At 39.4% G+C, this 72,089-nt stretch overlaps 1 long non-coding RNA gene across 1 annotated transcript; it reads left to right on the plus strand.

Moving 5' to 3' along the window:
* The first annotated feature begins 17,631 nt into the window (after positions 1-17,631).
* LOC144455209 (uncharacterized) lies at positions 17,632-22,781 on the plus strand. The gene is made up of 2 exons (XR_013483922.1): positions 17,632-18,478; positions 18,881-22,781. It is a non-coding gene; the product is annotated as an uncharacterized LOC144455209 (long non-coding RNA).
* Positions 22,782-72,089: the final 49,308 nt, after the last annotated feature.

Consider the following 72,089-nt stretch of genomic DNA (forward strand, 5'->3'; position numbering starts at 1 on the left):
CTCAGTTTCCTGGTTATCCTCTGGAAATACTCCAGCTTGTCCATATCCCTCCTAAAGTACAGCACCCAGAACCAAACACAACACTACCATCTTTGTATTCTTCCAAGATATTGATAAAAATGTTGAACAGAATAAGACCAAGAGCCTGTGACACCCTAGTTGAATCATTCCTATTGATTAACATCATTCCATTAACCAACACTCTTTGGGGCCAATCAGTCATTTAATTCTAAATCTACCTTGTTCTATCATCTAGTCTAATGATTCCCAACTTTTAAGCCACATATTTTGCATTTAGGACTTTCATCCCTTGTATCAACTATTTTTTTCATTTATTCTTCCCTCCCCCCATTAATCAGAAATCGCATTAATCACACAATCACATATTTGTCATAAATCACTAGGTAGACCCATAAATAAGCTAACAAACTTCCCTTAGACCAAATAAATCATGTCTCATATGTGTATGTATTATTTTTTTAAATGTACATAGGCTATTGTTGGGATCAATAAAATATTAATTCAGATACAAGTATTACTTGAATTCCTAGGGGGGTTTTTGGTCATAATGTATATTTTCAATCAGTGGATACTAATAGTACAACTGCTCTCATGGGGGGTAGAGGTGAAGTTTTTGACAAAAAATTATTCCCATTCTTTGTCTAGTCCATAGCTTTCCATCTTGTTCACAAGATGCTGTCAAATGTCTCGGTGAAATATAGGCATGCAATGTTTATGGCATTCCCACGGTCTGTCTTAAAAGAGGGAAATGAGGTTAGTTTGGTATGACTTATTGATTCTATGCTGGCTCATACTGATCTCCACTTCCCTTTCTAAGTGCTTGCAAGCTTTCCCTTTCATAGTGAGTAGCAGGATTTTGCCTTTCTCTAAGCACAGGACATAAGAACCAAGTACAGCTGTTTCAATTCAGTTACTTTTAAAAATGCTTTTAATATATCTTCACAATTATAAATATTCACTTTCATAAACAAAAGTAGAGTTTAAAGAATCATGCTTGAAATGGCAAGCTTCCATTATTTACAGTTTGTTTTATTTCCAAAATATGTGTATTAATTTTAATGAAGTGGTAAGAAAATCATTCCATTTGTTTCTGTGTCCTGTTCTGAACTTCTTTCTTGCCTGATTATCTGAGTTTTGTTGCTATTTTTATTCTAATTATTTACATGAATTTTATAAGGATGGACAATCTGGACAGACAATTAACTGGATCCAGAAATGAATAGAAAGAAGAGAGCAAGCTGAATTGTTTTTGGGAAATTGTGTAATATGTTTTTTTTTTTTTAACAGCAATGTTTCTTTTTTTAATTAATTAATTTATTTTTAGTTTTCAATATTCACTTCCAAAGATTTTGGGTTCCAAATTTTCTCCCCATCTCATCCCTCCTCCCACCCCAAAATGGTATGCATTGTGAATACCCCTTCTCCTAATCTGCCCTCCCCTCTCTCTCCCCTTCTCTCATCCCCTTCCCCTTCAATTTTCCTGTAGGGCAGAATAGATTTCTAAACCCCATTTTCTGTATATCTTATTTCCCAGTTGCATGTGAAAACAATTTTTTTTAACTTTTGTTTTTAAAACTTTGGGTTCCAAATTTTCTCCCTTCCTCCCTCCCCACCCACCCTCATTGAGAAGGCAAGCAGCTCGATACAGGTTATTCATGTGTAGTCATGTGAACCACTTCCTTAGTAGTCATGTTGTGAAAAACTAATTGTATTTCCCTTAATCCTATCATGCCCCCCATTTATTCTATTCTCTCTTTTGACCCTGTCCCTCCTCAGAAGTGTTTGCTTCTGATTACACCCTCCCCTAATCTGCCCTCCCCTCTATCATCTTCCTGCTCTCTTGTCCCCTTCCCTCCCTATTTTTCTGTAGGGTAAGATAGATTTCCATGCCCAATTGAGTGTGCATGTTATGCTCTCCTTAAGCCAAATCCAATGAGAATAAGATTCGCTCATTCCCTCTCACCTTCCCCCATTTCCCCTCCACTGTAAAAACCTTTTCTTGTCTGTTTTATGTGAGATAATTTACACCATTCTACCTCTCCCTTTCTCCTCCTCTCTGTATAATCCTCTCTCACCCCTTAATTTTATTCTCCAGATATCACTCCTTCATCTTCAACTCACCCTGTGCCCTCTATCTATCTGTCTATCTATCTATCCATACAAACATATAATTTTTTCCCCTCCAACTACCATAATACTGACAAAGGTCTCATGAGTTACAAATATCATCTTTCCATGCAGAATGTAAACAATTCAACCTTAATAAGTCTCTTATGATTTCTCTTTCCTGTTTACCTCTTCATGTTTTTCTTGAGTCTTGTATCTAAAAGTCAAATTTTCTATTCAGCTCTAGTCTTTTCATCAGGAATGCTTGAAAGTGCTCTATTTCACTGAATATCTATTTTTTCCCCTGAAGGATTATGCTCAGTTTTGCTGGGTTGATGATTCTTGGTTATAATACTATCTCCTTTCCCCTCTAGAATACTATATTCCTAGCCCTGCGATCCCTTAACATAGAAGCTGCTAAATCTTGTGTTATCCTGATTGTGTTTCCATAGTACTTGAGTTGTTTCTTTCTGGCTGCTTGCAATATTTTCTTCTTGACCTGGGAATTCTGGAATTTGGCTACAATATTCCTAAGAGTTTTCTTTTGGGGATCTCTTTCAGGAAGAGATCGGTGGATTCTTTCAATTTCTATTTTGCCCTCTGGTTCTCAGGGTAGTTTCCTTTGATAATTTTTTGAAAGATGATGTCTAAGCTCTTTTTTTGATCATGGCTTTCAGATAGTCCAATAATTTTTAAATTCTCTCTCCTGGATCTATTTTCTAGGTCAGTTGTTTTTCCATGAGATATTTCACATTGTTTTCTATTTTTCATTCTTTTGGATTTGTTTTACAGTGTCTTGATTTCTCATAAAGTCACTAGCTTCTAATTGCTCCATTCTAATTTTTAAAGAAGTATTTTCTTCAGTGAGCTTTTGGACTTCCTTTTCCATCTGGCCAATTTTGCTTTTTAGGGCATTCTTTTCCTCATTGGTTTTTTGGACCTCTTTGGCCATTTGGGTTAGGCCATTTTTTAAGATGTTATTTTCTTCAGTATTTTTTGGGTCTCCTTTAGCAAGCTGTTGACTTGTTTTTCATGATTTGCTTGTATCACTCTCAGTTTTTCCTCTGCTTCTCTCACTTGCGTCTCAAAATCCTTTATGAGCTCTTCCATGGCCTGGGACCAATTCATATTTTTCTTGGAGGCTTTGGATGTAGGAGCTTGGATTTTGTTGTCTTCTTCTGGTTGTATGTTTTGATCTTCTTTGTCACCAAAGGAAGATTCTATGGTCTGACTCTTTTTGTGCTGCTTGCTCATGATTCCAGCCAATTACTTGGGTTATAAACTCTTTGTTAAGGTAGGGGTCTGTTTCCAGTGTGTAGAATGTTCTGTCCAAGCTCTGGTGGTTTGTACAGCTGTTTTCAGAGATACCTCTAGGGACCTGAAAATTTTCAATTCTTCCAAGGTGCTATGATCAAGGGTGAGGTGGTTACTTCTTTCCTGGCCTGTCCTCTGGTCTATGAGTGACCACAAGCACTCTTTTCTGTCTTGGAACTGTAAGGAGGATTTACTCTCTACAGCCACTATACGCTCCACCACACCAGCACTCCTCCTGGCCCCAGGACCACCACCCAGAACTGTGACCCAGATCCAAGCACAGGCAAAGCAAGAGAATCCTGCACCAGTAAAGAGATCCCTGAAATCCCTCTCTGATCAGCCACTCGATTTCCCCTCAATCTGTGGGCCAGATGTTCCAGAAGCAGCCGCTGCCCTAGGGCCATACTCGTGGACTGGGGCTGGGACCCTGTGCTTCTCTCTCACCGCAGACATAGACTTTTCCTACTGACCTTCTAAGCTGTCTTTGGCTCATGGATTGAGAAGTCTGGAAACTGCCACAGCTGCCTGCGATTCAGTCCTCTGAGGCCTGCTCCAGGTTCGCTGAGGCCTGCCTTGTCTGCACCCATGCTGAACTGCGCTCCTCGGCATAATAGATCTTTCTGATTGATCATCCAGGTTGTGTTGGGCTGGAAATTTGTTTCACTCTATCTTTTTGTGAGTTCTGCTGCTTTAGTATTTGTTTAGAGCCATTTTTTTACAGGTATTTGGAGGGGTTTGGGGGAGAGCTCAAGCAAGTCACTGCTTTTCCTCTGCCATCTTGGCTCTGCCCCCTGTGTAATATGTTTTATGACCCAAAGCTACTCTCTGAAACAAAAACCTATCTTTTAAAATTTTTTTAAATTTATTTTGTTAAATATTTCCCAAATACATGTAAAATTTTTTTAACAATCACTTAAAATTTTTTTGTTTCAAATTCACACCCTCCCTCTCATCCCTGCCCCCTCCTTGAAAAGACAAGCAATTAAATATTGATTATACATATGATGTCATGCAAAACATATGTACATAGGAGTCATGTTGCAGAAGAAAATGCATACAAAATAAAAAATCAAAATAAAGAAAGTTTAAAAAGCATGATTCAATCTGCGTTCAGAGTTCAGCAGTTCTCACTCTGGAGGTAGATGGCATTGGTCATCATGAGGCCTTTGCTGGATCATTGTCTTGATCAGAGTAGTTAAGTCTTTCACAGCTGATCATCCTTACAATATTGCTCTTACTATGAAAAGCCCACCTTTTTAAACAGTAATATTCTCTCACTGATGCTATATGCCTGAGAATAAGAGAATACCACAATTCCAAGGTTCAAAATTTTTGGTTTTCCAAAGGGCAAGGTTGAAATTCACTGTGGGTGTAAATAAGCTGTGGCACATAATGAAATAACAAATTATTCACAGAATTAGTGCAAAAGATATCACCAAAAAGTTGAGTGACCAGAAAAGAAGTTTGCTCAATCATGGAGTGAGAGCAAGGGATGATGTAAGTGCCCGCTGTTACAATAGATGGGCAACCCATATACTACACTCATAGGAAGCAACATGGTGGGGCACTGGATTTGTAGTGAGGGAGACCTGGGCTCCAATTCTTCCTCAGATGGTGACTAGCTGTGTGACCATGGACATAGAACTTAAACTCCCTGGGCCTCAGCTTCCTCATTTGTAAAATGAAGAGGTTGTATTCGATGTCTTAGACGTCCCTTCTAGTTCTAGATATATGATGCTATGACTCCAACTATTCAAAACTACTTCCCGAGATCTGTGATCTCATTGCCACTCTGAGAAAGTGGCTTACCTTTGGTTTAGCTAGCATGTGACAGAGCTCTTCCTTACTCCAAGGCCATCCACTATACTGTGTTGTTTCTCATCATATGATATAATGCTTGATAAGATATGCTGTCTTTTTAATATAATATGTGCTAGTGAGAAGTTCCAATTGACTGCCTAGGGAGGGGATAGCTGACCTGAGTCAGAAGCAGAGCCTGTCAAAGGCCCTGTGCCAATCAAAGTGAGGTCAGCCTGTGAGTAGCCCCTGAGCTTCCAGCCTGGGTGAGATAGGGAGATCCAGTCTTTTTCTTTTTTTCAAAGGACAGTTGGGAATAGCTGAACAAATTGTGATATCTGTATGCAATGGAATATTACTGTGCCATTAGAAATGGCAAAAGAGAAGGGTCCAGAGGATCTCGAGTAGTATAAAATGACATAATTTAAAGTAAGTAGAACAAGGAGAATAACTTATATAGTAATGAAAGAATTACATAAAAGAAAGACTTATGAACTCCGATCAATGCAATGACTACAACCATGTCTCCAGACTCCTTGTGATGAAGCATGTTACTCACCTCCTGACAGCCATGATGGACTCATGATACAAAAGAAAAACATTTTTGGACATGGTCTCTTCAATTATTTTTAACTTTGCTTATTTGTTTTTTTTTTCTTTTTTCTCACTGGGTTTTAATAATATGGAGGCATCTGGTGGTGCAATAAAGTGCTAGGCCCAGAATTAGGAAGACCTAAGTTCAAATCCAACTTCAAAAATTTACTAAGTGTTTGACTTTGAGCAACTCACTTAGAGTTCATTTGCCTCAGTGTCCTCATTTGTAAAATGAGAAGAATAATAGCATCTGTCTCCTAGGGTTCTTGTGAGGAACGCATGAGATAATATTTGTAAATTACTTTGCCAACTTTAGAGTATCATTTAAACCCTAGTTATTAACAGTAATACTTTGGGAGGTTTTGGTAGGGAGTTCATTAATTATTATTAATTATACTAATTAATTATTACTTATTATTAATAATAGTTGTGCCAAAAGATGAAGGACATAGTATTTTTTAAAAAGTAAACTGAAGAAATAGAAGGAAGTTTACATGGAAAACAGAGACACAGGATGATTTTGAAAATAACGTATAGCATCTATTACATACCTTTTAAAAAGAGCAAACAGTATGAAATGGAGAGTCATGGTTTCTTATATAATCCTCTTTTGTATTCTGCTGTGTGTATGGAAATGCTCTTTTTGGTGTTTAAGTTCAGAATTGAAAACTTTTTAGAATTTAAAAAAAGTGAAAGGTATAACTTTCCATTTTCTCTAATCTTTTAAGGGTATGACCTTCTTCTTTTGGAGACAAAACTATGCAGTCTTTAAAGTTGGTCTTTGACACTTCCCACTGCCAATTTCTATGTCCTTTTTCTTTCTCTTGCACCCAATTACCCCTGTACCAGGCTCCCAAGATAATTTGGGGGCACTGGGTTTCTCTTGGTAGATTTATGACTACTAGTACATGACGTATTTGTATCTTCTCCCAAGGACTGATGAGGGCCATCCTCCCCTCAAATGTATATCATTGATGCAGATGCTGGGAAACTTGAATGGGATAGATATACCAGGCCACAATGATGGGGGTTCTTGTAAACACACTTTAAATCACTTGAGTAAACTGCTGATAACTTTGCCTCTAGACAAGGATTATTACAATGGAGATGGTAATTGATTAACAGAATCAAAGAATGTTAAGACTAGAGAAGACCTTGGACATCATTTGGTCTAGGCCAACTTCTTCATCATGCAGTGGAGGAAACAGAAGACCACACAGAAAGGACTAATTACCCAAAGTTGCCTAGCTTGTTAGTGGCGAAGCTGGAAATGGAGCCCATATTTCCTCACTCCCCCTCCAATCTGCTGACTCTATCATCTGCAAAGTGCTAAAATCATAGGAATGTCAACTTGGACCCGAGGCATGAATTCCCCGTACAACACTCTGAACAAGTGACTGTCCAGCCTCTGCTTGGACATTCTCAGTGACAGGCACTAACTGCCCCGGAGGCAGAACATTCTATTGGGAGCAAGAGCTAATTGTTAAAGTTACTACTTATACCAAGAGGAAACCTGCCTTCTCAATTTGATAAATTTGATATTAATTCTGCCCTCTTAGGGCAAGAAAAACAAATCCATTCCCTTTTACACACAGTAATGGCTAATATTTGTAGAATAAGGTTTGTAAGTTATCTTACTTGATGCTGACACCAACCCTGAGAGGGAGATACTTTATCCCCATTTTACAGATTAGGAAGCTAAAGTTAGGAGGGAATCTAGATTTGAACTCAGGTTTCTCCTGCACTCCAAATACAGTGAAGTGTTTGCTTTTTTTTCCATTACAAATGCATGTTCTCTGTAAAATAACTTCAGACAATATAAAATACTAGGGAAAACCCAGGGACTATATGAACACAATCACAAAACACTTTTCATACAAATAAAGAGAGATCTAAGCAACTGAAGGAATATTAATTGCTCATGGGTAGGCCAAGCTAATATAATTCTACCCAAGTTAATTTACTTATTTAGTGGTATACCAATCAAACTACCAAAGAATTGGTTTATGGAGCTAGAAAAAAATGATAAAATTAATCTTGAAGAATGAAAGGTTAAGAATATCAAGAGAATCAATGAAAAAAAAATGTGAAAGAAGGTGGCCTAGCAGTACTAAATTTCAAACTGTGTTACAAGACAGTAATCATCTGGCTAAGAAATAAAGTAGTAAATAGTTTATGTACAAAATCCATAATAGTGATTTACCATAGTAATCTCATATTTGATAAACCCAAAGATCCAAGCTTTTGGGACAAGAACTCATTGTTTGACAAAAAGTTTCTGGGAAAACTGAAAAGCAGTTTGGCAGAAACTAGGCATAGACCAGCATCTCATATCATATATCAAGGTAAAGCCAAAATGGATAAATCATTTATACATAAAGAGCAATATCACTAAATTAGTGGATCATGGAAAATTTTACCTGTCAGATCTATGGAAAAGAGATGAGTTTATGTCCATATGAGATAGAGAGGAACACAGGAAGCAAAACGGATAATTTTGATTACATGAAATTAAAATGGCTTTATAAAAACAAAACCAATGCAGTTAAAATTAGAAGATAAGCAGGAAACTGGGAGGAAATTTTTACAGCAAGTTTCCCTGATAAAAGCCTCATTTCTCCAGTATATAGGGCACTGAGCCAAATTTAGAAAAATAAGAGCCATTCTTCAATTGGTAAATGGTCAAAGGATATGAACCCGCAGTTTTAAGAAGAATAAATCAAAGCTATCATAGTCACATAAAAATGCTCTAACTCACTATTGATTAGAGAAATGCAAATTAAAACAACTCTGAGATACCACCTCACTCACATCTATCAGAATTGATCATGTGACAGAAAAGAAAAATGACAAATGATGGAGGAGATGTAAAAAAAATGGGATACTAATACACTGTTGGTGGAGTTGTGAATTGGTCTAATTATTCTGAAGAACAATTTGGAGCTATGCCTAAAGGGCTATAAAACTGTGTGTACTCTATGACCCAACAATACCATTACTAGGTCTGTATCCCATAGAGATCAAAGAAAAAGGAAAAAGTTTTATTTGTACAAAAATATTTATAGCAACTCTTTTTTGTAGCGGCAAAGAATTGGATGTAGAGGAGATGCCCATTAATTGGGGAATGGCAGAACAAATTGTGGCATATGGAATATATTTGGATGGAATACTACTGTGTTGTAAGAAATGATAAGCAGGATGGTTTAAGAAAAATCTGGGACATCTTATATGGACTGATGCAAAATGAAGTAAGCAGAACTAGAAGAACATTGTACACAGGAATAGCAATATTTTAAGGATGATAAACTGCAAAAGACTTAGCTACTCTGATCAAGACAATGATCCAAAACAATTCCAAAGGACCCATGATGAAAAATTCTATTCACCTCTGAGTAAGGACTGAAGCATAACTTTTCACTTTCTTTTTATTTTTTTTAATGTGTGTATTTTCTTTTGCAACATGGCTAATGTGGAAATATGTTTTACATGTCTTTATAATTGACATAATATTGCTTGCCTTCCCAAGAGATGGGAGAAGGGTGGCAAGGAGGGAGAGAATTTGGAACTCAAAATTAAAAAAAAAAAAGAATGTGAATTTTTACATGTAATTAGGAACTGTTTAATGAAATAAATAAAATATATTACAAACAAACAAAAAAGGCACATTCCTTTGAATGGGTTGCTCAGTGGATAGCACACTGGGCTTGGAGTCAGGAAGAACTGAGTTCAAATCCAACCTCAGACACTTACTGGTTGTGTGACTGTGGGCAAGTCACATCTTTTTGCCTCAGTTTCCTCAATTGTAAAAGGGGAACAATAATAACAACCCACCTCACAGGGCTGTTGTAAGGATCAGATGAGATATGTGTAAAAAGGCTTATCACAAATGAGTGACAAATAGTAGACACTATTTAAACACGTATTCCTTTCCCTTTCCTCCCTTTTTATTACATCACATATATTCCTTCAACCATGACACATGATAACCCTCCAAGTAATTATAGTAGTATGGTCTGACGGAGGAAGGTATAGTGAGGTCACTGTGTTTGCAGTCAGAGGACCTGGTTTAATTCCTGGCTTTTCCTCACCTGTTAAATGAAAATCAGACTGGATGATATCTCCAAGTTCCCTTCTAGCTTTAAAACTCAAATCCTATCAGATCCCATCTCTTCTGTACTTCAAGTACTCCTCATATTCATTAGGCACCTACTATACTTAATATGTTACAATAAACTCCAAAGTGAGATAAAGAGATGAGACTCGTTCCCTGCTCTCCGGTGGCTCATAGGCTTGAAAAGGTAGATAAAGCATAAGTAAGCATAAGAAGATCAGATTATGAGGTTATAGCCTATGCTCCTCACAAGAGGAGAACAAAATGGAAATAGCAGGTTGGGGTAGATTTCCAGCATCCAAAATCCAAACAGCCTCAATTTTTCAACCAGTTCTTGTATGGGATGGCTTTTGAGACTGTTCAACATCTCAGTCATTCTCTTTTGAACCACTGCCAGTCATTTCTGTTTTTATTAGGTGACCTAAAAACTTAATGGGGATACTCCAGGTCCCTGAACCCGAAGGCCTTGGGAATAGTAGTGTGCTCAAATCAGAGACTGTGCTCCTGTGGTCATCCCTGAGGAGGACCCTTCTTTCTTTCCACTAATACCAACCACTACCCAGTTTCCACCAACAAGTAGGTAAGCTCAATAGCCCTGGGATTGGCAGCCTCAGACCAACAGGCCTGCTTCCAGCACACCCTCTGCTGCCATCATACTGAGAAACAAATGGCCTGGTAGCTGCTCCTGTAGGTGCTGTAGCCACAGCCGCAAAGAATGTTCTTTCCACCAAAGTCCTTGGCACTGTCACGCGCTTAAAATCAGCAATTGATAGAATTTTTTTCAGAGGGAATTAGATTAAAAAAGGTACATTACTCTCCGCTTTGCTGTAGCGTTGTAAAGATCATGGCACTACTCCATCTGATTTGCAGATGAAACCTGTATATTGTTCGCCCAATTTGAATGTGAACTCTTTGAGACTAGGGACTGTCTTACTTTTCTACCTGGATCCCCACCACTTAGCATAGTGCTTTGCATACAGTAAGCACTAAATAAATGCCTTTTCATTCATTCATTTATTCATGCCTTGGCTGAAAGGAAAGGCATTCAGTGTAGTGCCCAGCACACCAGAAGCAATGGCAACACAGCTGTTCATCCTTAGAATGATACCAGCAATAATTGTGGATGGGCGTGTGTCATCTAAAGTCATACTTTGGAGATCCTCCCCTCCCTTCTCCCAGATATCATTGCCTCAGTGGAGTGCTGGCCTTTCTGTCACATCACTACTTTAAGTTTAAAGTGAGAATTTTCTTTGTGGTGCCATTTCCTGAATTCACTCTTACGTCTTCATCTGAAACATTTCCCTAATGTGGAGTCTTTCATCTGACTTTTTATTGACTCCAGGAGAACTTCTTTCTATTATGGTGCTATTTAATTGTGTGTACCTGCTTCATATGCCACCAGGGATTCTGGGAAAGATGTTCTTTTTAGACCCAAAAGAATATTTTCACTGCACCCTGTATCTTGTATAAAATACTTGCCTTCAGCTCCAGGTTCTTGTCTTAGAAGGTCCTAAGAAGGTTCTGTGAAGGAATATTGGCCCTGGAGTCAGAGGACAGGAGTTCAAATCCCACCTCTGAATCTTAAAATCTTTGGGAAAATCACTTAAACTATCTGGTCATTAGTTACCTTATCTGTAAAACTAAAGAGTTAGAAAAAATGGATTCTGAAGTCCTAGCTTCCAGCTCTAAAGCCAGTATCTACTTCCATTATTATAAGGCAAAAAAGCAAGGAAGTTAGGACCTTTAGTGTAAGGTTAGGGATTAAATATGGACTGTTTTATCTGTAAATTCACTTCAATTCAGTAAATACTATTAAATAAGTGCCTACTCTATACAAAACATGTTATTAGGTGCTGGGATACAAAAACAAAAAGAAAAATAGTTGTTGCTCTCAAGGTGTTTATGTTCTGGGGTAATACAACACACAGATAAATGAATAAAAGGCATTATGGGTAGAGAGAAAGTCTAGTAGGATCAGGAAAGGCTTTCCATTGGTGGTAGAATATGAGGATAACCTTAAAAGAATCTAAGAATTCAAAGAGCTGGAGGTGCCTTCCAGGCATGGGAAATACTGTGGGAAGGAATAGAGAAGGGAGAGGGTATATTGTGTTAAAGGTAGAGCAAGTAGGGTATTTTGGCTGAAATAAGGATATAATAAAGGGGAGCAATGGGAAACTAGCCTGGAAAGGCAGGCTGGAGTCAGATTGTGAAAGTCTTTAAATGTCAAGCTGGAGAATGGGTATATTTTCCAAAAGGGGTTAGGATGAGCTGGTATATTACTCTGAAGGGATTGAAGAGCCACTGATGATTCTTCAGGAAGAGAGTGACATGGTCAGAAATATGCTTTCCACAATGACTCACTAATGTGCAGCTTTACCAACAGTGCCTTGGTGTGCCTGTTGAACCACAGCCCCTCCAGCATTTGTCATTATCCTTTCATTTTTGGTCATCTTTGCCCAATCTTATGGCTATGAGGGGGAGGAGGTTCAACAGGATTTTAAAGATCCCCGACAGCTGCTTAGAGATCCCATCCACCATTTTCTTCAGTACCTTTAGATGATATTCATTCAGGACTGGTGACTTGAACTTACCCGCCTTTCTCTTATTGATAGTTTATCCATACGTGCTCATTCATCTTTTGTGATGACCTTAAATCAGTATTTCTAGAGAGAAAAAAATGTTTGCAGCTCTACCAAGGAGACTGTCCTAGTTTCCACAGTATGGTATGTGATTATTGATTTAATTAACTAATCAATTAATCAATCAATGTTCATTTACATGCTTACTATGTGCCAGGCATTGTGCAAGGTACTGGGGACACAAGAACAAAAACCAATCCATAAACATCTATGAAACACTTATTAGGAGTCGGGCACTGTGCTAAACTCTGAGGATACAAAAAGAGGCAAAAGACAATCCCTGACCTCAAGGAGACAAGAAGCAAACACACATATCAAGCTATATATATATATATATATATATATATATATATATAGGATAAGATAATTAACAGAGGGAAATCGCTGGAATTAAGAGGGTTAGGGAAGACTCATCTAGCTAGGACTTAAAAGAAGCCAGGGAGTCAGTAGTCAGAGACAAAGAAGAAGCACATTCTAAGCATGGGGGACAGCCAAAGAAAATGCCCCGAGCCAAGAGATGGGGTGTCTTGTTCATGAAACATCCAGGAGTCCAGTGTCACTGGATTCGAAAGTCATGTCAGAGAGTAAGGTGTAAGAAGACTGGAAAAGTAAGAGGGAAATAGGTTATGAAGAGCTTTGAAGGCCAAACAAAGCATTTTGTGTTTAATCCTGGAGGGAATAGGAAGCCACTGAAATTTATTGAGTAGGGGGTGAAGTGATCAGACGTGAGCTTTAGGGAAATCGCTCTAGTGGCTGAATAGAGGATGGATTGGAGGGAGTAGACTTCAGGCAGGCAGACTCAACCCAGCTATAGCAATAATCCAGGTGAGAGGTGATGAGGGCCTGCACTAGAGTGGTGGCAGTGTCAGAGGAGAAAAGGGGGTATATTCAAGAGCTGTAGCAAAGGTAAGACCAACAGGCCTTGGCAACAGATTGTATACACGGAAAAACAAAACAAATGTGCCCGTGGGTTTACATTTTATTGGAGGACAAAACATGTATTTCTATATAACTAGACCTTTATGTCTATGTCTATGTAATGTATACGCATATATAGATATTAAATAAATACAAATTATTTTTTTAAAAAATAATTAATTAATCAAAAGGTAATTTCTGGGTGAGAGGAAGGGAGGGACCAGCAGCCACGGGAACTGGTAAAGGCCTCATGGAAGAGGTTAAGCATGAGCCGGTCTTTGATGGAGATGGTCATGGCAGCTAGCTTGGATATATACACCATGATTGGAAATGGAATGTGCTGTGGGGAGACAGAAAGCAGGCCAGTTTGGTCAGACTGAAGAGTTTATAAAAGGGAGTAACACTTAAAAAGGCGAGAAAGGTGGTCTGGAGACATTTGTAAGGGGCTTTAAATGCCCAACAGAGGTGTTTACAATTGAAATTAGAGGTAATAAGGAGGTTCTGGAAGTCCTTGAGAAGGGGAATGACATGGCCACACTTATGCTTTAGGAATATCACTTTGGCAGTTGAGTAGAAGGTAGATGGGGAAAAGATGAGACTGGAGGCAAAGAGGCCAATTTGGAGGCTGTTGCCATAGTCCAGTTGATGAGGGCCTACATTAAATTGGTAAGTCAGGGGCAGTGCACGTACCCTGAACATCTACAGAAGAGGTCTCTGAAGGGAAGACCAAGATGGCACCTGAAAATGTAAATAGGTTACAGAGAAGGCAAAAAAAACCCATTGACTCATGAACAGTATTATCCCATTAACAGAGCACTGAAGGAATAAAGATAAAAACAAATAAAGTTTAGTTAGGGGCCAGGTAGGAGATGAGGAAGAAAAATCCAGAGCCTGATCTGTAAGGTGCCAGTCTTTTTTTTTTTCTTTTTGCTGAGGCAATTGGGATTAAGTGACTTATCTTGGGTCACACAGCTAGTTAAGTGTCAAGTGTCTGAGGTCAGATTTGAACTCAGGTCCTCCTGACTCCGAGGCTGGAGCTCTATGCACTGTACCACCTAGATGCCCCAGGTGCCAGTCTTCGGGATTCTGGGATGCTGGGATGCCAAGCAGAATGAGACATTAAAAGACAAATTTTGTCTCAGGTCAGTCCTGAGTTATACCCACTTACCTTTAACATCTGAATCCCTCCCTCCCAAACTACCTTGAGTTTAATTACTTTGTGCATATTTGGTTTTGTTCACTTTATATTTATTCTGTAAATATAATAATAGGGGCCACTAGGTGGCACCATGATAGAATGTTGGGCCTAGAGTCAAGAACTCTCATCTTTTTGGGTTCAAATCTAGCCTCAGATTCTTATTAGCTGTGTGACCTTGGGCAAGTCACTTAACTTTGCCTCAGTTTCTTCATCTGTAAAATGAGCTGGAGAAGGAAATGGCAAACCACTCTAGTATTTTTGCCAAGAAAACCCCAAATGAATCCACCAAGTGTTGGATACAACTAAAAGGAGTCAACAACATATATTTTTATGTGTACCTGCGGTCTCCCACCCTTAGAATGTAAGCTTCTTGTGAACAGTGATTGTTTTGTTCACTGTACTTGTGTCTCTAGTGTCTAGCACAGGCCTGGTATAGAGTAAGCCCTTAATACACACTTGTTGGTTAATTGATTAATCTTGCCTCTAGGAACAATTTCTCTATTTCCTTCTTTGATTGAGATGCTATCAGCTGTTAAAGTTTCTTTCTTAATTTCTTTTTCCTTGCCCTAGAGGTGGTTGCCATGTATATCAATAGTATTAGCTCACACATAGCTGGATCTACCTGTGCATATTATTCAGAGATTTTGGTTCCAATCATACACTTTGGAATGATTTGGGTTCGGTCTCTCTCTTTTTAACAAGAGTAAGGTCTTTGTCAGGTGCTTTGGGATGGGATGAAAGATAGCATTTCAGTGTGAGATTTTATTATTTTTATTATTTCCCTTCACTTGGATCTGTAGAAGAATCATGAGGTTTCCAAGGCAACATGTAGCTTGGGGAAAATTGGAGTGAGTCCGCTCTGTGCAAAGGGATAACATCACAGATACCACAACAATGCAACTCTACATGAACTGTTCTACAGAGGGGGCATTTCATCTTGATTGGAGCCTGGGAGGGATGTGTTTGAAAGGGGAGTAATCCATGTCATGCACCTGTTCATTAAAATTGCAAACACACCCTTTCTGTGCAGTGTGAAATGGAGCTGACCTTAAAACAATGCCTCCACGCAGAGCTGCAGAACTCGGCTTTGTGGACCTGAGAAGGGGGCAGGACGCAGACATTTCCTTTTAGAAGTTAGATGCTTTTTAGTTAAAATACCTTCTTAATAGTGAATCGGAGAAAGCAGCAAAAGTTATTTTTTTCTTTTAAAAAGTGTACTACTAATAGTTCTGAAAGAAAACATCGTGCAGTGGATAGAGGGTCAAGAAGGCCTGGTTTGGGGTTCAAGCCCCTCTTCCCCCTCACAGACACACATTAGATGGCCATGGCCCTTAACAACTTGATATTCTAGACTGTTCTCTCAGATGTTACTGTCATGTTGTTAATCTGAATGGGCTAGTGGAGGGAGTCACCATACCAGGAATTCCCTGCACAGATGAAATCACAGGTCCTGACCAAAAAAAAAATAAAGAGAGGAAAAAATGCTTCAAAGGGGGTTATGGTTTTATCAGCATGGATGTTTTCTCCACCAATGAAAACAGAAATCCTAATAGAACTGGTGTGGCAAAAATAAATAAAACCCCTTTGTTGACTGATTTTGTGGTGATGAACCTCTCAGCTCTTGACTAGGTGACTGTCAGACAACAGACACTCAGTGTGTACTTAAAGCCATTTCAAAGATAGAGCTCCACTCCAGAATTTCAGAATATTCCAGAACAATTTCCAGAATTTCCAGAATAGAAGAACCAGAGTCACTTTTAAGCCATCATGAGATGTTGGAGGAAGATTTTAGTGAAGGTTTCATTTCTATGAGGCAGAATGGTGTAGTAATTGGAGGACTGGCAAAGAGTCAGAAAGAGCTGGAATCAAGTCTCACTCCAGACATGTCCTGCCTGTGTGACTCTAGGCAAGTCACTTAACCTGTATGAGCCTCAGTTTCCTCATCTGTAAAAATGAGGGGTTTAGACTACACAGACTCTAATTTTCCTTCCAGCCCTAGTTCTATGATGTTCAACTATAAGAAATATTAGAGAGATAATATTAACATTCCTTAGAAACTGGTAGGGACAAGCAGTATAGGGGGTGAATAGAGGGTTGCCCTTGGAGTCAGAAATACCCAGGTACAAGTCTATTCTCTCCACGGAGAAGTCTCTTAGTTTCTCACTGGCCCTGAGCATCTCTCTAAGACCATAAGCTGCAAAACAGGTTATTTTCCTCCGCAGGAGGAGTTTTCCCATCTGGAGCGACCTAATTGATAAAATCACTAGCCTTCTAATAATAATGATAATTGTGATGATGATGATGGTAATGGTGATGAGGATGATAAGTTATGAACTTTCCCCACCTTCCCTCAAATTTAAGAATATCCTTTCAAAATGAAAAAAATCCTCTGAGACTAGGAGTCATAGAAACCCATGTATGATACTGGACAAGTCATTTTACCTTGAGACAATTAAGTGATGTGGTAGATAGAGTTCCAGGCCTGGAATCAGGAAGACTTAAGTTCAAATCTGGCCTAAACCACTTACTAGCTGTGTGACCCTGGGCAAGTCACTTAACCCTGTTTGCCTTGGTTTCCTCATTTATAAAATGATCTGGAGAAGGAAATGGCAAACCATGTCAGTATTTTTGCCAAGAAAACCCCAAATGTGGTCATGGAGAGTTGTACAACAACAAATATTTACTAGCTGTGTGACCCTATATAGCAAGCCACTTAACCTCTGTCTCCCTCAGTTTCGTCATTTGTAAAATGGGACCATAATAGCACCTCCCTCCCAGGGTTGTTGTGAGGGTAAAGTACAATATTTGTAATGCACTTTGATATATAATTGCCAAGTATTGTTATAACTATTACTATTATTATTGTTATTATTTTTATTGCTGGGCCTCAGTTTCCTTATCTATTTAGTAAGGGAGGATAAGTTAGGCTATGTAATCTCTAAAGTCTTTTCCAGCACCAAGGTTCAAAGGCTAGAGGTTTATATCTCTATGGCCCTTCACCATACCTCAATTTCCTCATTGGTAAAGTGAGAGAATTACCCTAGATCACAGAATTAAAACTGAAAGGGAGCTAAGACATCATCTAGCCCAACCCTCTCATTTTGTAAATGAGGTCCAAGCAGGTGAAATTATTTTGTCCAGGGTTAGCATTTATTAAGTTACCTAGATCACCTCTAGGTTTTTCCCAGGTCCCAATCTAAGGCATAATTCAAGCCTAAGTCTTCTAGACCTCATGTCCTTTGCTCTACCTGCTATATCACCTTTCCTGTCTTGGGCTGGTAGCTAGCTTTGAATGGTTGCCCCTGAAGAGTCCCAGGCATTAGGCATCCCAGTGGAGGAACCATAGAAAAAGGACTAGAACCTCTTGGTAAAGTCTTGGTAGAGATGTAAAGTGGTCTAACTTTTCTGGAAAGCAATTTGTAACCATGTCCCAAAAGCTATGCATACCTTTTGACCCAGAAATACCACTACTAGTTCTATGACTCAAAGAGATCACAGAAAGAAGAAAAGGACCTCATCTGTGTAAAATATTTTAGTAGTTCTTTTTGTGGTGGTGAAAAATTAGAAACCAAGGAGATATCCATCAATTGGGGAATGATTTGAACAAGTTATGATATGTGACTGTGATGGAATGCTCTTTTTCTGTAGGAAATAATGAAGGGGATAGTTTCAGAAAAAGCTGAGAAGACTTCTATGAACTGATGCAGAGTGAAGTGAGCAGAACCAGGAGAACAATTCATACAATAACATCAAGATTGTAAACATTATCAACTTTGAAAGGTTAGGAACTCTGACCAATCACAATTCCAAAGGACTCATGATGAAACTGGGTATCCACCTCCAGATAGAGAACTGATGGACTCAAGAGTGCAAATTGAAGCATCTTTTCTTTTCTAACTTGGCTAATAGGGGATTTGTTTTGCATGAATATGAATATTTGTAGTGGGTTTTGTTTTTCTTGCCTTCTCAGTGGGTAGGTGGGGGAAAAGAATTCAGAACTAAAAATTAAATTGAATTAAAATAAAAACAAAGAAATGCTTGCTAGCTCCTGACCATGGCTCATGAAGTAGAAGCAGGGGCAAGCTGAACTGGCAGGAAATAACATTTTATTTCAGTATCCTCCCACTTTAATATATTTATATGTGTATGCATATATATTCATAATAGTTTTTGTTTTTACAGCACCTTCATGTCTCTCTGACTTCCCACGCGCAGCACACCAAAAGAGAAAAGAAGAGAAAACCCGACCGAAACACACACTGTGCCTATGTCTGACAGTATCTACAATATTTCCAGTTTTCTTCTTCTACAAAGGAGGAAGACCGCCCCCCTCCATTTTCATTTTCTATTCTTCCTCCCTCCTCTTTTACAGACTCCTCCTTCACAGATCCCTTCCTTCTAATACTCTTATATCAGCCTTTGTAATAGGAAATCTTGGGGATAGTTTAAAGGATCATTCAGTTTCCTAACAATTCAGCAGCTGGCTAGACATTTCCAGCTTCGAAGAAGTTCTGTCTCTTTTCACTCACACTGAGGCGCTACAAATGGGTAGCTCTTTAGTAAGAAATTTGGACTTTTGGCACCTGAAGCATTGATCTTTGAATTCAACTGGGAAGGTATTAGAAGTCAGCACCCAGAGGTAGCTAGGTGGCATGGTGGATAAAGTGCTGGACTTGGAATAAAGAAGACCTGAGTTCAAATCTGCCACCCTTACTAGCTGTGTGACCCTGGGAAAGCCACTTAAGCTGTCTGCCTCAAGTAACTCAGGTGTAAAATGGGGGTGCCAATAGCATTCACCTCCCAGAATTGTGGTGAAGATACAATTCGATAATAATTGTAAAGTGCTTTGTAAGCCGTAAAGTGCTACATAAATGCTAGTTATTATTATTGTAATTATTGTTGTTATTATTACAAGCCGAAGGATCTCTTGAGACATAACACCTTTGAGATGAGATCCCCAGTGTTCATGTCAGCTACCTATTTCTTTCTATTCTCTAAGCTCTATCCCAATATTAAGTTAGATTTAGCTAATAATAACTAGCAAATGCTTTATATAGTGCATTAGAGTTTACAAAGTGTTTTAAAATACCATCTCGTTTTATCCTCACAACCACCCTGGGAAGTAGTTGCTATTATTATCCCTATTTTACAAGTAAGGAAACTGAGGCACAGAACGTTTGCCCAGAGTCACAGAGCTAGTAAGTTTCTGAGGCTGTATTTGAACTAAGGTCTTTCTGGTTCCAAGGCTAACATTCTGTCCACTGTGCCATCTAGCAGCCTCCAGCCAGAGAGCATTGCACCTGGATTATATCATCTCAGCTCCACACATAAATGTTCCAGTGAGTTTCAGTTTAATGTAATCCCCCAGGTTTTTAGGTGAGGAGCACAACATCAAAGAATTATAGAGAAGGAAAGTTTCTTCAGGGGTCTTCTAGTACCGCCCTTACCTAATTCATAAATTCCCTCCTTCAAGAAATTATCCACTTTAACACCATGCAGACCATTGCACTGCTGGAAATAAAAATCATGATCGTAGCTAACATTTATACAGCATTTAATATGTGCCAGGCACAATTATGATCTTTCTTAATCCTCACAACAACCCCGGGAAGTAGGTGCAATTATTATCCCCATTTTACAGATGAGGAATCTGAAGCAACAGAGGCATTTTTGTTAAGTGACTTGCCCATTATCACACAATACATGTCTGAGGCTGGATTTGAACTCAGGTCTTTCTCCTTCTAGTCTCAATGCTCTATCCCAGGGGTGGGGAACTGCTCTATCCGCTGTGCCACCTAGCTTCCAGAAAATTCCTCCTCATGTTAAGTCAAATCTGTCTCACTGTAACTTCCAACCTTAGTCCTACTACTTCCTGATGAGATCAAATAGAAAGAGTCCAATTATTTTTCTGGTGACAATATCCATTTAGAGACTGTTTCTGTGGCTTTTGCAAAAAACAAAATCGAAGATATTTTTTATTATCTCAATATCTCTTACACAGGTACTTATGTGATGAAATACTCTTTTAATTCAGTGTCAGAAAAGAAAATGCCTGTGAAGATGACATCATTTCCTTCCCTTTAATCAAATAGCAAGAAGTCTACAACCTAGCGTGTTTTCTTTTGTCTTTAGTTGCCAGGAAACTCAGAGCTAATTTCATTGCCCAGGTAGAATAATTAATTCATCCCCACTGTCCAGCAACATTGACTTCTGTGCTCCTTTTCAGACTTCAACACGTCAAGAGATCCGTGATCTCAAAGGCAGGCTCCCCACCTCCACCAGTGCAGAAAGCAACACTTTCTGTACTTCTTACACATGCCTTTCTGTGACTCTTCAGTGGGAAGAGCCAAAAGACTGGAGGCCTTCTTCTCGGGCTTTTAACATTTCCTGGATATCAGTGTAGCACTTGGGCCGTCCATCAGTTTTCTCTCCATCTCCCTACTTGACCAGTCACCTCCTTTTCTAGTCATACATGTCCTTGATAATGTCTTTTAGGGCCCTCCTCAGGCACAGGTGTTCACGGGTAACATGAAGCAGGCTGCTTCCACTCTCCAGACAACTTTGTGCTGTGGACTCTCCATGGCGTTCTTTGTTGGAGCTGGCTGATGTCATAGGTGGAATGCATTAAGCTGGGCCTCCAAGAGAGGGTGTGGAGGCCAGAGGAAGTGAGGCAGAGAGGAAGGAGCAGCAGCTTTAGAGTCAGAACCTGAGTTTGAGTTTCGGCTCTGTGTGACAGCGGGTAAGGTCATCCATTCGTCTGTCAATCCATCTGTGCATCTATCTGTCTATCTATACAAACATATGTGTGTGTGTGTATACACATATACACACACACACACACACACACACACACACACATATATATATATATATATATCTTTCTGTCTATCTGTATAAATATATACACATATATGTATATGTATATATGTATTACAGGACAGCTAGGTGCCAAAGTGGATAGAAACCCAGACCTAGAGTCAGGAAAACCTGAATTCAAAATCTGGCCTCATATACTAGCTTTGTGACCCTGGGCAAGTCACTTAACCCTGTTTACCTCAGTTTCCTCCTCTGTAAAATGACCTGGAAAAGGAAATGGCAAACCACTCTGGTATCTTTGCCACATGGGGTCACGAAGAGTCAGACATGACTGAACACAACTGAATACCAGAATGCATATTTGCATATGTATACATGTGTATGTGCATATGTAAACATATACACATGCATATGCACATAGGTAAGGCTCAGCTTCCCTGAACCTTAGTTTCTTCATTTGTGAAAGGATGGAGTTGAACTAGACGATTTCTTTTCCATCCTCTGTTCCTGCCTTCAAGCTGTTTATCTTCTAATGGGGAAGACAATATGTAAAAATCTAAAAATCTATGTTCAAACACATTTTTACAGGGAGGTACAGAGGGAAGGGACTAATGTTAAGGAGGACCAAGAAAGGATTCTTGCAGAAGCAGGCGGGGCTTTGAGATTTGAAGGAAGCCTGGGAAGCCAGGAGGCAAACGGAGTACCCCAGGCATGGTGGACAGTCAGTGAAAATGTGTGAAATCAAGGAGATGAAGTATCTTGTGAGAGGCACTACAAGGAAGCCCCTGTCGCCAGATAGTAGAGCACTGAAAGGGTAGAAAGGGGTCTGGTTATGAAAGAATTGAAAAGCCAAGCAGAAGATTTTGTATTTGATCCTAGATGTAATAGGGAGCCACTACAATTTATCAAATAGGAAGTGACATGGTCAGACCTTGGAAGATGGAGTAGAGGGTGGATGTAAGTCACCTTTCCTCCCTCTGGACCCTCACCCTTCCATTTCAGGAGTCATAACCATAAGCAAATAAATTCTATCATTGTTTCTGGATGTAGTATGTCGATCAACCCCTCTTTGTCTCACTCACCATCCCTGTAACTGTCCCTAGAGCAGCCCCTCCCTGGCTACCACTTCCTAATATGAATTATTTTCCCATTGAAATATAAATATCTTAGGGCAGGAGCCATCTTTGCTTTTGTATTTTTATTTCCATCTCTTATCACAGTGTTTGGCACGTAATAAATGTTAAACAACTGCTTTTTCACTCACTGATTTCATTAATTCACTTTTTTATTTCATTAATTCATTCATTGATTTCACTTATTTGTCTGGATTTAGGTAATCACAAGAAGTTCATGCAATTCCCCCCCCCCCCCGCCTTGTTAATGCAGGCACAATATCTGTTAGGGAAAGGATCCCTCAGACTCGGTGTGTTTCATCTTTAATGTGCCTCTGGGTGTCAGGGCCCCTAAGGCACAGTACTGACCCTAACTACCCATTCCAACTGCCATATCTATAGCCAAGAACATGTGTTTTGGGACCCACAATGATACTTTTGGTGCAAGGAACTTCCCATGGAGAAATTCCCTCTACCAATGCAGATTGGCAACTGCTTTGCAACTTATGGTCTAAAAGATTTGACTAGGGAATTGAAAGGTTAAATGACTTGTCTGGGGGTCACCCAGCCAGAATGAGTCAAGATGCAGGGCCTTTTGATTCCATGGCAGGCTCTCTATCCACTATACCATGCTGTCTCTCTAATGTCAGAAATGCCATTCAAGCTCTTTCTAGACTATATGCTCCTTAAAGGAAAGCGCTGTTTCATTTTTTATCTTTGAAACCTTGGCACCTGGTACAATGGCTGGAATATAGTTGGTGCTTAATAAATGTTTGTGGAATTGAATCCATCACAAGCAATGTTAATTAGGCAGGTTATTGCCCACCTGGCTAATAATAAGGCAATGGTCCAAATAAAGATGAATTAAGTCTGTGGTAGGCAAATAATCCTCTAATGTATCTGGATACGAGCTGGCATTTCATGGGCTATCTATGGGCCACGTAGTCAAGTGGACAACTGTGGCAATTAGCTGGATAATTCACAGATGTTTCCTTTAGTTACATAGATATTTCTAAATTACACAAAGGCTGTCAGAACTGGAAGGAACTCTGGAAATTATGGATCCCAATTCTTCTTCTTCTTCCAGAGAAAGAAACTGAGACCTTGAGAGGAGAAATCCCTTGACTAAGGTCAAGAGCTTGGGATTCTCAAGGCTTCTGAGTCTTAGCCCATTTCTTTCTTACCTACACCATGACATCTTTCTTATGATAAGGTGTGGGGCTGAATTAAAAAGAATGTTACCCGTGTTCTCCACTTCACTTTGAATGTTTAGACACAAACTCTTTGGAAGAATGTGGATATTTGGATAGTTAGAGCGACATCTGTGTGCATTTGTGGGATAACGGCCTGCAGTCTAACTCAGTGAGCCCCATTCTCTAAACCATGTAATTAAATGTATCTCAAGGAGAGAATGCCAGTAAAAGGCTGAAGAAGAACTTCTGTTCTCCACACACCAGGCCTGTATGCTCCCAAGTGTGGAGGGGGGAAATTGCACTCACCATGAAATTGATTCTCAAAACAGCAATGGGTTGTCTCAATATTATGATACACAGGTGCATTGCATGGACTACCTGGGTTAATGGGGCTCTCTGCCCCAGATGACAGCCCTTTACGAGACGAGGGTTGAAGTACACCATTAGGGTCCCCTGACCTCTAACCCAGACATGTTCTAAAGAGGAAAAAATGGCTCAGAAGATATCCTCAAGAACAGCAGTTTCCATTGACCTTGTGACATTGGCTCATTGAGGCCAAGTCCCTCTGGTGTTCTTTGTCACCAAATGGCTTTTCATACAGCTGCAGCACATTAAGGGGGGAGTGAGGAGGGAAAGGGGAAGAAGTCTGTATTTCCCCGGTACACATAGATGCTGATGCTGAGCAGAGAGCTCCGGCAGATCATCAGATCCAACAGCTGCGAATCCCTGGATCTCCTCTGTCCTCCCCTTCCTGCTACCTCCCCTGACCCCTTTGGAATTTGTTAGCTTTCCTCCAACTGGATGCCTGTCCCTCATTCTTGGCTCAAGGAGCTACCTTGAGGGGAGTTGCCTTGGGCTTTATGGTTTCTGTTCTCGAAGTCTTTCCATCGAATACTTTGTTCCCTAGCTCTCTCACTAGCATTTAGGTAAAGCATTCCCAACCAGGGCATACATCCCCTGAAGGGGGAGGGGAAGCATGATCCAGTGGAATGAATACAGTATTTAGAGCCAGACACCCAGACCCGAAATCCTCATCTGCCACTTACTTAAAACTTGTCCACCTCACTTAAGCTCTCTAGGGTTGTTTCCTCATCTATGAAATGAAGGTGCTAATCAGATGAACTCCAAGGTTCCTTCCAGCTTTAAATGGATAATTCTACGCTCTCTTTATTCTCAGACTGGGGTGACCCTCCTCCCCAGTTGGTTGGTCCTGCCCTGCAGCATAGGACGGGGGGTTCTTCATGCCTAAAGACCATGAGACTGCCTAGATAGTCTCACAGATCTAGGAAATTCCTGAAAGAAAAATAGGGGTAAGCCTAGCTGCTCTCCTGTGATAAGGTCCCATCTGTCTCCTAGTCTTTTCTTTCTCCTAGCACTCCAGGGTAGTTTTTGCAACGAGTGAGACCACAATCTATTAGCGGAAGATCTGTACTTAATCTTGTGCCAAAAGAGATCTCCTGAGCCCCTTCCCTCCTCATTCTCTCCTAGACGAGGTACGAATTCTCCTTGTCCTTGGGCCCTCCTTTCCCCACTGATGAGCTCTTTGTATGCTACTGACCTGAAGTCATAGCTTTGACCTTCCACAGCAATGAGAATCATCAAGCCAACACCTCAGGAAAAGCCAATATACCCGTTATGGCCTCTGGGTTTTCCATAAAAGGAAAAAGAAAGTCAGCAATATCAAAGAGGAGAAATGGCGAGAGCCAGAGAGACCCTTCTGAGGGGGAGGATGCCAGAGAGATAGTTCCACAGAGACAGAGAAGCTGTCTAATAACTAAGAGGATACAAAGTAACTGGGAATTCTGAAAGACAAATCCATTCTCTAAACTGGTGATTGTTTTCTTGTATCTTCCCATCTGACAATTAGCACCCAGAGAAAGAAAATGGGGAAATGATTTCTGTGCCAAACGAGCAGCGTCAGCAGCTCTGACTGCTGATGAGAGGTGAGGGGTTAACAGCCAGCAGACAGCCTCAGGTTAGGACAGAGTGAGGATTCCTTTGGGAAGGTTATGCATGCTGCTTTCTCAACGGGAGACTAAGCACTTTAAGAAGGAAGCCTGAGAGGGAGCTGGGAAAGTCAAATCTGAGGGAATAGGTAGGAGTGAAAACCAGACCAGAGGCTAGGGTGGATATCACTGCTGAGAGAAGCAGACCAAGTCAGGCTGGGTATGTGCATAGGGAAAATGGAATGGGAAATCCACAAAGATGTGCAGTATGCTCAAAATTTGGTCCAGCAGAGACCGAGACTTGTAACTGTAATAAGGGATGACAGTCTGTGGCCTCTCTTTGACACGGCCTGAGGCGTGTCCAGCATGTACCTTCAAGGAGATACATACCACATAGAAAAACAAAGACCCAATGAGTATCCAATCAAATCCAACAAACTTTTATGAGCTGTGCAAGGTGCTAGTAGGTATTTGCATGGGAGAGCCTTCCTTCCAGGTGCACGCAGCTTTCTGAAGAAAATAGTTAACTCTCAATCATCTGTGTTAATTAATGCAAATGGTCCACATGCAACAAAAACAAAAACATGCCCATTTAACTAATAACACAATTTTTACAACCTCTATGTGAAATATAATTGGATCAATTAGGCCTTCCCAAGATCAGGGAAAAACTTGCATTTTGCTTTCCAAAAGTCAATTTGTCTCCTCTACCGCAAGCATTCAAATGTGATCTAACTTTCCAGTTTGCTTGTTTCTCCCTCCCTGCTCCTCGGTACTCCGGGAGGCAAACTCTAGGCCCCAACTACTTCCTTCTGTGCTAACATCCCAGCCAAAGGACATAACAGATTGCAAAACTTAAATCACTGTATAAATGGTGGTAATTTGTTATTGTTGTCCAAAACAACCTGATTTCTGCACAGCCCTATGCTACCCCTTGTATACCCATGACCTCTTCCAGTTTCAGTTTCCTAATCTGTAAAATGGAGTAGTTATGAGAACCAAATGAGGTTATTTATGTAAAATGTTTTGCAAACCTAAAGTGCAGTGTGACTGACAGATATTATCATTCTGATTCTGCTTTGATTACCCATATTACTTGATGTATCTTTCCATATGATTTGTGTATTCTTCAGTTTTGTCATTTTGTATCACAATAATATTCTATCATATCCATGTCCTCTTGTATGAGCTTAACTTGTGCATGGGAGACACTGTGTTGAAGGAGAATCTTCAACTCTGTATTTTGCTCTACAAAGTCAATATTTGTTCAAAAACTCAAAAGCCAAGAAATACTCTGACATGTTATATTCTCTGCGCCATTCAGTCAACTGAGTAACTGTGAGAATGTGGTCTGCTGTAGGAGATCGTCTGGGGAAGCTGGCCTGTTCTTCCATCATATCCCCACGGAGGGTAGCCTTGATACTTTTGTAGATCATTCTGAGTTATTTTACACAGGTGAAAAAGCAGATACAGGGTCAGCAGTTAATTGATACCCTCTTAATTTTTTTTCTTTTGGTTATGCATCTGTCAACTATTTCCCCAACCCCTTGGTATCTTTGCTTCTTTCAGGTATCAATTCTTCAGTGCTTTAAAAGTTATGCCCCCTCCAACATAAACTCTTTTGTGTATACTGGTTTGATCACAGCTGCTCTTCCCAGTTTCATCTTTTTGAGGCAGTATGACATAGTGGACAGAGTGCTGGACTTTGTATTAGGAAGAGCCAGGTTCAAATCTCACTTTAGATACTTGGTAGGGGAAGTGAAGAGAATAGGCATTTATATAGCAGCTACTAAGTGCCAGGCACTATGCTCCGCCCTTTTATAAATATCTCATGTGATCCTCACAACAATCTTGCAAGGAAGGTGCAGCCATTACAGGTACAGCTGGAGAAAATGAAGTAGAAGTTAAAGTGATTTGCTCAGGGGCATACAGTTAATAAGTTTCTGAGTGAGCATTGGAATTCAGATCTTCTTCATCCAGAACCAGTGCTCTATCCACTGGGCAATCTGTCACTAGTAAGCTGCTTTAAGTGGTTCAGCGGATAGAGAACTGGGCCTGGAGTCAGCTACACCTGAATTCAAATTTAGCCCCAGATATTTACCAGCTTTGTGACCTTGGACAAGTCACTTAACTTATGTCTGCTTCAGTTTTCTCAACTGTAAAATAGGGTTGTGAGAAAGACTGCTCCCCAGGGTTTCTGTGAGGATCAGATGGGATCCTATTTGCAAAGCACTTAGCACAGAACCTGTCACATAGTAAGAGCTTAATAAATTTTTCTTTCTTTCTTTCTTTCTTTCTTTCTTTCTTTCTTTCTTTCTTTCTTTCTTTCTTTCTTTCTTTCTTTCTTTCTTTCTTTCTTTCTTTCTTTCTTTCTTTCTTTCTTTCTTTCTTTCTTTCTTTCTTCTAGTTATCCTTCTGTGCAGCAAGTCACTTAATCTTTCTGACTCTCAGTTTCCTAAACTGTAAAATGATGATAATAGCACTTATCTCACAGGTATCTTGTGAGGATTCGAGAAATTACAAATGGAAAAATGTTTTTGCAAACCTTGTGATAAATAAACTTGAGAGGAAATAATGATGATGATGATGATGGCATATTATTTTACTTAGATGTTATAATCCAATTATCTTACATGGTAATCAATTTGTGTTTCTATCCCTACCACCTAGCATGGGACCTGACTCATAACAGGCACTTAGGAAATGTCTACTAATTGATTTATTGATCAATGATAAAAATAGATCATTGCAGACATGCTAGCAAATTTGTTCCTTTTTTTCCCTGTATATTATGTTGGCCTTCTTCAAGTTTCATCTTTAAAGGTTCTTGAGATGATCTTAGTCAGTTTTAGTGACAAATTTCCTGCAGATTTGTTTTCTCTACTGTCACCACTCTTCAGTGTTTGATGAAGTGATACTCTTGTAATCTTTCAACACCCTCCTCTGCACTAATTCCAAATAAGTTTGTATTATAAATGCACGTTTCCTTTGGCTACCATGTTATTCTACTTAGTAAGGAAAATATGTGTTTCCTGACTGAAGAAGTTTCTGAGCTCTTTTGGTCCACAGTGTTTTGAGTGTGTGTGTGTGTGTGTGTGTGTGTGTGTAAGGGGGATTGGTACTTTAACAATGAACATAGGTACAAAAGCAACCATAAAGACTATGTGCCACTTTTTTCTTTGCAGAGGATGAAAAGTTGAAAGAATATTACAAAGAACTTGAGAAGATTCCTTCCAATCATGTACATTAATAGTAATAGCTAACATTTATATAGGGCTTCAAGATTTGCAAAGTACTTGATAAATATCTCATTTTGTCTTCACAACAATCCTGGGAGGTTTTAACCACAGAGAGAATTATCAGTGTTGTGGCCATACTTTACAATAGAGGGGTGAGAGGTCAGAGCCAAGATGGTGGAGAAAAAGCAGGGACTCATCTGAACTCTCCCGAGTTTCCCTCCAAACAACTTTAATGCTTAAAAATGAATTCTGGAGTAACAGAACCCACAAAAGAATGGGGTGAAAAAATTTTCCAGCCCAAGACGACTTAGCAGGTTAGCAGGAAAGGTCTGTCACTTTGGGTGAGAATGGAGCACACAGTAGCACAGGTCAGGAGCAGGCCTTAGGGGCCACTGAATCAGTGGCAGGAGCAGTGACTTCAGGAGCTCTCAGTCTACAGAAGATAAGGGAGTCAGACAGCTGGTCTAAAGGAGACTATAGGAGTCCCTTTGCTGACACTGGAAGTCCTTTGTAGGACTCTTGCATTGCCCATACTTGGCTCTGGGTCTCAGTTGTGGGTCTCAGTCCCAGGTGAGGAGAGCTCTAGCACACTAGAGCTTGTGGCTGCAGGGGAGCCGAAGACCTTGGTCACAGTTCCAGGACAGAAAAGAGTGCTTATGGTTGCTCACAGACCAGAGCACAGGCCAGGAGAGCAGTGACCATACCTCTCTTTAGATCATATGACCTCGGAAGAACTAGCTCTGAGAGCAGCAGAAAAAAAGGCCTAAATCTTGGGACGGTACCCTCTTCACTTTAACATAAAGTTAAAAATCAAGAAATAGGCCAGAAAAATGAGCAAACAGCAAAAAAAAAAAAGAAAAGAAAAGAAAAGAAAAGAAAAGAAAAGAAAAGAAAAGAAAAGAAAAGATCCTGATCATAGAAAGTTACTACAGTAGCAGGTAAAATCAAAACACAAACTCAGAAGAAGACAACCAAGTCAAAACTGCTATATCCAAAGCCTCAAAGAAAAAAATGTGAATTGGTCTCAGGCACAAAAAAATAATTCCTGGAAGAGCTCAAAAAGGATTTTAGAAACCAAATAAGAGAGGTAGAAGAAAAATTGGGAAAAGAAATGACAGTGATTCAAGAAAATCATGAAAAAAGTCAACAGCTTGGTAAAGGAAGCACAAAAAATATACTGCATAAAATATCATTTTAAAAAGACTGCTAAAGAAAAGAACTTCTTAAAAATAAAAATTGGCCAAATGCATTTACACTCACTTTGAGCCATCAGGGCCCAAACAATGACCTGGGCTGGGACCTATTGTTGGCCAATCAATGAGAGCCAAAGTGATTTGGGTTTAAAGCATGGTCCTTAAGAAAGAAATCTAGCCCGCGAATCCCAGGATGTCTTGTGAGGTTTCAGTGATTAAAATTTCTATCCCTTTGGCAGAACACCAACAGGTAAGGGTATGGTACCCTATGTTGACAGAGAGAGAAGAGGGAGGGGAGGACGAAGGAAGGAAGGAAGGAAGGAAGGAAGGAAGGAAGGAAGGAAGGAAGGAAGGAAGGAAGGAAGGAAGGAAGAAAAAAGCTGCATTGCTCAATTGGAACAGGCCAGTTGGGTCCCCAGTGGGACAGTTACTACTACTTACAGAAACAATTGCTATTTGCACTCACGCTGATGGCTCAGAGAATAGCAATATGGTACAATGATCAACTGTGAACAGCTTAGCTATTCTCAGCAGTACAAGATCCAAAAAAATTCTGAAGGACTTATGATGAAAAATGCTTTCCATTTCCAGAGAAATAACTGATGAAGTCTGAAAGCTGATTGAAGCATACTTTTTTAACTTTATTTTTTTTGGGTGGGTTTTTTTTTTTGGTGTGTATGTTTTCTTTCACATGACTAAAATGGAAATATGTTTTGCATGACTATACATGTATAACCTCTACCAAATTGCTTGCCCTCTCAATGAAGGGAGAAGGGAGAGAGAAAATGAGAGAATTTGGAACTCGAAATTTTAAAAAGTGAGTATTAAAATTGCTTTTACATGTAGTTGGGGAAAATATACAAGTAAAATTAAAAAAAGAAAATGAGGATGATTAGTCTTTTTCCTTTACTACCCATTTTTATGTCAATAGCTCATTTGAATAAGTCATTTTGGAGCTGTTGTAATTGTAACCAATATCTTCTCATATTTATCTTTCTCATTTGATGTAGATTTTTACTTTTGCTTTAACTAGGAGATAGGCTGACCAATCACTGACAGTTAATTCAGAAATGATTCCCACATCAGTGGTCAGTCATGTTCTGCCTGTAAAGATATTTTCAATTTCATTTTGGGGATGTTGCTTGGTGCTTACCAATCCCAAATGGCAATTTTATTGTGGAAAAAATGTTCCTGCTATATAGATCTAAGACATCTGAGTAGTCCACAACCCTTGGACATCCCTGGTTTCTTAATCATCTCTATCTTCCAGTATGTTTTGTTTTCAAATCAACATTCCTCATGTCTACCTTCTACCTATCTTCACGGAAAAATAACTTGTTATTTGTGGTTACAAAATCTGACAGCTAGGTGGTACATGGATAGAGAACTGTCCCTGGAATCAGGAAGACCTGAGTTCAAATCCAGCCTCTGACACTTAGTAGTGTTGTGACTCTTTGAGGCAAATCCCTAAACCTCTGCTTATCTCAGTTTCTTCTTTCGTAAAACGGGAATAGTAATCATATCTACTCCCTCGGTTTTGTGAGGATAAAGTGAAATAATATTTGTAAAGCACTTTGCAAACCTTGAAGCACTATGTGAATACTATTACTATTAATGTACATTTTGATTCAGAGGAATCTTCTCAAGTTCTTCATGATATTCTTTCACCTCTTCATCCTCTGAAAAAAAATACTATGTAATCCTTATGGTTGCCTTTTTGCTTATGATCATCAATAAAACATACATGCATACACATAGAGTTAGCTATTATTATCTATTATCATGATCCCTGCAAGTCATGATGACTAAGTGTTCCATGAAATGATGTCTTTCATTGCTTTGGGTGCTCAATGAGATTGCCTTTCCAAAAGGAATGTGTGAGTCATCCTTCCACATAACTGAAGGTTCTTGTGTCTTCTGGTTTCGTTTCTACTGAGAATGTCAATATTGATTAGTCTAGAGAAGAGAAGACTTCAGAAGGATATGACAGCTGTCTTTAAGCATTTGAAGGACTGTCAAGTGGAAGAGGGATTATACTTGTTCTTCTTGGTCCCAGAGGGAAGAACCAGGAGCAGTGGATGAAGCTGAAAAGAAGAAAATTCCAACTTGATGTAAGGAAAAATTTCTTAATGATTATTGCTCTCCACAAGAAAACTGTTAGTGACCTCTTCCTCCCTCGAAGTTTTGCAACAAAGGGTATTGAATGATTGCTTGTTGGGTATGTTACAGAAGGTATCCTTACTCATGTACTGGTTGGATTAGTTGGCTTTTGAAGTCCTTTCCAATGATAGCATTCTGTGTTATAATTTAGCCATTCCAATAATATATCCACTCATTTGTCCCTGAACAAGAATATCACATTTAGAGTAATCCTTGTTAAATTAATATTGATAGTCTAAAAACTATGTGATTCTCTATACCCTATGCCTCTTTTCCAATACTACTGCAGTTACTATAGAAGCTTAATAGGACTGTGGACTGGTTTCCATTTTTCTTTGTTTCAAGAGTTGCCATGCTCAAATAAGTCATGATCTAGTGGCCAGACTACTGGTTATGGGTCCATCTCTGCTTGGCTAGAGGCATAGACATATCCAGTAGGAGCATTACTGGCCCTGAAGCCAGAGCTAGCCCACAACAAACTCAAAATCCAAGTTTCCAGTAGCATTTGACCCTACTGAGCAATATCACCCATTTTGCATGTGGGAAAGCCAAGCTCCCTGACATAATTACTTCCCTTCAGGAAGAGAATGAGTGTCTTTGGGGCCAAGCAAAAATGGGTTGCTCTCCTTCCAAGTAGAAATGGATGGAAGAATGACATCATCTGGGAAATTTCCAAGTTAATTTACAGAACTTCCTAATTTCCCAGCCCAAGCCAGCTTCTTTATGCAGCTACCTCCTGGGGAGCTCTAGGCAGAGCCATGGCTATACAGTTGACAAAGTCTATTGTCCATTGAATGACATCTCACCTTAAGAGGATGAATTCACTAGTTCCCATGAAGGACCTTTTACAGGAACTCAGGCATTTGTTGAAACTGTGAAGGCATAGCTGTATCCTCTGAGCTCAGCAAGGACATGAGTCCAACATTGATAGACCATGTCTATTCCCTTACCAACTGAGGGAGCCAAGAACTGTGTTAGCTCTTAAAAGAAACACCCATAGGGGTTCGGAGGGAGGTGTTTACTAGCTATGTGACCCTGGGCAAGTCACTTACCCTCTGTTTGCCTTAATCCACTGGAGAAGGAAATGACAAAACACTCCAGTGTCTTTGCCAAGAAAACCCCACAGGCAGTATCATCCACTAGGTCACAAAGAGTCAGACATGACTAAATGGGTGAACAACAACAAATAGGCTCATGTAGCCATCAAGCTCCCCCAGTGAGACATGCACATAATTTAGCTGACAGGAACGTGGGGGCTCCTACGTCACGATTGCCATGACTGGAATACCTTGATAGTCCATCATCATTACCCTTTTCGTTAAGCCTTTATCTCTTGGATCAGTTTTCTCAGAACAACCTCCCCACTAAACTGAACAAGTACAAAGCCTATAAACCTGCAAGAGGGTAATGAGTGAAAAAATCAACTCCCAGACCTGTTATGGCCAATATAAGAACCAAATCATAATGTATTTCTGAGATCTCCTAATTGGACCATGAGATAGTGATTTACCAGGCTGAAGTGCTGATCAACTCCAAAGATATGGAGCAGCACACCTAGTCTATGGATTCTGGCAGTATCTGCATCCACACTAGTTATCTGCTTTTGGTAGCAGTTTTCAACATGCCATAGATGGAGTCTAGGGCATTTGGTTGATCAATGGTAGACAAAGATGGACCTACAGAAGGCAGAGATAGTCTTGTGGTAGAAGACCACTACCATAAATAATACTAATGAGTTTTTATAGTTATTACCACAATACGTCAACAGTTTTGTTTAACAAACATTTGTTAAGTGACTATATCATTCAGAGCACTATGCTTGCACTAGAGATGAAAGGTTTAGCTAAAACTTAGTCCCTCCTTTTCTGAGCTTACAATCCAGCAGAAGTGTACAAATACAAAGAACCATAACCAATGTTAAATGAGAAATGCACTAAAAGAGTTGAAAAATTAAGCCTTAAGGGTGAAAATATTTACTGAAATGGGGATCAAAGATTTTGTGGAGGAAATGGCACTTGACTGGAGTATTTGATGGGTCAGAATTACATAGGTGAAGAGGAAAGGAAGAACATTAAAGCATAAGGAATTGTGAACAATGGCACTGAAGCCAAAACCATATTGGGGGAGGGGGAGCAGAGAGGAAGTAGCGTAATGTGATTGGAGCATAGAAAACATGGAAGAGAGTAAAGTGAGATAGTTTATGTGGTGGCAGCAGGAAAGGCAGCACATTTAGGGATTCACATAGGACAACTCATGTTCCCATATTTATGCCGCATCTGAACATTTTTCCAGCACCAGAGTGGTTGATCTGGTAATGTCAGTTACTGGACTGCTTTGTCCATTCATTTGAGAACTGCCTTTTCTGCTGAACAGTCTTCTCCACTGCATTATCATCTTCTGGTACTCCACTGAATCTTCTTTCCCACAGGGAAATAGTCAGCATTTCTGACTAGAGCATAGCCCGAGGATTATTTTAGCTATTTTGTGAGTCAGACCCACAGCTGCTCCAAGCCTACCAGCAAGAGTCCTGCCTTTTGAACTGTTTTGTTTTTTTTTTCCCTTCCAACTCTAGTTCCCCCAGGTTTGCCTGCTTTTTGGGTTGGGGTGAGAAAATTCCTTTCAACTCTCAGTATGCCCGGGGCTACTAGCACTAGGTCCATGCAAGTTACTGTGGAGCTTTACTTAGCAAGACTTAAACGGCAGAAGGAGCTACTGATCTTTATCCTGGATTCCTGCCGGCAGCAAAAGCATTGCTCTCCCTGCACTGACATTGAGAGGAAAAGGGGGAAAATGTTTTGGAAAAAGTGCTTTCGATACAGAGGCAGGCAGTAAATGAATAAGTGTGTTTGGGTGGTAGTATGGGGGGATCGTTGTATGTTCTTTTATTTACCTAACATAAAAGAAAAATCAGCTCTATAGTTCAGTCAGCAGGATTTCCTTGCTTCATTGGTTTCCAAAGGATTCACTACCCTACTGCTGTTAAGGTTATTTACAGGAGACTGTCTCAGGTCAATAACTGTGACTTCTTTGTTCAATGCTCACCACACACACACACACACATACACACACACACACACACACGCACACGCACAGAGATCTTTATTTAGTGAATCTGCCTCAGAGGGAGAGAATCATCTAATTTCTTGGCCTTGGTAAAGAGCATTCCTGCAGGGAACAAACTTTAACTAGCTGGGCTCCAGGTAAGCCAGCAGATGAGGATGTGAGTGCCATTTGAAATCCCCCAGCCCAAGTCAGGTCACTAGATGGCCAATTACTACTTACTGAAAGCAATGCAGCTGAGTGGTACCATAGACTCACACACTTAGTGGATAAGAGGAGATAAATTATTTTTATCTTTTGGCAATCCCCCACAACCCTGCATGGAGATTTGACTTTTTGCTTGGTCTGAGGTACAGGAAGAATCACTTAGGGATTTTGTTGCATTCATGACTTAGAATTATTGCTTCTTCATGAAAAGAAAAGGTGGGACAGAGAAGTTATACTTATATTTAAAACCCTTTAGGTCATAATCTATTAGAGTTGGGTGGAACCTTTTAATCATCAGATCCAAATTCTTCATTTTATAGAAGAGGAGACTGAGTACCAGAGAAGGACTCACTTAAGGTCAAACAGAAAGTTAGTGGCAGAACCAAAGGTGGCAGAACTGGCAGAACCCATGTGTCCAGACTCTCAGTTTACTGGCATTACTTATGTACTATGCCTTTAAGGGTGGCCTTATATGCAGCTAGGAGTGCTGGACCAGGAGTCAGGAAGACTCTAGTTCAAATCAGACCTTAGCTATTGATCTGGGGCAAGCCACTTAACCTCTGTCTTCTTCATTTTCTTCATCTGTAAAATGAGAACAGTAATAGTACCTACTTCCCAGGACTTTTGTGAAGATCAAATGAGATAATACTTAAGTGCTTTGCAAACTTTAAAGCACTATATAAATGTCAGCTATTATTATTATTATTATTATTACAACTACTATTATACATAATGACATAAATGAGAAAAGAGGGACCTAGAAATGGGAACTAAATGGGAAAAGAGGGAATTAGAGCTGGAAGGGACCCTAAAGACTATTGAGCCCAATCTTCTCATTTTACATATGAGGAAACTGAGGCACATAGCAGTTAAATGACTTTCCAAAGATCGCTTGAAATGAAATGGTAAGGCTAGGAGTCAAAAGAAGGGCTTCTGAGTCCAAATGCAGCTGTCTTTCCAACCTGCTAGAGAGCCTCTTTTTCAGATGCGCAGCTGCTTGTGTTCCTCCTTGGTAGCGAGTTCCTTAGGGATCCAGGATACCCTGGATGGAAATTGGGTGGAAATTGTGACTGCACTTCAATGAGGTATGAAAGCAAGTCAAGCTGCGCCTGGCCCAGCACCTACCAATTGTTCCCTTCTGGATCAAATCCAGGGTGTTTGTTTTGGTCTTTCCACTTTACTATGATCCAAGGATGAAGGTGTCAGACGCTGGCCATCCATCCCCTGTGCCATGCCCACCTGTCCCTCTTGTCTTCAGTGTGGTGATGCTCATCTGTCTCAGGGTTGTGACTCCTATCATCAGACATCACATTTGTGTATATGCCATCCCATCCTGCTGTATGTGGTGGCTTCTTATCCTCCCTGGTGAACCAATAAACCACAGAGCAGTGGGGAGAGCCGCTGGCACCCCAGATTTAGCTTCTAAATTGTACTCGTGTGAAGCACTCACACTAACCCAATGAGCGTCACACCAGGTGGCTGGCAGTTACTCGGCTTGATACTGAACTCGTGTCAGCAGTGGCCACCTCCATGCCAACCTATGACCTTTCTAGAAATAAGCTGGTCTTGAAAGATTCTTCTGGCTGGCCACTTGGTACTTAGTAGCAATAGTAGAAGATTCCTAATCTGGGTTACTTTTTAGAATGAGCATTTCTTTTTATCTTTTTAAAAATATTCCTTTTTATATCACATTCATTAACAATATAACCTTTCAGCAACACTGTGCAATGATCAACTTTGGTAGACTTAGCTCCTCTTAGATCTTAATAATCTAAGAAAATTCCAAAAGACTCATGATGGAAAATGTTAGCCACGTTCAGATACAGAATTGTAGAGTCTGAATGCGGATCGAAGCATCCTTCTTTCTGTTTTTTTTTCTTTCTCGTGTTTTTTTTTTCCCTCTTTTGTTCTGATTCTTCTTTCACAACCTTATTAATGTGGAAATGTGTTTATTATAATTGTGCATATATTGCCAAGATCAGACTGCTTGCTGTTTTGGTGGAATCTTATATGTCATGCACAAATCTTATAAAAGTGAATGTTGAAAACTATCTTTGCATGTAATTGGAAAAAATAAAATACTGTTAAGTAGGAGGAAATAACCTTTCCCTCTTTACTACCCAGCAAACCATAATTTGTAACATGAAATAAAAAGGGAAAGAGAAGAAAAAAAGCAGTGTAAGAAAATTAATTGATGCATCATTTGAATCTGCCAATATATAATATTCTGTGCCCATGGGTACACCTTTCTAGTGAAGAGAGGAAAGTGCAGGAAAGGAACATTTCTTAACATTACATTTATTAAGTCTCTATGTTATTCATGGTCCCCAAACTAACAAGTCACAAGCATGGTGATACTTTTATTTCTATGCTTCTAAGTAATAATAATAATCATATTAGCTAACATTTATATAGCACTTATTATATGCCAGGCACCGTGCGAAGTGTTTTACAATTATTATTTTATTTGGACCACAACAACCCTGGGAGGTAGATGCTATTATTATCATCCATTTTACAGATGAGAAAACTGAGGCAAACAGAGGTTAAGTGACTTGCCCAGGAACACACAGCTAGTGTCTGAGGCGATCTAACTCAAGTCTTCCTGATTCCAAGCCTGGAGTTCTACCCACTGCACCACCCACATGCTTAGTAGTAGTGGTAGAAATGTCGATGAGGTCTCCCAGTCATTTGTTCATTATAAAGCCATGACACAGGCATCAGGACAAGGTATTTTGAATGGATTTAGACAATGGCCTTTGTCCAGCTCAAACAGAAGGGCTGCCTGGGACTTCTTCAGTGATCATTTCAACGCGGATACACGTGGAACTGTGAAACACAAGATTAACACATCAGGTTAATTTCATGCTCTACTTGTCTTGGGCTGATATTAATGAAAATTAAATTTTGTGCTAATCAGCCCTAGCATTCAACGTGCACGACATAAATCTGTGACTTCTGGCAAGGCTGGTTAAATCATATTTGTGCTACGTGTGTAGTGCCTGAACAACATGAAAATACTATTACCAACAATTAAACCCAAAGGAAGACAGATGTTTCTTTGAGCAGATGAAAAGCTTCTCTGCAAACCCACCTCCGTGTTGTGGAAATTGGACTATTCTCAGCATGTTATAGATAGAAAGAAGGCAAACCAGGAATAACAATACTAGTGTAAGTGTCTACCATGCCTTGAGGTTTACAAAGCACTTTACACACAACTGCCTTGTGGGCTAGGTGGGTAAAGCATTATTGCTGTTTTATAGATTAGGAGCCTGAATCTCAAGAAAGTCAAATGACTTGCCTGAAGTCACCTAGGTGGCTACTAGCAAAGCTGAGACTCAGCCTAAGTGGGACAGTGGATGGAGCATTGGGTTTGAGGTCAAGAAGACCCAAGTTCAAGTCTAGCCTCAGATACTTACTAGGTGTGTAACTTAGGCAAGTCATTTCTTTTTGTCTCATTTTCCTCAACTGGAAAATGAAGATAATAATGGCATCCATCTCACAGTGCAGTTGTAAGGATCAAATGAGATAGTATTTATAAAGCAGTTACCACAGTGCCTAGTATAAAGTAGGTACTTAATAAATGCTTGTGTCCTTCTTTCTGGCCCCAAGTCAAAGATGCCAGTCCATCTCAGTGAATTATTGATTTCTTTCTTTACTCAAAGTCTAACCAGTCCAAATGATTTCTCATGTCCTCACTTTAAAGATTATTTTTCTTTCTTATTATTAGGAAAGACATTTCTACAAGCATCCCCAAGAGATAAGCTTGCATTCTTTCCTAGGCCCTGGAGAGTCTGATCCCGCAGGCATCTAAAAAATATTCTTTAGCAATTGAAATGTATGCTTAGGAATGCGCGTGAACTTTTGAAAGGGGTCCAAGATTATGCCACTCTATCTCCAGAACAGAGGCATGGTGAAAAGTTGAGGCAGATTGGTCCAAATCCACGTCTATTGAAGCAGATCTGTCTTTCCTTCTTTTCAGCCAATTAATGTACATTAGACTAATGATCAGGCAGACACACCCCTCCTGTTGGCCATTGTGTCATTTATATTTCCCCTGTGGTTACTGCTCAATCATACATTCAGGATGTATGACTATCCTAGCTATGATTTCCTGCAGAAGGCAAGAGCCCCTATGTATATTGCTCCAGATATATATCTCACTGAAGTCCCAACACAATTCATCTTCATGCTAGCAAAGCAGCTGAGAAAATGGATGTTGGCTTTTAAACATGGCACAAACATTCCATGCAAGCGTTTGAATAGAAGTAGGCTTTTAAATGTCTGGATCAGGGTTTGGTTTTTTTTTTTTAATACTTTTTTATGTCATGGTCCTCTTGTGCAATCTGGTGAAATCTATTAACAGAATCATGTTTTTAAATGGATAAAATAAAATGCATAATATTGAAAAGGAAACCAATTATATTTACATAGATTTATTGAAATATTTTTTAAAATTGGCAAACCTCAGGTTAAACATGCCTGCTTTTTAGTTTCTTTGTTTTGACATAGATGAGTGAGAAAGCATTTATTCAGTACTTACTATGGACAAAATACTATTAATTGCTTTATATACAAATAGAAAAATAAGACAGCTTCTATTCTCAAGGAGTTCACATTCTAATAAGGGGAGAAAACACGTACAGATGTCAGTTGCAAGTCAGTTTTGGTTTTTTGAGGCAATTGAGGTTAAGTGACTTGCCCAAGTCCCAAAGCTAATATGTGTCTGAAGCTGGATTTGAACTCAGGTCCTCCTGACTCCAGGACTAGTGCTCTATCTACTGTACCACCTAGCTGCTTACAAGTTAGGTTTTAAAGAGAAGAAATATGGGTGTGATTTAGACCCAGAAATCGCTTATGACTATTACAACATGGATATTGTAAGCATTTGCTCATAGATAATGAGTCTGAATCCCACTTTGATGGTGAGTATGTTCTTTATTAGTTTGCCAGAGGGCTTAAAATTCCCATTATTAATATTACTCCCTTGTGGTTAAAGCATTGTCACCACAAGGTTACTGCTAAAATATATATGTAATATCAAAAATTAACTTAAGTTTATTTAATTTTATGTGCTATTGTTTTTCAGTCATTTTTCAGTCTTGTCTGACTCTTTGTGACCCCACCTGGGGTTTTCTTGGCAAAGATACTGGAGTGATTTGCTATTTCCTTTTCTATTTCATTTTTTTCAGATGAGGAAACTAAGGCAAACAGGGTGAGGTATTGGCATATAATAGGCACTTAATAAATGCTTGTTGAAGGCAGCTAAAGGGTTCAGTGGATAGAAAGATAGCTCTGAAATTGGGAAGACCTGAATTCAAATCCAGCCCCAGACACTTACTCACTGTTTGACCATGGGCAAGTCATTTAACCTGTGACCTTCAGTTTCTTCATCCATAAAATGGGGATAATAACAATACTTACCTCCCAGGGTTGCTGTAAAAATAAAATGAAATAATATTTGTAAAGTACTTTGTAAACATACAAGCGCTTATGTACATGCTGGTTATTATTATTATTATTATTGTTATCATTATTGTTGTTATTATTAACTTTGATAGAATCAGAGTTTTATGCCAGGAATTCAGGGATAATCTTACCTAACACTCCTTTGAATGTGTGAGTCTCTCCCACAACATTCCTGACAAGTAGTCATTTCTTCTTAACTACCTACATTGATGAGGAGCTCACCCCCTGGGGAGCCAACCCATCCTATCACAGGAAAGTTGTAATTATTCAAACATTCTTCTTTTTGTTGGGGTGAAATCTACTGCCTGTAATTTCCACTGACTGGTGCTAGCTCTGCCTTCCCTACCTACACAGACTAGGTCTGCTGGCTAGAATGCTGAGGTAGTCAAGAGTGGGTGTTGAAAGTGTGATCAGCAGTGAGAAAAGAGAAAAGAAAGGAAGGAACAGGCAAGAATATTAATAGTTAACACATCACTTTAAAGTTTGTGAAATACTTTACATATAGTTTCTTATTTGATCCTTAAAAACGACCCTGTGAGGTAAGTATTATTTTTCTTCCCTTTTTACAGTTAAGGAAATTAAGGTAGGATAGGTTAAATGACTTGCCCAGGGTCACATAGGAAGGAAGTGTCTGAGACAGAATTTGGACGTCTTCCTAGCCTAGCATGCTGTCTACTATATTACCTAGTTGCTAAGAGTCTAGAAGCTGGACTTTTACATACGACTTCATAGACAATAGATGAGAGAAGTTTGCATCAGGACTTTGCCAAGAATTGGGAGAAAGCAGTGTCATGAAAACCTATAGAAGCGAGAGTACCCAGGAGAAGGTGATGGACAGTCAGAGATGCAGAGAGCTCAAAAAGGATGGGAATTGAAAAAGGGTTATTAGATTTGGCAGCTAAGAGATCATTGGTAACTGTTTTGAATGAATAGGGAAACTGGAATAAAGACTAAAAACATTTAAAATTGTGGGGGAGGGGATGTCATAGGAGGATTGAGGAGGGATAAAAAGGTTTGGTATAGCCACTGTGGTAAATGGGGGAGCAAATCAAGGGATGCAAAAAGGAGGATCATCTCATTATAATGAGGATCCAGATGAGATTATGTAACATAAATTTATAATGGATCCAGTCAATATTTTGTGACTTTCCCCAGCTCTGTTAAGTGGCTGGTGAAAGTAATCCAAGGTTGGGGGTTCATAAGACACACAATCAGTGATAGGACAAAGGGTCCAAGGACTTGTGTTTAGAGGACATTATAAAGTTGAATGGATTCCCTGGAGGTCAAGGTAGGGAATCAAGATGAATGTGGCCAGTCCAGGGGTGATGACCTGAGAAAGAACTGAGGGATAAAGGGATTGGATGTCATGGTGATGGAGAACAGGGTTAAAGCAGAGGGAAAATTGGAATGAAAAAATATTACAATCAGATAAAGGAATTTTGGAATTCACAAACATAAAAGGCTAACATATATGAGTGAAGAGGTCAAAGGTATGACCATTTCCGTATGTAACAAAGGTTTGGCAGATGAGTAGGCCATTGGGAATTGAATAGTTTGAAGAACTGGGAAGTTAGGGTATTTGAAGAAATATCAGTAGGTTAGTCAAATTCCCCCTGAATGAGGGCAGGAGGTGAGTGGATAGAAACACTGAGCCAGGAATTGAATTCATTGAGGAAGGAAGGAGAATATTCTAGTGATCAGTAGATAACAGCTACCAGTATCTGCATTGGTACATAAATTTGGATTAAGTGTACTCCAAAGGAGAAATTATTGAGTGGTGGTAGTAGTGGTAGAGTCCTAAAGATAAAAAAATCTATGTTCAGGCACCCCCCAAACATATCAATCCCATTGCATAACAAGCAAGGAGTTTGCAAGAACAGTTAATTAATCATGGGACAGCAGTTAGAGGGACCTCAGTCCCAGCAAGAATGGGGGAACAAAAAATTTGCCAGAGATTCTATTGAGGAAGAAGGGGACTGTTTTGAATAACTCAACAGAGAGCTGCATAGATCAATAGGGGAACAGAGAATTCCTCCAGAAGTTTTGACTGTTTAAAAAAGTGTGTAGGAGATAGAAATAAAAGCAGGTAACCAAATGTGAATACAAAATTATGGAGTACTACTGTAAGAATAGAGTCAGTGGTGGTAAATCTTAGAATAGGCTGAGACCAGTGATGATGACAAAAAAAAAATGGACTTTTTCAGTTATGTTGGGGGCAAAAGGAAGATCACTGAAGGCAGAGGACTGCCATTTGGAGTGGATAGAATGATGAAAATGGACCAACCAGAGAAGCAGAACTACTTAGTTCTTCATTTGCTTCTATTTTCTCTACCAAGCACAATTATTTGCAATTACTGGAAAGTACAGAACAAAAATGATTAACAGGGAGTGGAAACAGAAAATTGAGGAGATGGTAATGGAGAACCTAGCTGCCCAAGTCATCAACTGCATAAATCATAGATTTCTAGATCTAGAATGAACTCTGTGATTTTACAAATAGAAAATTGAGGCTTGGATAAGTGACTTGTCCAGAGTCCCAAGCCTAGTGAGGTTTGAGTCCAGCACTGTGATTGCTCCATCAGTGAAAATGATTGCTGAACAATCATAGAGAATAAGAGGTCCTAGCAATAGAGGCTGATACATTTTTGCCTTAGTTTTCAATAAAAAAGAAAAGAAAAAAGAGATCTACAGACTATTTGGTGAGCTTGAATTAGATATTTGTAAATGAATTCTAGTATGTGTGATTAAAGGTTTGATTTATGAGACTTAATTTTTTTTTGTTTGTGTCTGAGGCAATCAGTGTTAAGTGACTTGCCCAGGGCCACACAGCTAATAAGTGTCAAGTGTCTGAGACCAGACTTGCACTCAGGTCCTGTTGACTCCAAGGCTGGAGCTCTATCTACTGTGCCACCTAGCTGCCCTTGATTTATGAGACTTTAAAAGGAAAGTGGTGATGACTAGGAATAGAAAGTTTTTGTTTGGGGATTTGGTCTGGACCTGTGATTTCACTGACACAGGGAACTCCTACCACTGACAAGAGACTGACAATTGTTCTGAAACTTTGACTTAGAGAGTTTCCTGCAGTATTGAGTTGCATAGGACCACACCACCAGTATGTCAGAAGTGAGACCTGAACCCAGGTCTTTATGATTCCAAGGCTGAACTCTCTGTTTTCCATGCCTTGTTACCTCGTGAGTTCATTAACAACAGGCTAATGACCCTCCTACCAAGTCTGACCCTCTGGCTGAGGATACTAGAAGATATACCATGAGCCCAATAAAAATAGCATGCTTTCTAAGGGCAAGCTTGTTGTCCCATTCACTTCCCTAGTTTACCTTGAGAAGTCACCAATCAACCACTATCCAGGAAGAGGTGTCTCAAAGTTCTACTTTCTAGATTTATAGCCTCATATGTATTTTAAAATCTAAAGTTAATAAGAGATGCCATATTCACCATTTTTAGAAGGGCTGTTTTCTTCCACTGGGGAGGGATGGGCACCAATGGTAATATGCAACCTCAAGCCACCCCGAAAAGACGGCCTCAAGTTCCCTGGTGCAATAATTGCCTTGTGCTAACAGTTTCTACCCTTCTCCTTCTTGAATCCACTCTCCTAGATTTAAATTCCTTGTGACACTCATGCCACTCCAGTGAGCTTACTTAGATTTAATCTCCCCTTTAGTCATATGAGTTCATGAAGTAGATGTATTATGACCTTCTCTTACCTTTCCTTTTTCTCTTTGCTCATTGTCAACATTTGTTTTTTGTAGCTCAGCTTTTAAACACACCTGGTTAGACTGATAGAATTCTTTCTAGAAACAATATCTGCCACAGAGGGGTCTACTTGGTAGAGATGGAAGACAAGCATCCTTCCCCCCCCCCCCCACACACACACACTTATTGCAGTAGGACCTGGCAACATGCCTTCGGAAAGCCCTGATGACATAGGCTCATACCTGTATTCTTCCTGCCATTCAGAATCTTGATAATCTCTTCTTTCCCTATAGACATGTAAGCATTTCTTCATCACCAAGCCTCTTCTGATTGCTCAAATGCTTTTCTAAATTTCTTTCCTCCTGTGTTTGCATTTCAACACTTTTACCCAGCTCTGGTCTTTTCAGCAGGAACTCTTGAAACTTCTATATTCTGTTCAATGCTCCCTTTTTGTCTCTATAAAGTTATAGTGTCTTATTAGGTAAATTATTCTTGGTTGTAAGCTTTTGGAGATATCCTACTCCAAGATTTTCTTTCCTACTGTACTACTACTACTATACTAGTATAATAAATGCTATACTAGTACTATTCTACTCTAAGTAGTTTCTGACAAGTTTTCAGCGATCCTTACTGTGGTGCCTTGGCATTGAACTCTATTTCTAGCTGATTTTAATATTTTTTCCTTGCCATGGAAGGTCTGGATTTTGGCTATGGTGTTCCTAGGAGTTTTCATTTTGGGGTTTCTTCCAGGAGATGACCTGGAGATTTACTTTGCCCTCTGATTGTAGTAGACCTCAGTGATTTTCTTACATGATTTCTTTAAATATTTTGTCAGATTTTTTTGTTTGCTTGTGGTTTTCAGGAAATATGATAATAGACTGTCTACCTATTTGCCAGGTAAATTGGTTTTGTTAGGAGATGCCCTACCTTTTATTTTATTTTTCAATCATTTGATTTTGTTCTAATATATTTCCTGTTGTCTCCTGTAGTAGCTGAACTCTATTTGCTCTATTCTAATTTTCAAGACATCTGCTACTTGGGCAACCAGGTGGCACAGCGGATAGGGCCCCAGGCCTGCAGTTAGGAAGACCTGAGTTCAAATCTGGCCTCAAATACTTATTAGCTGTGTGACCCCGGGAAAGTCACAGTATCCTCATCTGTAAAATGAGCTGGAGAAGGAAAGGGCAAACCATTCCAGTATCTCTGTCAAGGAAACTCCAAATGGGATCATGAAAAATCAGACATGAATGAAAAACAACAAAGGGGTAGATGAAGGAGTTTTCTATTTTTATTCTCTGTGTTTCTTGATCATTGTTTCTATCAGGTGTCCTTTTAGATCTTTGTTGGAGTGTGTATGAGAACTGGGCTCCTCTAAGACCTTTCCAATTACTTTCTTAACCAGAGTGGTCAACTCAGATATCTTAAAAGATTTTAGGGGAGCCTTCAATACAGAAGGTGGGAATTGGGTTAGGCTTTAAAGGTAGGCTTTTAAAGAGCACTCTGGGGTAGAATGTTAAGAATAAAGGCACGAGCATCAGGAGAACATGGTGCCAGTCTGCCTCTGCCACTAACTAGCTGTGTGACCTTGGACGAGTGGTTTCATCACTCTGTCTCACTCAGCTTCTTCATGTAAATAATGAAGAGACTGGGCTACATGATCTCAGAAGTCTTTTCTATTTCTGATAATTCATGATTCTAAGGCATATAAGTAGGGGGAGAGGGGATGAAGAAAGAAATATAGTGCATTTACCCAGTGGAAAGAATGCTAGGTTTAGAGTCAGAGAATCCCAGTTTGAATCTTGCCTCTGCCACTGATAATCTGTGTGACCTTAAGCAAGTCACTTAACATCTGTGGACCTTGTTTCCTCATCTGTAAAATGAAGGGTGGGACATTATGAGCTCTTACATCCCTTCCAGTTCTGTCTATGATCCCGAGTGACTTTGAGACTCGGTCTCCCTATCTGGCCCAGGTTGGAAGTGCAGCAGCCTTTGTGGCTGATCTGACTGCCAATGGGCATGAAAACTTTGACTTGCTCTATTTATGACCTGGGCTGGTTTACCCTTCCTTCGGAAGCCTAGTGTTCTCTGCTTCGTAATATTTGTGCCAGACTTAGTGTTGGCACCTGATTGACTTCCATCTTAACTGTAGCTCAGAACTCAGAGAACAAGTGACCCACCAGCCTAAGCCCCCCACAGTGGCAGAGATTATAGGCACATGCTGCTCTACTACTCCCCTTCTTAACTTTAAAAAGGTTCTGCTGGTTCCCAAAGTATTGGACAATTGGTGTTTATAGACCTGGGCGCTTGTCCCAGCTCTTCCACCAATTAGCTGTATCTCAAGTAAATAATTGTAATAACTCAGATTCATCTTTTAAAAGTGAGGATAATAGATTCATCCCCCTCAGCCTCATAGGGTTGTAAGAATACACTGAGCTAATGAGTGTGAAATGTCTTTGAAAAGTATCAAGGGCTATCCAAGAACACGGAATGAATATTTTTATCTTTGTTCTTCAACAGTTAAAAGAAAATCCTTTCTAGGGGAAGGAATTCAAACCTTCAAGCCTAGAAATTCTAAAAGAAGCACAGGAAATTAATTTGTTAGTGTCTATAGCATCTCTAGAGCCTTTAATGCATATACACTTCTTAGATCGCTGTCCCCATTCCCCAAAGAAATCTTTATGTTCATGAAGACAGCTGTGATTTGAATGTTTCAGGCAAGAGATTCTACTAACTTAATCCAAAGTGTCAGAGGGTTTCTGGGATACAGAGGAGTTTACAGCCAAAATCCTTGCAGCCATAGCTGGCCTCAAATGGAGGTGGTGACAACAATTTCCTGGAGCAGAATGAGGCATGTGACAATCAATAGATCAGGAAGATGAAAGGAATGAGGCCGGGAATGACCTTGAATCTAATCAGTACGGGGACTTTCTGATTAGGGTAATTTCAAAGAGGTGTTGGTAAGTCCCCACAAGCCAAATTTTTCTAGCCACCCACCTCTAAATAATTATGAAAGATACTGAAGGTCAGCCTGGTTTAATTTTCAAAAGAAGTAATTTGGGGACACTTCTTCCCTTTCAAATCCACAGCTTCACCGCTGACTTCACAGCAGATAAGTCTTTTGTCTGCTGCCCTGATTGGTTCTTACAAAGCTGATGCTGATTAAAGAACTGAATTCTTGGGATCCCCAGGGACAGGCTTGAATAAAGCTCAGAATCTTTAATAGAGAACTTTAGGAAGAATTGGATTTTTTCTTTTATTTGACAGTCAGAAGGAGCTTCTTAACTCCACTCTCAAGCATAAGACTAGCTAACTATTCTGAGGCCAGTTCTTATCATCGGCTGTCACCCCATTGTAATTTGACTGGTTCTGGCCATTCCCTGACTCTTTCCTGCCACTTATAAAGAAATAGCCTAGCAAGATGTCTCCTCCTACCCCATCCAAGCCACTGCTATACTTCCCTATTCTGGGATCCTAAGGCTTAACTCAGCTTCTCTCTACTACCTGAAACCTTTGGTGATCATCTAGCATTAATGCAATCTCCTTTCCCAAATCATATTGTATTGATTAATCTGCTGAAATGTCATATTGCCCAGGAGAATGTAAATTCCTTGAGGGGAGGGGCTGCTTTTTTATGACTATCCTTGTATCCTTAGCACTTAGAATGTGGCATTCTTCATGCCTTCCCTAATTGTTGAAGGTCCTTCACAAATGCATATTGAATTGAATTGAAGACATATCCCTTTAACATTGAAGGCATTTAGTGTAGCCTAGGATCATGTGAGCTTTGGGACTCTTCAGTGATTAGCACAGTGCCTGGCAAATGCTTACTAACTTGACTTATCCTTTCAGCTGTTAAACTTAGAATCCACTAAATCTCTAAGCCAGGGGTGGTGAGCCGCGCTTGAGGACTTAGGGGGCTATATGCAGTCTTGAGACTGCAGGTTCCCCACCCCTGCTCTAAGCATTCAAGTCAGTGGTGTCAAACTCGAATAGAAACTAGGACACTAACTATTCATAAGGATCCGGGGGGGGGCACATATTGACTTAGAAAACTACATATTAATGTTATCTATTTTCAATTCATTTTTATTTATTTCATGTTTCCCAACTATATTTTAATCTGGTTTGGGATGCCCTTGAGTGTGTTACAAACCCCATGCAGCCAGCTGGTTGTGTGTTTTACACCTCCAAGTTAAGTGATTTGCCCAAGGTCATACAGCAAGTTAGTGGCCAAGGGCTTCTAGGCCTAGAATAATGAATGATATTGATATAGCACTTAAAGTCTATAAAACATTTTTTATACATTATCTCATCTTAGTCACTCAAAAACTCTGCATGGTTAGGTACTATTAGCATTTTACAGATGAGTAAACTTAAGCTCAGGGAGATAATTTATCCATGTTCACACAATGTCAAAGGTAAAAATGGAACCCAATTCTTCTTGATTCCAGGTCCATTTCTGTAACTACTACATTGAACTGCTTCTATGGTGGGGCATAGATGTCATACATTACACAGAGTGGTGTTTTCAATCTCATTTTTGAAGACATAAACAATCCATTGTTAGACTTACACTACTAGACTTGCCAGGCTGCCTGGACCTCTCAGAGCTGGTACTCTCTGACATAGTCTTTTTTTGTTTTTTGTTTTTGTTTTTGTTTTTTTGCTTTTAGGCAATTGGGGTTAAGTGACTTGCCCAGGGTCACACAGCTAGTAAGTGTCAAGTGTTTGGTCTGAGGTCAAATTTGAACTCAGATCCTCCTGACTTCAGGGCCGGTGCTCTATCCACTGTGCCACCTAACTGTCCCCTGACATAGTCTTTAAGAGCCATAAGTCACCACCATATCAAAATGTGGCAATAGAAAACATTAGCAAAGAGTTTTCTTTCTTTCTTTCTTTCTTTCTTTCTTTCTTTCTTTCTTTCTTTCTTTCTTTCTTTCTCTCTCTCTTCTCCTTTCTTTCTTTCTTTCTTTCCTTCCTTTCTTTCTCTTCCCTCCATCCTTCTCTCCTTCCTGTCCTTCCTTTCTTCTTCCTTCCTTCCTTCCTTCCTTCCTTCCTTCCTTCCTTCCTTCCTTCCTTCCTTCCTTCCTTCCTTCCTTCCTTCCTTCCTTCCTTCCTTCCTCTGACAGGTCCTGGCAGCCTAGAAAGCCTAATAGTATAAGCCTATTGACGGGTTGTTTTATGTCTCTTGTTGGAAGACCAATCTAGCTTAGTTCAGAGAGGCTCAAAACCAACTTGGCCACAGAGAAATAAATATTTTGTCCATAGCACTTCTTAGAGATAAACTCTTGTCATAGAGGAGTGAATACCTATGACAATGGACTGAGTGTCCACCTGAAGACATCAGGGATCAAGGGATGCTTGACTTTTAGTAAAGGGAGCTAAAAGAAAGCTCAAGGGCCAATGAGAAATGGTAAGATTGTCTTCCCTTCAAAGACAAAGTGTGAAAAGAGTTTTACTTGGTAAACATGCCTGCCTTTGTGATGAATCTGTAACCTGATTTTGGTCCTGTGGGCACATGCAGAATTGACCACATTGCTGCTCTAGTACTGAGAGGAGCATAATCAGGTGAGGCAGGGGAAGACTGAGGAACTATTGCAACTATTGTAGCACAGAATTTTATTTACAAAAACTCTTGAACAGGAATCTCCCAATCTTTACGTGAGATTCAATTCATACTCTTGGACCCAGATATAGACTATAGGAGGATTCTTACCCTACAGTTATAGCATTTAGACTTCCTTGTCTGAGACAAGCTGGAAATGCCTTTCCTTCCATTAATATCATCATGTTAAGTCTATTCCAAGCTTGGAAAATGAAAAGCGCAAGAGTACAAAAGGGTGGGGCAACCAGGGATTTGTCAGTACATGAAGACTGTTGGCAGTGTAGAAACAACAAATTTAGTACCTAGTTAGTAAGAATAGCTTGTTAAAAGGGAAAACCATCAGGTAGAGGCTAGGATGAACTCCTCATCCACTTTTCTCATCCTCTCCACAGGGCAGTCTCCTGGGGAATCTCACAACGGCATCCTGGGCTTCTTGTCTCCCTAACTTGGAGTAGTATACTCCTACTCCTGCTCAACTGAAGGTGTGCTTTGTGCTACTCACCCCAGGCACAGTTTACATAATTTTCCCAGGCACAAGAATCCCTAGTTATGGCTCTGAAAAACCATGCTTGTGGAGCCAAAAAAGGAAGGAATCTCAGAGCCAAGAAATAGAGAATGTTCAGAGTCCACAAAACACTAGCAAAGCTACTTGAAGGCCATTCCCCTATTCATTACCTTGGAAGAGATAATGGCTAATTTAAAAAAAATAGAATAATATCATATATAGCCTATAAACTAACTCTTCCCTGCCTTACATAAAACTGAACAATCTTGGTATTAGAACTCTTCTTAAAGTGACCCCTTCTTACTTTCCTAAGCTTATGTCTCCAAATACTCCACATAAAGCATCATTATTTCCCACACAAATCTGGCTTTTTCATCTTCCCATACTTTTGTTCACTTTGTTCTCCCTGACTGGAAGACTCTGCTCCATCCTCTCTGCTGCTTCAAATCTGACCTGTCATTACAGACTCAATCCTGTACTACCTTCTCCTTGAAGCTTCTCCACATATCTCAAGTTCCCAAATCTCTCCTTCCTGTGAATACTTATAGTATCTAGTACTAGAATCTTAAGAAGCAGGTGTGAGGTCATAGGAACAGCACCCTATCTGGAGTAAGGAGACGTGGGTTTGATGCCTGTCTCTATGTGGAAGTGGAGGCTAGCCAGAACCTACAGTGCCAAGCAGAGATCGTAGCCCTAGTCTGACAGTTCTGAGCAGAGGTGCCCGCATGACCACTAATCAGAGACATGCATGTGACCACTATGGCGGCACCAAGACTAAGCCCCTCCCACGTGATTGTACTCTTTTTCTTGAAATGATGGTTCTTCTATTTGCTAAGGCCAATCCCTCTAGATGCACCCTTTATTCTATCCCCTTTCATTTTCTCCAACAAATTGCTCCCACAACCATCCCCAATCTCTTCCTAACTACTGGTTCCTTAACTGATGCCTATATATAAATAGGCATCCTTAAAAATATTTCCCCTCCTTTAAAAAAATACTCTTTAGAACCAACCACCCCAGCAAGCTTTATCTCTTTTCACTTTTTAGAGTCAAACTCCCAGAAAAAGTGGTTTCTACTTCCTCTCCTCTTAACTTCTCAAACTTTATAATCTGGCTTCCAATCTCTTCACTCAATGAAATTTTTCTCTCCAAAGTTACCAGTTGTCTCTTAATTGACACATTTGATAGTCTTGTTTTCAACCCTTAACTTTCTGGACCTCTGTGACATTTCATACTACTGACTAATCTCTCTTCCTGGATACTATCTCCTCTTTCAGTTTTCATATCACTGCTGTCTTTCAACTTTCCTTCTACTTGTCCAGCTATTCCTTTCTACTGTTCTTTGTTAGATCATCACATCATGCCCTGAGGCATGAGTCTTTGGCCCTTCTCACTTCTTTCTCTATACTTTTTTTTTTTTTTTAGGCAATTGGGGTTAAGTGACTTGCCCATGGTCACAGAGCTAGTACGTGTCAAGTGTTTGGACTGAGGTTGGATTTGAACTCAGGTCCTCCTGACTTCAAGGCCAGTGCTCTATCCACTGCACCATCTAGCTGCCCCTGTACTTTCTCTTGATGACTACATCACCACACAATGGATTTACATGTCTCTGCTGATGACTCTGAGACCCATATATTCAGCCCTAGTCTCTCTCCCGAGCTCCATTTCCACATTTCCACCAGACATTTCAAACAGAACTTATTTTCTTCTGTCATACCCAACCTCTTCTAGACCTCCATTTCTGCCAATGACGCCATGATCCTTCCAATCAACCCAGTTCACAATCTTGATGCTATACTCAATTTCCCATTCTTATTTACCCCACAATCCAATCATTTGCCTAATCTTGTCATTTCTACCTGTTCAGCATCTCTCTTATCCATTCCATTTCCTTTACACACACAGCTACTACAAGTCAGACCATCATTACTTCTTGTCTAGACTATTTCAATAACTTCCTAATGGGTTTATCTGCCTCAAATTTCTCTATCCACTCTAATCCATCTTAAACAAAATGGCCAAAAGGATCTTCCTAAAGTGCAAGCCTGGGCTGTTCAATAAAATTGAATGGTTCACTATTGCCTCTTGGATCAAATCTCTAGGATTCAGCGTCCAGTCCTTTGATATCTGGTCCCAGTCTACCTCTTTAGCCTTATTACACATTGCTTCTCTTCATGAGTGCTATGTTCTGGCCAAATTGATTTATTTGCTTAATGGTTTATCTTCCAACTTCATGCCTTTGCACTGACCATATTTCACGCACAGAATAATAATAATAGTAATTCAGTTTGCTTTTCAGTCATGTCTGATTCTCCATGACCCCATTTGGGGTTTTCTTTGCAAAGATACTGGAGTGGTTTGCCATTTCTTTCTTCCAGATTGAGATATGCTCTGATCCATGGATAGAGCACTGGGCTCATCTTCCTGAGTTCCAATCCGGCCTTAGACACTTACTGCATGTGTGACCCTGGGTAAGTCACTTAAACCTGTTTTATCTCAGTTTACTCATCTGTAAAATGAGATGGAGAAGGAAATGGCAAATCACTTCAATATCTCTGCTAAGAAAACCCCAAATGGGGTCATGAGTTGGAAACAATTGAAATCATTGAACATCTCAGGATTACCAATGTGGCACCCAGGCTGTCCATCCATTATCTCTCATTCTTGTTAAATCACTGACATATCCTCTTTTCAGTGATACATGTCTTTAATTTTTTAATTGTCCTTTTTGGTCAAGTACACTGTGATCTTTTCTATTCCTTTGGCATTTTCTTCTCTTTGTGATATATTGACTGCTGAATGCGGATGTGCTTTTTAGATTGAATTGCTGCCAGCATAAATTCCTTCCACATGTATTTGATCAAGTCTAGTTCTCCTTCCAAACCTTTCATTTTTCAATTGCCATTCTCACATGTTTGAATACTGAGGTTGTAAGCAGATCACTGTTGAAACCTGGCAGATCTCTTCCATTTGGCATCAATTTTTTTTTCTCCTAGTTCCCTCTACAAATGCTCTTCAAATGGTATGATTTAGCCAAGCAGTCTTACTACATCATTAACTGTTTGGTGATTCAGTATTTAAGACTATCACCTCCAGCACACCATTCCTTGCTATATACTTGGTCTAGTTTAGTCATTCTTCCAATCACAATTTCTACTTCCTTCCATAACACATTGGATACTGAGATAGTAGAATACAAATTAGATGGTTCCTTGCAGTCATGCTAAAATAAGAGTGAGCAGGATCAACCCTTTTAGCAGGCAGACCAGACAGTGCCCACAGGGTTCGATTTAAAGAGCTTCAAAAGTCACACCTGATTTTTAAATACTTAATTTTATTTTATACTTTGAGGTGGGAAAAGACAGATTGCTACTATGCCTGGAATTTCATATGTCCTTTAGATTTAGGTTTCTCAATAACACCCTATTTAAATTCAAAGGCCATTTTACACATAGGAAGCTGAAACATAATGAGGTAAAGTGTGTTGCTCAAGATCATGAAGCCAGTAAGTGAAAAAGCTGCAAATTTATCCCAGATTCCTGGTCTGATGGCAAATGCAAAATACTTTCCCCTACACCAGCCACTTCACACTAGATAAGTGAGGATGATTGATTCAATACCAGTTATATTAGTGTACTCCTGACATTGTTTCCTTCCTCAACATTGATCCCTCAACACTGTCTTCAGTAACCATGGACTGACACATGGGAGCCATACCTTGTGCGGTCTATCAAAAAAAACCTATTCAGCTTTCTTGAATTTTTTGAACTCTTAGCTGTGGAGTTGGAGGATCTTGGTTTATATACTACATATATGACCTTGGGTAATTCAGTTAGCCCCTGTAGACCTCAGTTTCTTCATCTGTGATATGAGGTGCTTGAATTAGATGACCTCTAAATGTACTTCTAACTCATAACTTATGATCCTGCAAAAATCAAAAACTAGTCGGTTTGGGGATGCTTTGAATAACAGTCAGTTTAAGGATGATTTCTTAGAGAAAAAAAGAAGAGAAAAGACAGAGAAAACCTGAATCCCTACCAAATGGCTCCCAGTTCTATCTTTGAATAACACAAGACAATTACTTTTAAAAGCTGAAAACGTAATATCCTGCTGGAGTTCTCTGGTGAATCTCTGTGTTGCTGAAGAATGAGTGCAGACCAGGGGCCCTCCAGCAGAGCCCAGATCTTCTCCCTCATCTAGAGAGAGGGAGTCTTGTGACAAAGTAACTGCTATAATGAGGCTAATTAACACTGATAACATATCATTCACTATTGTGATCTCAAAGCATTAATTGAGGGGAAAAATCCAACCCTATAGACTGCTACTGTTGCCAAAAATTGATTTGCATGCACAGAATAGATTGGGGTTTAATTATTTTGAAAATTGTTTATGGAGGGATTTTGCAAATTTGCCTGAAGCTTTCCTTGTGTAAACTATGCAGTGTAGGTGACATCTTTATTTCAGTGTTATATATAGATGTGCTAACTTAGGGGCTGTGAATGAGAGTTCTTAAGTCCTTTACCAAATCTATGGGAGGGAGGTTTCAGATAAAACAGATGAAGAGACATGCCTTGCCAAGTTTCTATGTGAGCTGGTCTCCAACTTGATCAGAGCATATGGGTATTATTATCCTTACTTGGGAAACTGCAATATATTATTGATCAGGGATAGCCTTGCCAGTAATAATAGCCGATATTGTTTTAAGGTTTGCATAGCACTTTACATACACAATTTCATGTGATACTTAAAATAAACCTGTGAAGTAAGCATTCCAATTATTACTATCTCCATTTTGCAGATGAAAAAATTGAGGCTCAGTGGCATCTGGGGATTTTCTCACAGTTTCCCAGCTGCTAAATATCAAAGGTAGAAATTGAACTCAGTTCTTTGTTGACTCCCAGTCTATCAGACCCAGCTATTTCCTAAAGAGGAAAACAGGAGACTGTGAATATGGTAGGATTTGAGGGTGCCAAGAAGGGATCCTAGCCTGCCAAAAATGCCCTCAATGCTTGCTTTTGCCCTTGAAATTGCACCATTAGAGATAGATTTTAGTAAATACCTGATATTAGAAATGAATTTTGGTACCTGAAGTTCTACCATTAGAAATATCCCCAGGAATATCTAATAAATGCAAATGGTATTGGTTAGAGTGATAGCTTAAGTGGAAGAGTTAGAGCTAGATAAGATGTCTGAAGTCATTGAATCCAACCTCCTCATTTTACAGATGGGAAAAGTGAATCCCAGAGAGTTAAAGTGACTTACCAAGGTCACAGAGGTAGTAAATAGCAGAATTGAGATTTTAGTCCAGGTCATTAGACTCCAATATTTTTTTCAGTGTACCAAGATAGGCTGCCATTAGCAACCATTTGGTTGAGGGGAGTGAAAATATTGATAAGGATACAACTCTGCTGAAGTACATGCAATATACTTTTCTGGGAGACCAGATACCTCAGTAATAGCTTATTGGTATTGTCTCAGATTATAAAGCTATTTACTAACAGTTTGGGAAGCAAGGAAGTACAAGTATCATTAGTCTCATTTTATAGATAGGAAAACAGAGGCTCAGAGATGAAGTCACTTGCATACAGTTTATAGGGCATGTATAGTGTCAGGCAAGACTAGCTCAGTTTCTCTGCTTCTAAAACCACTCTCTTTGTACTATATCACTGTGTGACCCTCACACAAATTAGAGGGGATTAGTTAAGCATCCAAATAGAAATTAGAATCTTGGGGGGACAGAAGGGGGTGATGACAGTCTGAGAGTGGAGGGAGGAATCCCAGAATTAGAGAAGTGGGGGAGGAAGGATGATACCAAAGATTAACTATAACTGCATTATGATTTTACAAAAGGCTGATCCTATTGTCCGTTTCTACTGATGTGACCATAGATAAATGACCTTTAGAGAGGTGGCTGTAGATGCCAATTTTTTAACTTTTCAACTGCTTGTGCTGCTAATGTGTCTGTAGCCAATCAAATAACTGGCTTTATTTTTATGTACGAAATAACTGGTCTGATTTTTTTTACCCAATTGACAAGTAGTCTTAAATGAATTGGTCAGCTGTGCGGACATAGTCTTTTTCAATTGGAAAAAAAAAAGTGACAATCCTTTGATGAGCCTCACTTTCATTATTCTCCATGTGTAGATATTTAAAACTTTGGCTATAGTGTCTTGTAGAGTAAAGAACACTGGGTCAGCTGCCAGGTGACCTATGTTCCAGTCCCAGCTGGATTCCTACATAACTGTGGGCCTGTTGTCATAATCAGCAAGAAAAGATGATTGAGTCAAGAAAGCAGTAGCTGCTGCCAGTAACCCTTGTGAGAGTAACAGTTTCTCTGAGATTACCTGTTGGCAGCACAGAAAATCAGACACAACCCGAAACTTTTAGGCTGGTGTTCCTAAATTTGCTCCACTCATTCTGGTTGCCAAGTGGATTTTACTTGGAGGAGGAGGAGGGGAAAAGCAAGATTGATGGGCAGATAAGCAAAGCCACTGTGTGGCAGAATAGGAAAGTCTACTGAATCTGACTTTTTCTGTGTGTCTGTTTGTGATCCTGTGGAATGTGTATTGCTGTGAAAGCCTTGTGTGTGGAACTACTTGAAGTGTTGCATAAAAAGAATGTTGAAGGTATAAATATAACTTAAACACCACACTTACAGAGACTTATGATATTGTTTTTGTTGTGGGGGTCTGGCCCATGTGTAGACCCCATCAGCTTACTCAGATGACATCTTTCCATGTTAGGGACATTGAGAAAATGGTTTCTGGGAGAATTATGATGATGTAAGAGAAATGCCTTAGAGAGACTGTGGAACATGCGTGAATATTCTCTGGATGATTCTGGTTGGCTAACCACATGGTTGGGTGGAGTCTTTTCCTATTGTCTATGTAACCAGAACTCTCCACATCTTCAACACAAAGACCCAAGTTTGATTCATCTGGTTCTTCTATTGCATTTGTGTCTGGAGACTGTAGTGATGTCTTTGCTTGTGATGTCTGGTGAGGAAACATACTGTAAGAGGAAAGGCCTCAGGGCTTTTTTTTCTGTCTGAGATCATCTGACCTCCAAGAAATTATATCTCTTGGCCTTTTCATTCCTTCTTTTCCATTATGTGTTCTGAGAGTGGAATCTCCAACCATAGGCAAAATCCAGCCACAAGAATGTGGGAATTGGAATCTAAGTTAGATGTTACAACAACCCCATCATTAATCCTCAGAGGAGCAAGGAGGGATTTTCTAAATAGAGAGACAGGCAGAGAGAAGATCTATAGTAGCCTTCTGGACTCATTCAGCAAAAGCTTAAATGAGGATTTATCTAGCAGTGATGATACCTTTGGGCGTTAACTTGGTTGGACCAATGCTATGTGGGAATTGAGCTAAGTTTTGAGCCTATTCCCCTGAAGACCAAAGTAGTATTGGGTAAGTATAGCTCCTAAAATCTTGGGAAAATTATTTGTTGGGAAAACTATTTGTACAAACTATACAGTGTTAAGTAGTGAAATGGAACTGGGTTGCTGATCACTGCCCTTCACAAACACAGCCCCTAGATACAAATGCAAAAAAGGAGCCAAAAGAAGCTAACGTGGGTCTCTTTTGAAGATGTGGAGAGTTCTGGTTACACGGTCAAAAAGAAGACGTTGCACTCAACGATGAGGTTAGCTAGCCATTATCAGTCAGAGAATATTAGGCACTTCCCTTACATCATCACAATTCTCCCAGAAACCATCTTCCCAATGTCCTCCACATGGAGAAATGACATTTGAGTAAGCTGGTGAGGCCTGCACATGGGACAGTGCCCCATTACAAAGGATAGTTTGAGCCAATTGCAAAGAAAAGACATAACCCAATAGCCCCCTCTGGGTATCCTAGAACTCTGAAGGGGTGATGTAATAATGTGACCCTAGGAGAATTACATTATCGTTAATGAACTTTTAAGAGAGAGGAAATAAAATCTTAGGGAGCAATAGCTAACTGTTATCTTGTGAAAGACTGAAATCAAATGAGTTAACTGTTACCTTGGAGGAGTCTGTGTGACTGTGAGAATAAAGAGAAATTCCTGAGACTGAGAGTTAATGGCCATGGATAAAAAATCTGTGAGTCTATAAAATTTACTTCCATCCTTGAGAAAAGCTGAATAGAAAAGCATTTGAAGAAAACTGAGTTGAATTTTTTTTTTTGAGAAGAAGACATCCTGAGGAGAATTCCATAGAGACTTCAAGTGCCATTCTGAGATAAATGGAAGTACTGATTGTGTTTCCAGCATTCTATGAAAGACTCAGTAGTTGCAGTATTGGTTAGAGGTGACTCTGGGTATAACCTTTCTCACAGCTAATACATTGTTGAAACACTTATTAACGTCTTTGAATTATTTGTTAGTTAATAAATTGTATAGTCAATAACATTGATGTTTGTCAAAGCCTATGAGAATGAGGCTTGGGAAAAGAGGAAGAAAAGCTCATGGGAGAAATTTTGATAGATTGGAATGGGGACACAGAGCTGGTTAGTTAATGAGATAGTTTCTGTGTTGTGGGAATTTATGAGCAACTATAAGAACACAGCCCTTGATTGTCTTTGAACTTGATATGAGAGAATTAATGTGGTAATAATGATAAAAGTAGCAAGTTCAGAGGTTAAGGATAGTGTATTGGTCCTACAGAACACCTGAGAGGTGTCGCTTTCTCCCTGAAAACAGATACTACCTTCGTCTATGGGATTACTGCAAGGGCTTAGCAAAAAGCCTGCTACATTTTTGGCCTTCCATAAGGGATTTTTTAAAAAAAATACTTTTGCTGTATTTATATTGCTTTTTTTCATAGGCATTTTCCCTCTCATTATTGATCCACATTTTATTGGATTATAAATGTCAAGTGCCTAGGAGTGCTTCTGATGATGAATGATGTTAATCTACGTGTTTGAAACTGTGATATTGATGGGCATGTGATGCTGCTTTAGTTAATGTTATTATTCCTACACCCATATTTAAGTTAGCTGATGTTTGATTGATCACTGGTACTCTCATATGTATGGGTCCGCACTCAACTTATTAATGGCATAGGGCCAGGGATAAAGAACCTGTAGCCACATGTGGCCCTCTAGGTCCTCAAGTGAATCCCTTTGACTAGTTTGGATTCAAGGCTTAAGGACCTAGAGAGCCACATGTGGCCTCAAGGCCACAGGTTCCCCATCCCTGGCAGGGGGCTGTACAGCTAAGGATCTAAGCAGGAAGAGAAGCAAATATGCATATATATATATATATATATATATCGATATTGGTGTCTATACATATATGTGAATATACACATATGTGTGCATACATACATATACATATATGTGTGTGTATATTATATATATACATACATACTTTGTGCCAGGAATTGTGCCAAGGACTTTGCAAATATTATCTCATTTGATCCTCACAACCCTATAAGATAAGTGGTGTTATTATCCTCATTTTCAAGTTGAGGAAACTGAGGCAAACACAGTTTAAGTGACTTGCCTAAAGTTGCAAGCTACTTAAGTGTCTGAATTCAGATTTGAACTCAGGGCTTCCTGACTCCAGGGCCTGTGCTCTATCCACGTACCACTTAGCTGGCTCTAAGAAAGGTGCTGCCTCTGTTCAGCCTTTAAAAAATAACTACACAATCAGTGATAGCTATGTTCTTGTCAGCACCTTCTGAGCCCTTCCCTGATGCCTCAGGCACACTCATCCATTTCCTTCCTTGAGTCAGAGTTTCCTCCCTAATGGTTTTCAAAGATCCTTCTGACTCTCAAATTTTAAGAAGCTCTGTAATATTGTCATCAAAATGGAAGTCCACGATTTTCTCTATAATCTACTTGGTAAGTCTGGAAACGTGGATTTTGACATTTCAGAAATATTTAACAAGGATGGAAACTAATATGGTTTTTTTTTGATCATCAGTTTTCCAGAAAATCCCTTTAATATGTGTTATTTTCCAAGTATTATATTGTTAAGGTTATTGGCTGCATTGTTTTCACCAGAAACATTACTAGCTCTCTTTTTTAGACAATAGGTCATATAATTGTCTGTATCCTGCCAAATAAAGAGTTTTATGCAAGAGAGAGGCATTTAATTTGAACTAACAAAGACACGGATTCTTGGGAAATTTCTTAGTATAAACATAAATCCATCAAAACAAGTTTCATTGAGATCACAATCCTTAATAGCAACCATAAAATGATTCCAGAATCATGAGCATTCCTGTAAGGATAGAATGATATTGTTTCTCCTGGGCCCAGATGCCTTTACAATGATACTAAGAAATTCATGCTTTCTACTATTAAACCAAGTTGGAGATGTAGTGAAGTTGAATCTGGGATCCTTTCTGTCCACCAGATTCATCAATAAGGGACAAACGAAGAGATTTAAAAAGGAGATAATTTCCTCAGAAAAAAATTCTGTCTCAGTATCTGTTCAATTCATTGTTTTTGCACCTTATCTGAACTGCCTAAAGACAGGAGAGAGTTCCACTCTAAGGACAAACCTCCATAGATAATTTACCTAAACTCCTTCCTCAGTGAATATCAAACTCTACCCCACTCCCCACCCCCACTCCCAAGCCTTTCCTATCCCAGGAATTCTGAACTCTAGGCTGCCATCTTTGAATCCATGTTCTCTATCCCCTACTTCCCAATCCCTTATTACCATTCCCTTAGTCCAGTTGCCCCAACGTCCTGTTCTTATGCTACCCACTCCTTCCACTGTGCTTTCTAGAACAAACTTGTTTTCATTTCAAAACTTCTTTTCTCATTCCTATCTTCTGGATCTCACTGAGACCTGTTTCCCTTCTGATAAAACGGCCTTTCTGGTCTCCCTCTCTAGAACTGGCTGCATTTTAACTCGTTTCCCCCAACTCCCTAGTTGAGGTGGAAGAGTTGAAATACTCCTTGAGAACTTGTCACAGGCTTCCAAACTCATCACTCAAGCAAAACTGCTCTCTTCAAAGTTAATGGTGATCTCTCAGTCACTACATTTAACAACAGCCTTTTCTCAGTCCTTATCTTTGTGGACCTCTCTGTACAGCCTTTGGCACTATCCATTACTTTCTTCTCTCTAGCTTTTCGTGAAACTACTTTCTCCTAATTCTCCTCTAATTGTCTCACCTTTCCTTTTCAATCTCTTTCACTGGCCTTTCAAGTTATGCCCACTAACTGTGTGTTCTCTCTAGGGCTCTGTCCTGAATCCTCTTCTTTTTTCCCTCTGGTATTTCACTTAGTGATCTCATAAATTTCCATGTATTTAATGATGGTCTCTATTCTGATGATTCTCAAATCTATTTATCCTGCCTTAGCTTTTCTGCTGACCTCTAATATCACATCTGCAACTGCCTCTTGGACATCTTGAAATGGATACATTATGGACATTTTAAACTCAACATGTCCAAAACTGTATTCACTATCTTCCCCCCAAAATCTTCCCCTCTTCCTTGGTTCCCTGTTACTTTTGAGGGCATCACTATTCTCCCAGTCATTCAAACTTTCAACTCAAGTGTGATATTGGACTCCTCACTTTATTTCATGCATAAGCCCTTCATAGCCAATCTATTGCCAAGTCTTCTTGACTTTACCTTCCTAATGTCTCACCTACATGCCCCCTTTTCTCCTCTGACACTGCCACCACCTTGCTACAGGCCCTCATCACTTCTTGCCTGGATTATTTCAGCAGTTAGTTCATTGATCATCCTGTCTCAGGTCTTTCCGCATGCCTGTCCACCTTCCGTTCAGCTGTCACATTAATTTCCCTGGAGTGCAACTGCCTAACGTTGCTGACCATGTCTCTCCCTTCATTTTTCACCAAGTTGTAATTCAGACTTCTCCATCACAGCCCTGGAACTCACACCTCTCAAATACCTCCACTTCCTATAACCTCTCCATTTAATTGGATGTCTCCTCCTAGAACCTCCTTTTAAGGAAAATGCTCATTACAGCCATTTCCTCATTTCTCACCAGACTTCATTCTGTACTCCTCTATCATACCCCCATGCTAAAAGTCTCTCCCTACTCTTCAGCTCTCTTTTATATGTTGTCTTCTCCCATTAAAATATAAGTTCCTTGAGGACAGGGATTGTCGTTATGCTTATATTTGTATTTGTAGCACTTAGCACAAAGTCTAACACGGATTAAGTGCAGTAAATACTTGTGGACTAAGTTACTGACTATTCGACAAGGTCCAGTGGCTCCCTAACGCCTCCATGATCAAACAGGAAATCATGTTTGGCAATCAAAGCCCTTCACAATTTGTCCCCTTACTTTACACATTACACTCTTCCACAAACTTGGTGACCCAAGGACACCAGCCTCCTTGCTCTTCCTTACACAGTAAACTACATCTCTTGGCTCTATGCCAACGTGGAATATTGAAAATAAGATGTATTTCCTCATCTATTTAGCAGCTGCTCCCCATACCTAGGCACTCTCCCTCTCCATCTCTACGTCCTGGCTTCCCTGGTTAAACTCCCATCTTCTATGAGGAACCTTTCTTGATCTCCCTTAATACAAATTGCCTTCCCTATATTATCTCCAATTAAGCCAGCATTTAGATAGTTGATAGATAGTTACTTTCATGTTGTCTCCTACATAAGAATGTGAGCTCCTTGAAAGAAGGAACTTTCTTTTGCCTTTCTTTTTATCCCAGAGTGTCTGGCCCATGCTTAACAAATACCTATTGACTAAGTGCCCGTCACTTGGGGAATGGTTAAACACATGAATTTACCACATGAAAAAGACAAATGTAAGGAATTCAGAAAATGTCAGAAAAATTGGCATTTGACCTAGAAGAAGTCATTCAAAATCTACTTAGACCTCAGTTATCTAAGCCAAAAAAAAAAAACTGGGAACAATAAAATATTGCCCATCTGAGAAATAGCATGTTGGAATGTTGGAGGGATCAAAAATGGTGATATATTATGTAAGTCACTTCAGAAACTTTCATAAATTATGTAATTATTAGCTACCATAATTTCTATTGTTACTGTGGTGGAAAAATTCTACTACTTTGGGAGTCAGCAGCCCTTCATTCAAATCTTGGTTCTGACATTCGTTAATTGGATAACACTGGTTCTATCAATTAATTTCTCTGAGCTTCCTGTTCGTTGCCCATAAAATAGGGATAGTAAAATGTATACTACCTTCCTCATATGCTGGTTGTGGGGAGAGGGAAAAGCGCCTTACGGCCTTTCAAGTGGAACATACTGAATTATCACTTGAGAGATCTTCATTCAAGGAACAACAGTGTAGAATAGGCATTTTGTTGTTGGAGTCTGGAAATATCAGAATACAAATGCTGCCTCTGACACCTACTAACTGTGTTATGTTGGGCAAATCAACTGGTCATTGTGAATCTTATTTTCCTTCCATAAAATGGGGGCTGAAATATCTGACTCACAGGGTTGCTGTGAATTTCAGCCAATCATTCAGCTGATAAACATTTATTAAGTACCTACTATATGTCAGGCACCTACTCCATGCCAGGCATTGTGCAGGAATACAAAAAGATGCAAAGGACAAATCCTACCCTCAAGGTGCTCACAATCTTATGGAGGAAACAAAAAGCAACCAGATATGTACAGACAAGCTAGGCAGAGAATTTTTTAAATGCATAAATGTTGCTTTGCCAACATTTAAAGTACTTTTCATTTAAATACCAGCAAATTTTCATTTAGAACCTCCTATGTGCTAGGTGTTGTTCAGTGACATAAAGATATAAATCAGTCCCTGTATTCAGGGAGCTTCACACACACACACACACACACACACACACACACACACACACACACAGAGAAAGAGAGAGAGAGAGAGAGAGAGAGAGAGAGAGAGAGAGAGAGAGAGAGAGAGAGAGAGAGAGAGAGTTGCAAGGTATTCTTCCTTTCCCTACCATGAGTCAGAGAAGAAAAGGAGAATTTTTAAAAAAAATTTCACTAGGTAAGGTCAGAACCTTGGACAGCTAAATAGATGGGGAAATACATCTTATTTTCAATATTCCACATGAAAGGGGGATTATAGATAATTACAACTAGGCTTTCAAAAGAAGAGAAATGGATGGCTCTGGCATATTCATTTAATGTGAAGCTTTGTTAATAGGATAAAGCAATAATCCTCTAGAAGAAATAGTTCCCAGTGTCCCCAGACTTTGATCAGTATAATTGTATCTGAACATGTTCTGTCATAAGAAGTGGTTGATTTTTTTAAAGATCCATCTGGGGAAGCAAGAATGTATCAGGAAGTGTAAAAATATTTTCTTTAAGTTTTTTATACTTTATTTTTTTTCCAATTACAAGTTAAAACAATTTTTAACATTTATGTTTTAAAATTTTGAGTTCCAAATTCTTTCCCCTCAATTTTTCTCTCTCCCCTTTCTGAGAAGGGGACGTGCAGTGATGCAAAACATATGTCCATATTAGTCACATGGCAAAAGAAAATACAAACCAAAAAAAAAACCCAAGAAAAATAAAGAAAGCTTAAAAAAGGTATGCTGTTATCTGCATTCAGACTTTACCACTTCTTTCTCTGGAGGTGGATAGCATATTTCATCACAAGTCCTTTGGATCTGTCTTGGATCATTGTATTGCTGAGAGTAGCTAAGTGATTCATAGCTGATCATTATAGAATGTTGCTGTTACTGTGTACAATTGTCTCCTCGTTCTGCTCACTTCACACTGCATCAGTTCATATAAGTCTTTCCAGGTTTTCTGAAATCATCCTGCTCATCATTTTCTATAACACAATAGCACTCCATCACCATCATATACCACAACTTGTTCAGCTATTTCCCATTTGATGGGCATCCCCTCAATTTCCAATTCTTCACCACCACAAAAGTTGCTGCTATAAATATTTGTGTATGTATAGGTCTTTTTCCTTTTTTAAAAAAAATTTCTTCGGGATACAGTTCTAGTAGTGATATTGCTGGGTCTATATATACTATACACACACACACACACACACACACACACACACACACACACACATGCAGAGTTTATAACCCTTTGGGCATAGTTCCAAGGAGCTCTCCAAAATGGTTGGATCAATTCACAACTCCACCAACATTGCATTAGTGTCCCTATTTTTCCATAACCTTTCTAAAATTTGTCATTTTCCTTTTCTGTCTTATTAGCCAATATGATAGATGTGAGATGGTACTTCAGAGTAGTTTTAATTTGCATTTTTCTAATCAATAGTGATTTAGAGCATTTTTTCATGTGTCTCTGATTTCTTTGACTAAAAACTGCCTGTCATATCCTTTGACCATTTATCAATTGGGGAATGACTCATTTTCCTATATATTTGATTCAGCTCTTCATATATTTGAGAAGCGAGGCCTTTATCAGAGAAACTTGCTGTAAATTCCCCTTCTTTCTACAATTTTTAGCTTTTCTTCTAACTTTGGCTACATTGGTTTTGTTTGTGCAAAACCTTTTTAATTTAATGTAATCAAAATTATTCATTTTACTTCCCATAATGTTCTCTATCTCTTGTTTTGTCATAAATTCTTCCCTTATCTGTAGATAAGACAGGTAAGATATTCCATGCTCACTTAATTTGCTTATGATATCACACTTTCTGTCTAAATCATGTATCCATTTTGACCTTATCTGGGTATTTGGTGTAAAATGTTGGACTATACCTATTTTCTGCCAAACTGCTTTCCAATTTTCCCAGAATTTTTTTTTATCAAATAGTAAATTATCCCCCCCCCAAAAAAAAAGCTTGGATCCTTGCATTTATCAGATGCTAGATTATTATGAACATTTACTACTGTGTATTGTGTACCTAATATATTCTACTGATCCACTACTCTATTTCTTAGCCAGCACCAGATTGCTTTGGTGATTACCACTTGATATCATAGAACTTTTGTTCTTCCAGATGACTTTTGTTATTTTTTCTAGCTCAATAAAATAATCTTTGGTAGTTTGATTGATATGGTGCTGAATAAGTAAGATAACAGGTAGAATGGTCATTTTTATTATATTGACTTGGCCTATTGATATTGAAAAGTGTTTTGTAACCATGTTTATTATAGTTTCTAGGTTTGTCTTGGCATGTTGACTCCCAAGTATTTTATACTGTATACAATTATATTATTTTATTTTTCAGTAGTTTTATTGTTGTCTTTTTCACATCAGAGTAATTTCCCATTAACCAACTTCCAAATATTGAACCTTTTCTTTTAACAAACTACAAAAAGAAAAAAAAATATTTAAACAATGGTAAGTGACACAACACTTATATCTTATATTCTATATCCCACTTCCTACCTGTAGTCCCCACCTATCTATTGACAGAAGGAAGATGAGTTTCCTTATCAAATGAGATAATGTATGTGAATCTTTGTAAAACTTAAAGTACTATATAAATACCAGCTGTCATTAGTGTTGTTATTGTTATCAGGATGAAGATTGTTCATTACAATTCAATTGCTTTTTAGTGTTATTACCAGTTAATTATTATAGTCATTATTATAATCATATTTTTATCTTGGTTCTGCTTTCTTTGTTCTTCATTGCTTCATGTAAGTCCTCATGTCTCATTATTTCTCATGGTATACAGTTATTCCTTCCACATCATGACTTTCCCCCATCATGGTTTTAATATCTTAGGTCAGCGTAAGAAATTAAATAGGACTTTGGGGGAGTTTTGTGGAAGCTGCAGATGACATGCAAAGGCCAGCAAATGCTACAGAGCTTATGACCAAGTACTTAACCAAAATTTTATAATAAGGTACTGTAAAGATCCTATAAAAGAAGAAGAAAAAAATCAGACTTCTTCTCTGATACAAAAGGAGAGCCAAAACATTTTACATGGATTTTCCAGATTGTGGGGACACCACACCACTAACTCTGGTAATATGGAAGGGATAAATGTAGTAATATTCCATTAGAGTAAAAAAAATCACAAGCCAGGCTCATCAATAGGTCTTATTTTTAAAAATAATATTTTATTTTTCTCCCAATTACATGTAAAAACAATTTTTAGTGTTCATTTTTTAAAAGTTTTGAGCTCCAAATTCTATCTCTCTTTCCCCTACCCTGAGATGGTAAGCATTCTGATATGAGTTATACATGTGCACTCATTCTACAGTTATTTTAAATGGGATCTCTCTTCCCATCTCTTCCTGCTGAACTTTGTTGATAATATATAGAAATGTTGATGATTTATGTGGGTTTATTTTATATTCTGCAACTTTACAGAAGTTGTTAATTATTTCAACTAGTTTTTTAGTTGATTCCCTAACTATACCATCATATCATCTGCAAAGAGTGATAGTTCCCCCCACATTGCCTATTCTAATTCCTTCACTTTCTTTTTCTCCTCTTATTGCTATGGATAGCATTTCTAGTACGGTATTGAATAATAGTGATGATAATGGGCTTCCTTGCTTCACCCCTGACCTTATTGGGAAGGCTTCTAGCATATCCCCATTACAGATAATGCTTGCTGATACTTTTTTTTTTTTTGGTTTTAGGCAATGGGGTTAAGGGACTTGCCCAGGGTCACACAGCTAGTGAGCATTATGTGTCTGAGGTCAGATTTGAACTCAGGTCCTCCTGAATCCAGGGCTGGTACTCTATCCACTGCACCACCTAGCTTCCCCTGCTGATGGTTTTAAATAGATACTACTTACCATTTCAAAGAAAGCTCCATTTATTCCTGTGATTTCCCATGTTAGGAAATGTAAAGATATTTTCCAAGAATCATAGACTTCGAGCTAGATGAGACTTTGAAGGTCATCTAGTCCAGGGCTTCTTAAACTGTTTCCACTTGAGACCCCTTCAACACTTCTTAAATTGTGGGTCACAACTCCTTGGAGTTATGACTTATAGTTTAAGAAGTGCTGAACCCTCTCATTTTAGAGATTTGATAATAAAGGCTCAGTTCTCACAATTAACAAATAGCAAAGACAAGATATAAACCCAGTTCCTCTCATTCTAAATCCACATCTCTTCTCACTGTACTCTGAAGCCTGTTCACCTTAACTGGTGACAGCCAACAGTTAAAAGAGTTACATTAGAGTTTGAATATTTCATGAAAGCCTCTGCTTAGGAAGCCACCAGCTCTCTTTTTCAGCTTATTGAGCATCCTTTCCATTGTGGCTTCCACAGCTTGATGCCAGCACATATCTCTCAGAGCCTAGGAGAAAGAAAATACTAATGGCTGACAATTACATAGCATTCTACAGTTACAAAGCATGATCTCTTTTGATTGAATGAGGGAATAAAACACTTATTAAGTGCTCACTACGTGCAAAGCACTGTGATAAATCGTGGAGATACAAATCAAAAAAGTAAGACAGGCTCTGTTCTCACAGAAGTTTACATTCTAATGAGGGAGATAGAACACAAATGGAAGGTCTGAGCTATAAGTCTGATAGAAAGCTTCCCTGGTTCTTAGGGTATAGAAGCACATAGCTGGATAATACTTCTTTAATGCCATTTCCACTGGCAAAATCAGATGCGTCTCCGATGTTAAACCATTCAACGGTGCTAAGGACTTTAGTTTCAAGAACCTTCTTTTCTGGGTCTTCAAGGGATGTGGCAACTGCAGGAATAGTTGCCAAGCTGCTTTTTCCCAGGGGGCCGGAAGCATTGTTATTCCTAATTCTCCTGGATTCAGGGTCCTAGGCTATTTACATTATGGTCCATGGGGTGGTAGTGATTCTCACAATATTGAGAGGTAATAAGCACTTACACTATAATTCTAACTTTACAGATGAAGAAACTAAGGCAAAAGATTAAATAATTCACCCAAAGTTACATAGCAAGTAAGTACATGATGTAGCTTGGATTTGAACAGAAGGCTTCTGTCCCAGTATTCTTTCCACGGCCAGGAAGAAAATGAATACACAAACTCCTAGAAATATGTACCTTAAAAGTGTCTGAAATCTCATATTACACAAGGAACTTAGAAAATCTAAGAGAAGGAAAACAGATGATCAGCAGACTGAAACACATGAAGGTAGCTGGGTTTTGGGCTATTGTGGGCCCCTTGCTGGTAGTTTATTAACTCCTTTACTGAAAGTATTGCAATCTGCTTTGATGTGCAAGCTATTCACACTAATTTAATAACAGATCCTTTTGACATGTTGAAGCCCCAGGAAATCATCTCAGTATACTGCCAGTTCCTAGGTTCCCAGGTCTGAAGGAGAAGATACAATCAAGTTCTCGGTCATAAGGGATTTGTAGGTAGAAGGCTCTTGTCACACAATAATCAGTCTTCGGTGTAACCACTTAAGCTTCACGGACTTCAAGGTGCAGTTTTAGAGACAGTAGATTCTGAGCCCGAAGACTTGGGTTCAAATCGTATTTCCTGCAAAGTGTTTTGAATTAGTCCCTTTTCATATTCATGAAATTAGGTTTTATTCATTATTATCACCTGTTGAGATCTTTCTGGATCCTGGCTTTGTTGTCCATTGTATTACTTCCTCCCCATTTTGCATTAGCGGCAGATTTGACAATTCTGTCATCTATTCCTTTATCAGAGTTACTAATAAACATGCTATAGGACCAAGGAAAGATGCCAGTCACTCCACTTAAACCTCTCTACTAGTTGACATGAGCCCTTAGTCTTATCTAAGTCTTAGTCTTACAGATTTTAATCTAGCCAGTGGTCCAATCATCAAACCTCTCTTTCTCCATCTTATCTAGGATTATACCTCCTCTCCACTTTTAGAATTCTTTTAAAAAAGAATTGCCACTTTTTGAGTCCTTTCCAACCACATTTTTGCTTATCTATGGTCCTCCTCTCTCTACCCCTCTGGCACACTAATGCTTTTCCATCTGAGGTTCCTCTGTCCTTGGTAGACAGGTATTCTCTTTTTTCTCCCCAATTTGTTGGTTTCATTTCCACAAGGAGCTCCTTTTAAACTATGGCTCTCTGTAAACACTGCTAAACACACACACACACACACACACACACACACACACACACACACACACACACTGTTGGCTAATCTGCTGATGTAGGAAAGGAAAGGGGATTTTATTTTTCCATTTCAGGATACTGAAAATGCAGGCTGTCATCAGTCAATCCCAGGGAAGGCGGCACCAGAACCTACAGAGTGGCTGAGTCACCTCACTTCAAAGTAACCTCAGAGTAAAAAAAACCCAAGGAGGCTGTGTCCTAGAGTGTCTGTAAGAGTTGTGGATTTTTCACATAGCAAATGAGCCATAAGCCACAAAACTGATCTAAAAAGCAGATGTTTTGGTTTTTATGTTCTCATTGAGCCTGCAGGGCATCCAACAGTCAAAAGAGCACAGGACCCCTTATGAGATTACATAGAATTTGCATTTTTGTCTGGTCTCCTTTTTTCAGTGCCATAGGAAAAGAACATTTGGTTTCTGTTCAAGACAGGAACAAGGCTGTAGAAAGGCAAGTGTTAGCAATGTGCGGATGCGTAGTAGCCAAGTAGATGGCAATACATCTATCTTCCCCAAGAATGAGACAACACACATCACATAGTAACATGTACTGTCCTCCTGCAGCCAAGTACACTTGCGAAATGCAAAGCTTGCAGAGTGGGGTGGTATGAAGAGCACCAGAGAACATCTCTGCCACTTACTACCTGGAAGACACTGGACAAGCCATGAAATCTCCACAGAACAAGTCTTCTTCGTCTGTAAAATGGGGGATTGGACTAGATGGCCTTTGAGGCCTCTTGTAGCTCTAGATCTCTGATGCTTTGAATTTGTAGAAATCAAATTTCATAGAAATTGATGAATCTAGGAAGTGCTCTCTCTGTCTCTGTCTCTGTCTCTCTCTCATTTCATTGGTGTAGGCAACTTCTCATATGGATACTCTCTGTATAGATGTAGATCAGCACCTATTTGTTATTTATAGTCATAGAGAGTTTCTTAGAGGAAATATGTGGTTAAGTGACTTGACCAGGGTCTCACAGCTAATGTGTTTTAAAGGCAGAACTCAAACCAAGATCTTACTTACTCCAAGGCTAGTCCTTTACTCATGAAACCATCTTGAGAAAAAAGTGTCTTTTAAAGATTCAGAGAGTCATAAAATATTAGAGCTGGGTGAAAAAAATATATAGGAGCTTTAAAACGTTAGGTTGGAAAATTTTTAAAGGGACTTTGAGTTGTACAACTTGAACTTAGGAAGAGGATAATTCCTCCTGGAAGGAACCAGTCAATCTTTCAGCTCCTCAGTGG

This window comes from Phascolarctos cinereus, unplaced genomic scaffold, assembly GCF_003287225.1.
Source record: "Phascolarctos cinereus isolate Bilbo 61053 unplaced genomic scaffold, phaCin_HiC Scaffold_9;HRSCAF=440, whole genome shotgun sequence".
Classification (NCBI taxonomy): Eukaryota; Metazoa; Chordata; class Mammalia; order Diprotodontia; family Phascolarctidae; genus Phascolarctos; species Phascolarctos cinereus.